Raw genomic sequence first — 72,089 nt, 5'->3', positions numbered from 1 at the left:
GGATATCCTGGTCCTTTTCTGTGTTAGCGATACCTCCCAGCTTTGTGTCATCTGCAAACTTTATTAGCACATTCCCACTTTTTGTGCCAAGGTCAGTAATAAAAAGGTTAAATAAGACTGGTCCCAAAATTGATCCTTGAGGAACTCCATTAGTAACCTCCTTCCAGCCTGACAGTTCACCTTTCAGTATGACCCATTGTAGTCTCACCTTTAACCAGTTCCTTATCCACCTTTCAATTTTCATATTGATCCCCATCTTTTCCAATTTTGACTAATAATTCCCCATGTGGAACCATATCAAATGCCTTACTGAAATCGAGGTAAATTAGATCCACTGCATTTAATTTGTCTAAAAAATCTGTTACCTTCTCAAAGAAGGAGATTAGATTGGTTTGGCACTATCTACCTTTTGTAAAACCATGTTGTATTTTGTCCCAATTACCATTGACCTCAATGTCCTTAACTACTTTGCCCTTCAAAATGTTTTCCAAGACCTTACATACTAACAGGCCCATAGTTACTCGGATCACCTTTTTTCCCTTTCTTAAAAATAGGAACTATGTTAGCAATTCTCCAGTCATACGGTACAACCCCTGAGTTTACTGATTCATTAAAAATTCTTGCTAATGGACTTGCAATTTCATGTGCCAGTTGCTTTAATATTCTTGGATGAAGATTATCTGGGCCCTCCGATTTTGTCCCATTAAGCTGTTCGAGTTTGGTTTCTACCTTGGATGTGGTAATATCTACATCCATATCCTCATTCCCATTTGTCATCTTACCATTATCCCTAAGCTCCTCATTAGCCTCATTAAAGACTGAGACAAAGTATTTGTTTAGATATTGGGCCATGCCTAGATTATCCTTAACTTCCACTCCATCCTCAGTGTTTAGTGGTCCCACTTCTTCTTTCTTTGTTTTCTTTTTATTTATATGGCTAGAGAACCTTTTACTATTGGCTTTAATTCCCTTTGCAAGGTCCAACTCTACATGGCTTTTGGCCTTTCTTACTTTATCGCTACATGATCTGACCTCAATAAGGTCAGATCATGCTAATCCTTGCTAATCCTTCCCATTTTCCACTCCTTGCAGGCTTTCTGTTTTTTCTTAATCACCTCTCTGAGATGCTTGCTCATCCAGATTGGTCTACAACTCCTGCCTATGATTTTTTTCCCCTTTCTTGGGATGCAGGCTTCTGATAGTTTCTGCAACTTTGACTTGAAGTAATTCCAGGCCTCCTCCACCTTTAGATCCACAAGTTCTTCAGTCCAATCCACTTCCCTAACTAATTTCCTTAATTCTTTAAAGTTAGCCCTTTTGAAATAAAAAACGCTAGTCCCAGATCTATTTTTGTTTATCCTTCCATCTAGTTTGAACTGAATTAGCTCATGATCACTCGAACCAAGGTTGTCCCCTACAACCATTTCTTCTATGAAGTCCTGACTACTCACCAAAACCAAATCTAAAATGGCATCTCCTCTTGTTGGTTCTTCAACTACTTGGTGAAGAAATCCATCAGCTATCACATCCAGAAAAATCTGAGCCCTATTATTGTTACTAGCACTTGTCCTCCAGTCTATATCTGGGAAGTTAAAGTCTCCCATGATCACACAATTCCCGTTAGTGTTTACTTAATTAAAAACATTAAAGAAGTCTCTATCCATATCCAGATTGGATCCCAGCGGTCTGTAGCACACCCCAAGCACTATTTCAGTGGAGGCTCTAGTAGCTTTCTTCCCCAATGTGATTTTTGCCCAGACAGACTCTGTTTTATCCATTCCATCACTTCTTATTTCTTTACAGTTAACCTCATCATTGATATACAATGCTACTCCACCACCTTTGCCTTTATTTCTGTCTTTCCTAAACAGCACATAGCGTTCAATACCTGTACTCCAATCATGACTACTATTCCACCATGTTTCTGTTATCCTTATAATATCCAGTTTCACTTCCTGCACCAGTAGCTCTAGTTCCTCCATTTTGTTACCTAGACTCCTCGCATTAGTGTACAGACATCTTAATTTTTGGTCGAGGGTTCAAACAACCTCCCTCACATGACAGTGCTCATACCCAACACATCCCCTATCTTTGGACATCGACTCCTGTCCTTTTACCACATCTGGGCCACCATAACATCAGACCAATGGGTACTGGAAATAATCAAGTTGGGATATATTAGCCCCTTCACCTCCCGACCACCTAACCTACTCCCTTCCCCATCCCTCTTAAGGGACCCTTCTCACGAGCACCCATTATGACAAGAAGTTAATTATCTGCTACAACTAGATGCCATGGAACAAGAAACACCACAATTCAGAGGGAAAGGGTTCTACTGCCATTGCTTCCTGACCCAGAAGAAGAATGGGGGATGGAGACCCATCCTAGATCTATGTAAACTCAACAAATTTGTAAGATTCCAGAAGTTCAAGATGGGCACATTGAGTATGATACTCCCAATACTGCAACAGGGAGACTGGTTTTCAGCCCTGGACCTCCAAGAGATGTATTTCACCATTCACCTGCCTCACAGAAAATTCTTATGATTCAAGGTGGAACAAGACCACTTCCAATACAGAGTACTACCATTCAGCCTACCCACTGCACCAAGAGTCTTCTCCAAAACCCTATCAGTGGTAGTGGCACATTTATGCAAAAGGGATAATGTTTTTTCCCTACCTGGGCGATTGCCTAATCAAAGGCCCAACTCTACTAGACACAATGGATGCAGTCTGGACTACTATCACACTATTCCGGGAGTTGGGCTTACAAATAAACAAACAGAAATCAATCATAACCCCGATCCAACAACAGGACTTCATCAGGAAACACCTTGATGCCATAGAAGACAAGGCATCATCACTCCTGATCAGATTCACAAACCTCATCTCAGAGGTACAAATCAGTCCCCAAGCTCAGGTTTGCACTGTCCTGCAACTACTAGGACACATGGCAGCCATGAAATTCATGGTACGACATGCAAGACTACATATGAGATGCCTACAAGGTTGGCTAAGCACGGTATACATACCAAGCAAACACAACCTACACAAATGGCTCACAGTTCCAGCAAATATCCTGATTTCACTACAATGGTGTACAAGACCACAAAATGTCTGTATGAGCATCCCTTTTCAACAGGAACCCCCGACAACAGTAATCACCACAGACATCTCACTGATAGGTTGGGGAGCTCACATGGATCAACAAACAATATAGGGCAAATGGTCTCTGGAAGAAACTCAACTGCATATCAATCTCCTAGAGCTACGTGCAATATGCAAAGCCTGCAGACAATTCCTACCTCATATACAGAGCAAACCTATTCGAGTGATGACCGACAACACTGCCTGCATGGTTTACATCAACAGGCAAGGAGGAGCTTGATCACATTCTCTATGCACAGAGGCCATGAAACTGTGGAATTGGTGCATGCAACACAACATCAACATCTCAGCATGTTACCTTCAAGGCAGCCAGAATGTGACAGCAGACACGCTCAGCAGATACTTCTCCCAAGGTCATGAATGGGAGATGAATGGAGATGTTCTCAGGTCAATCTTCTGATGGTGGGGCACACCCACCATTGGTCAGTTCACATCCCAGACTAATCAAAAATTCATGATGCTCTGCTCAAGAGCAGTGGGAGACACCTTCCTTATCAAATGGGAGCTTCCACTCATGTACGTGTTTCCACCAACACCAGTGATATCACACATGCTACACAAAATATGAACAGACAGGGCAAAGGTTATCCTAATAGTCTTGACATAGCCGAGACAAGCATGGTACCCTTACCTGTTGCGCATGGCAACATACACCCCGCGAGCTCTCCCTCGTCGTCCAGATCCGCTCTTGCAGCACAATGGTCGCACACTCAACCCAAACATGGAGATACTTCACCTGCAGGTGTGGCTCCTGAACAGTTCCATCGTGATGAACTAACCTGCTCAGAATAAGTTAAACTTGTACTATTAAACAGCAGGAAACCAACTATGAGAAATACCTACCATCAGAAATGGAAGAGGTTCTCTGCATGGTGTCAAGGAAGACACTCGAGTGATTTAGTACCACTACCATTGATTTTAGAATACCCATTAGAAAACCTTTCCGGAAATCCCCCAGACTCTTCATGTCTACTACCAAGTGCTCAAAGGGAGAAGCCATAACCACTCAGAAATTATCTAAATGGATTTTCACATGCATTCAAATGTGCTATCACATCAGGCATACAGATCCACAGGAGCACATTAGGGGCACACTCTACTAAGTCAATTTCAACCTCCATAGCATTCCTCAATAATGTTCCATTACTAGAAATTTGTAAGGCAGCCACTTGGGCCTCTGTCCACAGATTTGCAAAAACACAATGCAATCACAGAGGACTCCATAACTGATGCCGTAGTGGCATCACAGTACTTACCTCAGTGACTCATACTAATCTGAATTCCCCCCAGCCCTCAGAGGGGCACTGCTCTACAGTCACTTGAAGTGGAGAACCCACAGAGACACCAGTCAAAGAAGAAGGAGAGGTTACTCACCCTGTGCAGTAACTGGAGTTCTTCGAGATGTGTGTTCCTGTGGGTGCTCCACTACCTGGCCTCCTCCCCTCTACTTCAGAGTTTGCAGTGAGGACTCTTGGGTAGAGAAGGGACTAGAGGGCTCGAGTCATGCATGCACCACATGTGGCATCGTTAGCACCACGGGACTGCTGATGCGCACACGTGACCTGTGCAGATACTGCTACCTTAAATCTCCAATGGATGGTACCAGGACGCACCACCACCAAAAGAGGAGCACCCACTGGGATACACATTTCAAAGAACTCCAGTCAGTGCCCAAGGTGAGTAACCTCTCCTTTCCTGACAAAGGCACTTGGAACAGAAATAATGTTTTAATCTTTTCTTCTTTGCTTTCATAACGGCTTTAAACCTCTCTAAGTAAATGTGAGGTTGAATGGAGGGTTTGTTTTTTTGTTTTTTTAAACTTATTTGTGTGCTATGTTTCCTTCTGCTTTTCCAACTTTTATTCACCTGATTTCACAAGAGCCTTTTTTTTTTTTTTTTGTACACAGGCAACTTCCTGAAAATGACAAAGGAAATGTGTCTGGGAAAGGGTGTGCATGTGTGTGTGCATGTTAGCGAAAAGTCCTGCCTCTGTTGTCTTCTGCAGGAATATGGACTGCTCTGGCCAGTCCTCTGAATGCTGTCTCTGCACCAGTGCTGAAAGTCTCCTGTTTCACCAAGGCTGATAATCTAGCTCACTGTTACCGTCTTGTTAGCATGGTTTTAGCTGTACATGGCCCCTAAACTCTGCCTCTGACATTGCCATGTTGCAATGGGCCTGAAGGCTAACTCACTACAGTTTGCAAGTCGATTGCTATCCTTGCCGTTTCTATTGTTATTTTTCCACCTCATCCACACATCAATAGAAGGAAGTGTGTCCTAAAGTTTAGTAGGGAGAACAGTGTATTAGCAGTTCTGGATTTTTATGTTAGGGCTATGTCTTCACTGCAAAAATCAGGAATGTTTTAATGTGGAAATACTGGGCCTCACAGAGGCATACCATCTCTCACTGCCACAAGGATGCAAAAGAGCATTATAGCCCATCCAAATCTATTATATCAAGCACTGATCTGTGTCAGTGCGTCATCAAGATCACATTTGCCATTTGAGCACACAGTGGCTTTGCTTGCTATTTTCTAATCTGGAAGTAATACAAACATTTCTTAGATAATTTAGCATGTTAGAAAGTGTGTACAGATAAATCTAATGCCATCCCATGTTTTAGACCTGGTTTTACAGAGAAAAACAATAGGAGAAGGTATCCATTTTTTTCCTTGGGATACAACCTCCAGTTCATCCTTTTGCACCCCTTATAGCTCCCCTTGACCTGCAAAAGACAGACTCTAGCTCTTAATTAGCTTGTTGACTGTACTGATCATTTTATAGGAGCACACAGAAGGGGAGAGAAGCGCTATATTATGTATCGGGGTCGGCAACCTTTCAGAAGTGGTGTGCTGAGTCTTCGTTTATTCACTCTAATTTAAGGTTTCGCGTGCCAGTAATACATTTTAACATTTTTAGAAGGACTCTTTCTATAACTCTATAATATATAACTAAACTATTGTTGTATATAAAGTAAATAAAGTTTTTAAAATGTTTAAGAAGCTTCATTTAAAATTAACCAGTGGCCAGGACCCAGGCAGTGTGAGTACCACTGAAAATCAGCTCGCATGTCACCTTCGGCACACATGCCATAGGCTGTCTACCCCTGTTATATATGTTATATCGCTATTTATTGTTAACTCATGAGGTCAACTCTTACATCCTTGCAAAGACCAGGGAATGATCAGTGAACTGGATATTTTAATTCCGTGTTATCATTTTGTAATACAGAAAACTTTAAAATTTATCAATAATTTCACACACGTTCTAACAATTAACATACTGAATGAAGCACCCAAGTACCTGCCCTGTTGCTAACCTGGCAATGACCTACTGACTGCAAAAGTCAGCCTGAGTGGGAGTGACTTTTTAGCAGCAATTTATAAGCATTTCCAGCATGTTAATTTCATTCCTAGAGCCAGTACATTCCTACACACCCTTCCCCTGAAGATAATGCTTCTGATCATTGCTGTGTTCTATGAGCAGCACCCAAAAGAGGCATAGAAAAAAAAAGTAGCTAATTACCTATGCATATATATTACCTCACATTACAACAATACTGGAGTGGTGGGGGGTACATATAACCTCTGTAGCCTACATTCTACTTTGCCTACTGTTGACTGCAGGTATTTAAAGTGTATAAGTAATAAAACATGAGAGCTGCAGTATTCTGCTGTGAAAGAGCCACATGGCTGCAGTTCAAGGGCTCTTTGTTGTTCTAGCTTTCAGTCTGTGCATTTTCTAAATTAAAGAGCACGGGCACCAGAATAACCACATACCCTCTGTGAACTATTCTGAGCATCCACGAAGACCTTTCATTTAATATCATATTTAAAGAAAACAGATACCAGTGCTGAAGCTATGTAAAGATAACAGGACTACTAAATGTTCCCTCTAGGAAAGGCTCTCTCATTAAGCCATTTCATAGGATTGTTGGATATTTAGTTATATATTTTCTATCATATTTGCTCTTTGCAAAAAAATCAAATAGATTGTGCTGCATTTCTGGCCTGCTGTGCTTAATTTTCTGTGATGCTGAAAACACTGGATTTGTAGTCTTTTTTGGCTTGACTGTGGTTTCATCTCCCCCACTCTTCTCCTATTAAATTAAAAATCCAAATACCCAGGATTTTAGAACACACACAAAAAGTTTAATTTCAAGAGTTTAAGTTACTCTCTTAAATTATTCACATCAGCTACATCTGGCATGGAAATCAACAATATTAAACATGACAACCAAACTGGGAGCCAAAGGTAAATTAAAGCAAAAATGGGGTGGGGGCAGGCCTTCACAGAATCACATTTTCAAAAATATTTACTCAATTTGCATGTGCAAACTATGAGCCTAAGGATTTGTTCGGTTTTAAAAAGAGCCCAATACCCAATTGTGTGCCAATATTTATGCCTCTTTCATCTGCTCTATCCTACAAACATTTATATTAATATGAGGGAGGGGAACACAAACTCCAGGGATGAATCTGATGAGTTTGAAAATATGAACGTATGGAAGACAGCTTTCCAAGTTGATGGCGGGTAGCCATGCCTATTGTGGCTTACAAGAGGTTCTCCTCCTAAATCCAAGGGCATATTATGGCACAGTGTTCCTATTTTTAGAGTATGAAATCTGGATCTTTCACACTTATGGCAACTGTCCTTATTTATGCTAACGCCTATGTTTGGAAGCTGTCTCATTTGCATCAGCAGTGGTTCCAGTGATAATTCAAAACATTTCAGGGAGATAAAAAGCCTCCCTTAAGAGGTCCCCTTTCCAGCTGGAAGATTGTTGGGAGGATCTGGTCAGTCAGCACAATTGGAAGGGGAGAATTATAGAGGGATATGCCTGGTTTTTAAGCTGATTTATATCCTGATTTGTAGATTTTTAGTGTTTGCTTTCAAGTTCTGGTCTTAGGGACTTGGCCCACAATATGTCCTGTAGTATATAATGATTGGGTAACAACACATTCTTTACTTATATTAAATACTACCTGTGCCTTCCTAAGCTTGGCAAAAAAGGACATGGTCTTCCTGGAGGCAATATATTGAATCAACTCATAAGTAACTGAATAAACTATGTACATCATAACATACAAATATAAGATCAACATTAAGGCACAGACTGTGCTTAGCTTTGCACAGGGCTTCAAAAGGAAGGGAGATCCCATGAGAAGCCTCCTACCCTTTATCTATACACCCCTTTAGGATGAGCATAGGGATGCTCAAAAGTTTTCTGTCTCAACTGTTTTTTTGACAGAAAACTTGTTCCAGTAGATGTATCTGCTTTTCCTGGAATATTTTTGGGATGGAGAGTAATGTGGAGAAGACGGTTTAAAATTTTCAGTTGAAAATGGAAACTTTTCAATTTGGAAGTGTCAGTACGACATGTTTCAACATTCCCTAGTCAAAATATTTCATGTTGCTATTAAAACTCATCCTCCTGAGCTGCCCCGGTGCCTCCTGGGAGCTGCAATTTGTATGCCTCGTGTCCCTTTTCTCCCCTCTTGCTCTCACGATGCGGCACAGCCATGTAACTCCCAAGCTGGGTCAGCAAGAGACGACACCATATTGCAATGTGAGGTGTAATCTGGCCAGGGAGAAAAATGTATCTGTAGAGGACAATAGAGCATGAAGCATCTGAACGAGAGCTCCCTGGGAGGCATCGTGGTAACTCAGGCATATACACTTGATGTTGACTCAGCCCCAAATGAAATATTGTCTTTCAATTTCACATATTGAAAGTTTCAGTTTTTGGAATTCTGGTTTTGGACAAAGTGAAAGTTCTCCACGGGAAAAAAAGTTCCAACCAGCTCTACTACAGCCACTGTTGGGTGCTGTATGACTGAAGAGTGCATCATCTCAGCCTCTCCAAAGGCTCCTAACTGCAGACCTCTTATGGAACCACAGCAGAAATCTAAGATAACCCTTCCCTAGGGGTCAGCTGAGGAGGCCGACAACAGAAATACACCTGTCCTTCTAAAGGGAAGAATCTTCTTCAGGCACCATATGCTTGGCTGATACAGGGTGCACATAGGAATTTCTTTTAGACCTTCTTGTGCCAATTTTCCTGAACTGAGCAAGAGTGGATAGAACATAAAATAGCACACAGAGTTCTTTGGAGAAATAAATAGTATGTATATAGGGCTGGAACTTCAGCTGACACTGACTGGCACAGTTCCTTTGGCTTTAGTGGATTGACAATTATTTACAGCAGCTTTAGATCTGGCTCTTAATTATTATATCTGTAAGGGTATGAACATTTGCACAGCACTGAGACTACATAACATGGCTAACAACAGCACGTTACATGAAGTGTGAAATGATCATAAGCTCCATGTTGGAGGATTTACTGCAGCATCCCACCAGATCGACAGTATGGCCTGGTCTACACTATGAGTTTATCTTGAATTTAGCAGTATTAAACTGAATTAACCCTGCACCCGTCCACACAATGAAGCCCTTTACTTCGATATAAAGGGCTTTTAATATCGATATCTGTACTCCTCCCTGACGAGGGGAGTAGAGCTGAAATTGGTATTGCCATTTCGAATTAGGGTTAGTATGGCCGCAAATTGATGGTATTGGCCTCCGGGACCTATCCCACAGTGCACCATTGTGACCGCTCTGGACAGCAATCTGAACTCGGATACACTGGCCAGGTAGACAGGAAAAGCCCCGCGAACTTTTGAATTTCATTTCCTGTTTGCCCAGTGTGGAGAGCTGATCAGCGCAGGTGACCATGCAGTCCCAGAATCAAAAAAGAGCTCCAGCAGAGACTATATGGGGGTTACTGAATCTGATCTCTGTACGGGGAGATGAATCTGTTCTATCAGAACTCTGTTCCAATAGATGAAATGCCAAAGCATTTGAAAAAATCTCCAAGGCCATGATGAACAGAGGCCACAACAGGGACTCAACACAGTGCTGCATGAAACTTAAGGAGCTGAGACAAGCGTACCAGAAAGCCAAAGAATGAAATGGAAGCTCTTGGAGGGAGGGGCGACTGACAACTGTAGCTATCCCACAGTTCCCGCACTCTACGAAAACCATTTGAATTTTGGGCTGAGCTCCCAAAGCCTGAAGGGTCAAAAACATCATCACGGGTGGTTCAGGGTATATGTCATCAGCCTCACCCCCTGTGAAAGCAAAGGGTAAAAAATCATTTCTCGCCTTTTTTCAATGTCACCGTATGTCTACTGAATGCTGCTGGTAGACACGGTGCTGCAGCACTACACAGCAGCATCCCCTTCCCTTCCCTTCCCTTGCGGACGGCAGACGGTACAGTAGGACTGGTATCCATCATCATCGTCCCGTGAGTGCTCCTGGCTGGCCTCGGTGAGGTCAGCCGGGGGCGCCTGAGCAAAAATGGGAATGACTCCTGGTCATTCTCTTCTTTAAGTTTTGTCTAATGGACATTCAGTCCTGCCTGGAATATCATGGCAGCTGGAGGCTTCTGCCTCAGGCCGCTCTCTCCAGTCAGCAGCACCGCGCGGTTGTGCCCACCCCGGCCTACCTCTTGCTACCAGGGCTCACAATCAGATACTTAGACCTCTACATTTTGTTGCAAATAGAAAAATTAGCTGCCCTTTAGAACTGTCCCTCAACATACATATCCTGGGATATTTTGTATCTTACCAGTGTCAGCCAAAGGCCCACACACAAATGGAGATTCAGTCCTGCCTGTGCTTCTAGCCTAGTGCTTGTCACAGAGTCCCATTTTCAGCTCTAGGCTGAGCAAGTGCAGAATGGTGGTTCACTTTACTTCACTGTAAGCCAACTGCCTTCCTCTCCCCCCTTTGATCTCTGCTTGCAGTAAAGTCAGTGTTGTTTCTTATTCATGCATCTTTATTACTTCATCACACAGATGGGGGGACACTGCCACGGTAGCCCAGGAGGGGTGGGGGAGGAGGGAAGCAATGGGTGGGGTTGTTGCAGGGGCACCCCGTAGAATGGCATGCAGCTCATCATTTCTGTGGGATGTCTGGGGCTCTGACATGGATCAGCTGTGCTCTCTGGTTCTCTAGTAGACTTGCCCCATATTTTAGGCGAGACTGACTCTATTTTTAGATAAAACATAAAGAAGAGAATGACCCAGGGAATCATTCCCATTTTTGTCCATGCGCCCCCAGCCGACCTCAGCGAGGCCAGCCAGGAGCACCCATGACAGCAGCAGACGGTACAGTAGGGCTAGTAACTGTCTTGCTAATTTGCAAAAGGCAAGGGGATGCTGCTGTGTAGCACTGCAGCACCGTATCTGTCAGCAGCATTCAGTAGACATTCGGTGACTGTGAAAAAAGGCTGAATGGGCTCCATGGTTGCTGTGCTATGGCATCTGCCCAGGCAATCCAGGGAAAAGGGTGCAAAATGATTGTCTGCCATTGCTTTCACGGAGGGAGGATTGACTGACAACATCTACCCATAACCACTCGTGACAAATTTTTGGCCCCATCAGGCATTGTGATCTCAACCCAGAATTCCAATGGGCGAGGGAGACTGCGGGAACTATGGGATAGCTATGGGATAGCTACCCACAGTGCAACACTCCGAAAGTCGATGCTAGCTTTGGTACCTAATTAATGTGCTTAGTGTGGCCGCGTGCACTCGACTTTACACAATCTGTTTCCAAAAATTGATTTCTGTAAATCGGAATAATCCCGTAGTGTAGACATATCCTATGTTACTAGATCTGTAACATTCCAAGCAGAATTTTTAAGAAGTTATTCCATTTACTGGGTGTGAGGGTGAGGGGTGGGGGAGAAATAGCCAGAGCTTTCAAAATCTCCACTTTAAGTGCAAAACTCAACTCAGCCTTAGCTATGGATCCATGACCAACACCTCCATAATTTAAACCCTGGAGAGAGCATGCACATCAATGGTTTGTTAAAAAATAGCCAGGGGGGAAGTAGTAGCTAAGCAGGTATTTCTCAAAGAAATACTATGGGAAGATCAAAGAGGAAGGGCCTCCAGCATATTTGCACTCAACCTAGATGAATTCATTGTCATATTGGAATCTATTATTTATTAAATTAATCACAATCATCTTTCAATATCAAATGTGCACTGCAGTCTATCAGTGATGGTAACAAGAAGACTGAATTCTCATCCAGAGACTGAGATTGTTTTATATTGTAGTGTTCTAGGAGCATGAATCCAAACAATGGGTATATTTAAACAAAAAAAAAGGCAAAACTGCGCTATCCCATTGAAAGGAAACCGGCCTCAGCAGAGGCCAGAGACTTGGTCTGATTCTCATTAGCCACATTAAGGATCTTTATGCTGTCAGAGCAGTGTAAAGGGGGCCTTTATGTAAATGAGAACCAGTACCTTCCTGTATGATAGTAGGCCTAAATCTGATCTTAGCATTGATTAGTCTTGCAGTCTATTACAGCTGTGAGCTCTGATGCAACAACAGTAGCTGTTCAAACAGAAAGGTGAAGTAGCCACCTGGAATTAATTATGTCTGATGCATATGTGAAAAAAAACAAAACAAAACAAAACAAACTTCTTAACTTCCCCTGAAGTAGCACGCCAACTGTGTCGGTAATTATTGGGTTATTTAAAGTCCTTATTTACAGCTCAGTTTGGCTGATGTCACCTGTTGTTCACTCTTAAAGAAGTTTGAGTAATTTTAAATGATACTACAGTTCCTTCCTCCTAGAGTTTATTACAGCCCTCAAGCTCTCAGTGCTGTCTATGATTCATATTCCAAAAATGACGTGAAATAAGTGACAGTATGTTGTGGTGAAAATAGCATGGTGAAATTTTAATGTCTTTAATTAAACCTACCGAATGATGTCTGACCAACAAAACTGATGCCCTGGGTGCCAAGGAAAATGCACTTTATTTTAAAGCTCTTATATACTGAATAATCAGATTGTTACTGATAGAGATAGTTTACATTTTTACATTTTGGAAAAAAAATCTTTGAAATTTTGCATTGTAATTTAACCTTCCCTCCTCAAAAAAAAAATCTGCTAATTTTTGTTTCACTAAAAAAAACCAGCTTTAGTTCTATCATTTTTTGTGTTATATATCTATATCTATATCTATCTATCTATCTATATACTGCTATAGAGAGGTGTAGCTTGTTCAGGTGAACACACAGGAAGAAGAAGAGGTGCTGCTATGTTGTACATCAAGAATATATACACAACTTCATATGTGCAGACAGAAGAGAGAAGCAGACCAGTTGAAAGTATCTGGGTAAAGATAACAGGGAAAAGACAGCAGGGACATCATGGCATGGGCTTTGTGTGGATGATTTGAAAAACTGTAAAGGGCTCAGACACTACAGCGCTGGGGCTATAGATAATTGTACTGCCCCTTCCCACTCAGCCACAGTCATCAGCAGTTTGAGTAGAAAAGATCACCACAAGAGGGTGAACAGCAGACAATAAAGATTGAGGTTAAATTACAGTCCAAATTGTGTTTAGTTCAAGGTAAGTTTACACTGCCCACCACTAGCAGTGTCAGGTAGTGTCATACCACAGCAGGGGCAGGCTGTGCCACACTACATGGTGTAGTTATTCCTGACAGTAGAAGGCTCTGGCAGGGGAAGGCCTTGGGGAAAGATCTCAGCAGCAGGACACTACACTGCTGAGAATAGCAGTGTAGATGGGTGGTGCACTGCTTGGGAGAGTAGAGGGCTGTGTGGGGTACATACCTCTAGGGTTCAGGCATATCTCTATTCTACTCTAACCAATGCCTCACCATTTAAACTCGTGCTGGGGGGCATGCAGCATATGTACTCTACATACCATGGAAAGGAGTATGCAGTGTACAGGGACGGCTCCAGGGGTTTTGCCGCCACAAGCGGCAGAAAAAAAAAAAAGCCACGATCACGATCAGTAGCAGCTCCACCATGCCGCTTTCTTCTTAGCAATTTGGTGGCTGGTCCCTCGGTCCCTCTCTGAGGGAAGGACCTGCTGTCAAATTGCTGCCGCAGAGCCCTGCATGCTGCCCCTTCCCCTTGGCACCCCCACGCGCCTGCTTGCTGAGCTGGTGCCTGGAGCCGGCCCTGGCAGTGTAAACATACTGTCAGCAGCTGAGTTGTGTGGGGAGAGGAGAGAAGGTGGAGGTGGGGCAGGAGTGTAGGCAGGAATGGGCTGTACTGCAGTGAAAACAACCCTGGCAAATCAGCTGCTTTTATGAAAGGGTGCACTTTCACTAGGGATGGGTTACCTAGGGAGGTGGTGGAATCTCCTTCCTTAGAGATTTTTAAGGCCCAGCTTGACAAAGCCCTGGCTGGGATGATTTAGTTGGGAATTGGTCCTGCTTTGAGCAGGAGGTTGGACTAATTGACATCCTGGGGTCCCTTCCAACCCTGATATTCTATGATTCTGTGCAGTGTGGACTCCACCTCATGCTGGATGATTCGGCTGTTGAATGGAAATGGGGATAGGTCCCCTCCTTGCCCCCTTTAGAGAGGTTTGTTCAAATCAGTGATACTAACTGGGAGTGCTGCTTCTGCTCACCAGTCAGCTTGTGGCTGGCCCCATCACAGGGGTTGGCATGGGGTATGGCTCATTACAACACCACTTTCCATTCCCTGAACTAGCCTGGTCACAATCTAGCCCTATGTCCAGGACCGTAACCCACTGCTGTGAGGTGTTACAGGTCTCTCTCTGGGCCTGGTCCGCAGAGTCTGTTACAGCCCTAGTTAGGGAGCCTTTGCACTTAGTTCCAGAGTCCTCAGCTTAGTCCGAAGATGGCGGCCATCACTTGTTCACACTGTAATCGATCGAGGTTCATCATCTGCCGATGCGTCTCTTCATCCCTTGGAATTTTTAGGTTTCTTGCTCTGGGATCATTTCTTTTCACAACTTTTAAATATTTAAGGAAATTGATTTGCTTAAAAGCACTGATGAGGCAGCCACGTTACATTTTTTTCCTTCTCAGGAGCAAATCCCTGTGGCCACTTCCCTGGGCTTAAAAGCTTTCTGATAGCTGGGAAATGGCAGCTTATCGAATGGGTCCAAGCACAGTGCTCAACTAATGGCACTGTTATGTTTTGAATTCCTATTTCTGTTTTGTGAACTATTTGTGCTTTCATAAGAGCCTTCTCTCAAAGGCCCAGCAGGCCCAAGAGGAAAGTCATAAGGCCTGATTCTTATTTACATTAAGGGTCCTTTCTGCTGTTTTGATACTGGAACTGGGGCATTATAACAGATGCCACTGTGACCTATGCTGCAAGAGGAGAATAAAGGGTCTTGCCTTAAGAGCTAAATTTGTCCATTGTCTTTTATTTATGACATTACAGTCTTTTGCTATTGAAGTAACTAGGAGCGTTGCACCTATACAACTTCACCATGGGGGTGAACTAGAAAGAAGGATGAGTGGGTGATGATGAAGTATTTTATATGTAAATATAATACACACTTGATATTATTGAGTAACATTTACATTCATGCTTAAGTATTAAAGGCAAAATTCTGTACTTTATTGCAGGGGTTAGTGGGGAGGGGAAGACAGTGGAATGTCAACGGAGCCCTTTTGCCTTGACCCTAGCACACCTGAGCAGGGTCAAGGCACCCGTTCCTGTTCCTGATTCATAGGCATTCATAAGTCTGTGCAAAATAAAAAAGAACACAATATTCTTTCCCATGCTTTATCACAATTTGTCTAAGGAATTTGTTTGCATGTCCTCTCCCCCCACCTCCCGTGTTAAAATAAATCATAGGAGAGTTAATTAATTGTCAGGTATTTGAAGCTGCACATTAGTGTCATTGTATCCTTACTATACAAATATCGTAGGCCAAATTGATCTCACCCACCCTTGTGTAAATCAAGAGTAACTCCAGTAAATCACTACTTTACGTTAATGGACATCACAGTGGGGTTCTAATGTACATCTATACTAAATAGGGCTACTTTTGATTTACGCCAGAGTAACTGAGATTGACAGGGATTCAGAGTGGTGCTCTGATTTACACCAGAGATGCTGACTGCAGTACAGGCCCAGTTCTTTACTGACTTGTATTTTGCTTAGTCATTTATACCTGTGCAAAGTGTGTGGAAGGCAAGCAGGATGTGGCCTTGACAGAGATAGTCACCCAAGTTAATTTCCTTTCCCTCTTCTGATTTCTTTTTGAACTGTAATTCTCCCTCACTCTGCCAGTCCAGGTCACCTAATTCATCTACTGCCTTCCTCCGAAAATCCTAATCTTGAAATCCTGAACTAGAAATAGGATGAAATTCTTCTTTCCACATAACAATCATTCTTGCAGACAACTCAGCCATATATTAATGCATTACATCAACACTCTCTGATTGGTGAACTAGTCAGAAACTAGCCAATAATATTCTTTAAACAATCAGAAGTTTTCCATCTCAAATTCTCATTTAAATATTTACTATTAATCTTTGTCTAACCAAGTGCCTTGGGAAAACAGGTTTTTAGACTCTTTGTGCTCAATGGCTTTAAAGGAGCCACGCACACAAAAAGTTTGTCCTCGATAATACAAACTTATTTATTGGCAGTATTAAGCTGCTGGTTTGGATCATTTCAAATGAATACCACTGTTATGATGAGCGGGCAGGCCAACAATAAAGGAAAGGGTAATTGAGAAACATACTTCACTAGTTGTTTAAAGGGCTCAGGCTGAAGGGGAAACAGACAAATATGTACAGTAGCATGTTTATGAAAGAGCAACCAATGAAATATAAAATTCCTCTAGGCTGTGTGTGCAAGGTGAGGTCAGAATCAATATTGGGATTAGATGAGCCAAATAGATGTTTTGCATGAAGGTATGTTAACCAAGGGTTAGTGGTGACAAAAAGGGTATATGGGCCTAATGAACACACTGCTCCCCTGCTAGTTTGTTTGTCTAACATGACACTCCTTCCTATCTTGAAATTATAGCAAGGTTTTATAGAGAGAAAAGGAGTCAGGCTACATTTTTCCCCCTGACATTTGGAGGATCCTGTTTGTACTGATTTATTCCATCATAAAAGCCTGTGTTTCTAAACAGTCCTGTCTGACTATGGTTTCTGTTCTACCAGACAGACAGAAGAATAAGAGGAAAGAGCACAGCACTCAATCAGTTGCAGGTGTCTAGGAAAACGGCCGCAGGAATTTAAGACATTAGCCTATTCCTGTTGAAGGCATTGGGCCGGATTCTCAGTTACATTTGGGTACCTATACACCAGTCTGGTAGTGTAAGGTGGTTACATTTACCCCTACTTTAAGGCTCATTTACATCATCACAGCGGTGTAAAGTGGCCTTAGTGTAAATGAGATTCAGACCCATTGATTTTAATAAGAGCAGGAGTTGGTATAATGGGACATTTGGGAAGTGTCTGTTGTTCCTTTGCCATTCTAGTAAAGAAACTAGGTTAGATGTTTAAAGAGGGGGTGTGAAGCACTGAGAGCTAACTTCTGCCCTCGTTTAGGCCTTTTAAGTCCTGAGTAACTCCATTGCCTTCATGACTCAGTTATATTTGGGGACTTAGGTATGCTAAATTCATGGTAGGAATTATTATCCTAAAAGCAACTGTCAGCCCTCTTGGCAAACTCACTTTCACACCCTTAAGTCCCTAGCTGCATGCTCCAAGATTCCATTTCAGCTACCTGCAGATCTCAACTGGGCACAGGGACTAGGGTGACCAGACAGCAAGTGTGAAAAATCGGGACAGGGATGGGGGTGGGGGGTAATAGGCACCTATATAAGAAAAAGCCCCAAATATCAAGACTGCCCCTATAAAATCGGGACATCTGGTCATCCTAACAGGGACCTAGGGAATAGCTCTATATTGTGCTGGAATGTAGCACTTTTACATGCTTCGTCATGCTCCCAGAATGCACCAGGGGCCTTGTTTTCAGAGGTGTTTGGGCATCTATGACGCCCACCAAAATCAGTGGGCCCAATCCTGCTCACATATACGTTGTTGGTAATAGGATCTGGCCCAGAGGCAGTGAGTGTGCGCCTCTAAAAACCTGGCCCTTAAGAACTGCAGTGGTTAACTGCAGATGCACACCAATTTAAGCAGGGCTCAGAAAGTACTCAGATATGCTGGTCTACTTATTTACTCTGCTCTCCACTAAAGTCCTGATCCAAAGCCATTTTGACTTCTTAATTTTGTTTCAATAATGTCAAAATATTTCATATCCAACAGCCTGCTGTTTTGACTTCATAATTTCAGTCAGTCAATTTTAATATACAACAATATTAAATATAATAAAAAATTGAAGCAAATGAACTAATATTAGTTAAGTGAAATGATTTTGTTTTGAATGAATTAAAGTGTTTTAAATGTAATATAGTTTGCTATTTTCAGTTCCAAAGGAAATTTTGAAGTTATAAAACTGGCTTCCAACTGGCTGTCTCGCGAATCTTCCAAGATAGGGGTAGTATGTTCGTTAGTATTAACAAAGTAAAGAACTTGGATTGTCAAGTGGCAGTGGAGTAGAAGAGAAAAGTTTTCTTCAGTTTCATAATGTTCAATGCCAATACTGTGTGTTATGCTGTGGGATAGGATTTATTGTATTATTTAATTTCTTAGTGGCTGGTTTATTATTTTCTTTTAACCTTCAGGAGTAATACGCAAATTGAACGTCTCTTGTTAGAGCAAGTCATTAATCTAATCTGAATCAGGAAATGACTTCAATAAAAAGTCTACATTTTTTAAAATAAGAGCAAGCGGTAAGTCTAATGGTGCCCCAGAGAATATGCAGTCCTGTTCCCACTGAAGTTACTGAGAATTTTCCGTTGTCTTCAGTAGAAGCTAGCCTGCACCTACCGATGCACAGGTGGAGCGTCAGAATATTAGAAGATAGGCAGCTCCATATTTCCAACCCATGCTTGGAGACAAACACACGGAGACAAGCAATGTAATTTAGGATTGACTAGCTAATCAAACCAAACCTTGTATGGTTTGCCCATTGCTACTTAAAGAGAAAACAAATCTCACATTGCATGAAAATAATTCAAAAGATGCACTTGGATCAAGCCAATCAAGGCACCAGTAAACAGTACACCAAGCCTTCTACTTCCGTGAAGGGAAATAAACTCGGAAAATACATTTTACAGTATTATAACCAAATGACCTAGCCTGACAAACCCACTCCCTACCAGGCATAGTCACATGAGAGTCTGTGGGACCAGTGATGTCAGCAAGTAGCTTGGGCCCAATTTGCTGTTATGCGCTGTTTCTTTGGCAATGCAAAGCAGCCATCAGGCTCATTTAATTGGCAGGATGAGATGAGTTTCTGGCAGTGCTCCAGGACTTAAAGGAAAAAATGTCAAAGCACACTTTGGGGACTTACGGTAAGCGATAGTATCGTAAAGCTGTTCCAGCTCCCAAACGAAGTGCCTGAACAGCCTTCCTGCATGACCTGAACCCTGATTTCTGGCTGCTTTACCTCACCAAAGCAGTGCAAAGCAGCTGGAGCAGAAAAGTGAATTTGACCTGCAATTCTTCCTACTATCATTAGAGGAAAGGACTGCTGACCCAGTGGGACTAACAGGGGACCCTGGAGATCTCAGTTCAGTTCCCTTCTCTGCCACAGACTCTCTGTGTGGCCTTGAGCCAGTCACTTAGCCTCTCTGTGCCTCAGTTACCTCATCTGTAAAATGGAGTTAATTGCTCTTCCCTACCTCACAAGGGTGTTATGAGGATAACTACATTAAGGATTGTGAGGAGCCCAGATACTACAGTAATGGGAACCATGTAAATAATTAAGATAGCCCCATTTAATTGTAATTTTATTTACACCATGGTCTAAGTCCTCCTTACACTGTCAGAGCCGCATGAAGAGCTGTCATTTACACCCACTTTACAACCTTAAACAAAAAGTCCCTTTATACTGCTAGAGTTGTGCAAAGGGTCCTTAGTGTAAAATGAGAATTTGCCCACTGACTTTCATGAGACTTTTCAAGATAGTCACTAAGCACTATGCCTAGTAGTAAATGTTTGCAGGACTGGGCACTATATTTCTTCACACATGAGGAAACCTTACTTGCTAGAACTTGGTGGTTCTTTATCACCAGTCAAACAACTCTTGACACTAGTAAGTGGCAAAGCTTTACTTGGTTTTTTTAAATCTTTGTCAACACCAACAGATTAACCTCTGTAACAACAGGCCTGACTCTCCAGTGTCCTGCACCCTTTGCAGTCATATGTACCTTTGACAAGAGTGACAAGTGGATATAACATCAGAATGGTAGCAGTTTACATCTGCCTTGCACAGGTGCGCATCACCTCATGAGGATAAGTCACCATGTCAAATTCTTTCTTTAAGCAATAGACACATACAAATTCCAGGTTACCCCTTTAGGAATTTCACTAGGCATTGGATGCTATTCTTCAAGTTTATCCGGCCAAATCAAGCTCTATAGGACATTTAACATTGATTTAATTCCTCTGAATATTTGATGAAAAAAGTCATATAGCTTTTAAGAACAGTCAGCCTCACGCAGAATGGCTTCTTCTACCTCGCCATTAATGAGGAGTTTAAGTGAACTATTGAACAGTTCTGAATCACAACACTTTACTTATTTCTTGATGAAGAGTCTCAGCTGCCTTAGGAACAATCCACACAGTACAGGATTGTAAAATTACATTTATTTTGTTCCTGTTTAAACTCTGAGTAATTCCCTTGATTGAGGTTTTGATAATCTTTAGAATGCTATTGGGTTTTTTTTATTATTACAGAAATGCCCCAGATGTTCAAACAAATATACATGCCAAGCCTCACAGCTATGGGAAAAGAGATCTTATCGTACACGCCTCCAAATGTTTAAGTAGTAAGTCAATATAAATACATACTTTATTTTCTCAAATTTACACTGCAGCACTGGTCCCTGCTTTAGAAAAGAGTAAATAGGCTTTCTATTTGCTTGCTGTAGCTTATCATAATATCCCTATTCATTGGAGAGATCATTTATAACAACTGCTGAAGTAGTCTTTTATTAAACACATGCATTGGGCCCAGTTGTCCCCTCTTGTGGAAAAACACACTGGACCAGGTGCTGTTTTCAGGAGAACTCCGTGGGCTTGATGCTGCTCCTTTTGTTGAAATCTAGGGGTGTTTTTCCATAGACTTTGATGGCAGTTCAATCAAGGTCTATTGGGGAATCCTGGAAAGTTTCCTGAGGTCTCCTCTTAATGCAGAAGATACAGCTTCCCTCCCACCCCCCCAGTCTCCTCAAAACCAGGTAGGTCTGGGGGGAAAATATGTTTGAGGCATAAGCACGGAGCCTTTTGTCCCGCACTCCAGCTCCACTGAAGCCAGGACTCTGACACAATGCCCTGGCATCTCTCTCTAAGAGAGTTTCCACAGCTTGGAGGAAGGTCTGTACAAATGGTAATCTGACTGTATTACTTGGTTGCCAAGGAACATGATGTGCATCCCCTGAGGTCCAATTCCAGTATGTGCCTGGGCCTCCCTCTCACCAAATATAGACCCACAGAGGCCTCTTCGAAGCGGGCAAAGGGAGAGGGAGAATGGTGCCATGGAGGGTGTTGTGTTCCCAAAATGCCATAGGCTCTTAAGTGTTTGGCCTTAGTCTGTCCTCCTCAGGAACACTCTCAAAAATACACAAAGTAGTCTTTTATTAAACACACGCATTGCAGCCAGTTGCCCTCTTCTGGGGAAACACACACTGGTTGAGGTGCTGTGTTCAGGAAAACACAAAACCCATTCGCATCAAAGGAAAGGCATCCAGCAATTTCAGCAGGCCTTGGGTCACAACCCAGTTGCATTACACGCTTAGGCTGAAAACCTTGTCCCACTGAAGTTAATGGCAGAACTTCCAGTGACTTCACCAGAGTCAGGATTGGCAGTGAACTCCCAAGTGCTGCTTCTGCACAGTACCAAGTCAGCCATGAACCAGTGACCTGCTGGAACTGTACTGAAGCCTACTGCTTGTAGATTAAGGACCATCAGCTCAGAATGGGGATTGCAGCTCTGCCAAATATCAGTCATCAGTTTCTTTGCTGCCAGGAGGAATTTCCAGTTTCCTAGGGTGCATCTCAGATTTGCAGCAAGGCCAACCGGAGATCAGCAAACTTTGTACATGCCTTATATCACAAAGAGATACACAATGACTGCAGTGGGATTTGTTAATAGATAGCCCTGCCTTTTGGGGGGCATTGCTCTGCCTTATAATAACACTTCAAATGCCAATATTTTTTCTAGTCAGCCCTACACTGTACCCTGGCAAGAAAAAAAAATACTGTCATTTTAAACCACTTCTGATTATAAGCTTGTAAATAAAGGGGACCTCATTAAACCAGATTGTTTTCTCATCAGAGATAGAACTATTAGGATCTGGAAATCCAGAGCTGCACACTGTGGATTGTAGACTCCAGTATACTGCTGATCCTCTATGTCAAGTGTAAATCCCAGCAGGTGGATATGCAAAGTTTAGATGCCTTGAAATACACAGCTGGCACCTCTGCTAAATATTTTGTGGCAGTACTTTAAAGCAGAAGTGACCACAAGAATGCATCATGTGCTACACTAAGATCTGCTTGTTTTAATAATCTTAAATCAGGAGAAGTTCCAAGGAGACTGCTGATGATATGCTGTACAATACAGCTTTGAACATTCCGTGACTCAGAGGAAAACCCAGGATACTCTTAAAGAGCAATAGGTCTAAAAATGGATTTAGGCCCAGTGCTGCATTGGCGCTTCAGCCTTTTTTATAGGAATTTCCCCTAGCCACAGCGGACCCAACCAACCATGCATATTCCTTATAGAGGGGTTCTCTAAAGAGAAGGTCCTACAGCTTGGGTGGTGCATAAACTGCACTGCCCCACATGCAGCCCCTGGGGTGATTGTGCTTCAGAGATGCACAATCCTGCCTTCTTCTCCCTTGCTCTGAGGTGGGCAGGGGGTTGTAATCTGCTTATGGCATGCCTGCAGCAAGTTACCATCACCACCACTGTGCCAAAATTCAGCCCCTTTGCCCACTGCAGAGGCCTAAGTAGCCTGCACAGAAGCATAAGGGGAGTTCCTACTTCTCCTTGCTCCTTTGTATAGTCAGTCATCCTGAGTTGCAATCCAGCCCACTTAGAGATTTGCTTTCTCCAGGATACCCTCATTCTCTTCTAAGGGTATGTCTATACTGTGCCATCAGCCTGGGCTCATACCGAGATTTTAGCTTTAACTCCCCTATGCTCATCCACATAGAAAAGCCTCTGACCCAGGTCTGGCAATGCTTTAAGCACTGGGCTAGCTTACCCAGCAGGGGCTCCACTTACACGTGGCCTGGAACTCCCTTACTTTGCAGGGAGAACTCAGGGGAACTCACAGAAGTGCTGATAGTTCTCAGATTCTTCCTGAAGGACAGACTTGTTCTCCTGTAATTGACTTGGAAAGACTCCTGGAGCATCTCAGTAGAGAACCATGGGATCTGCCCCCAGACACACATGGGTGAGTACAAAGACAGTAATGCGAGTAGGGTTTTCAAAGGACAAGGCTCAGATCCAGTGAGGTGGTCAGACTAGAAGATTGCAGTGGTCCTTTTTGGGCTTGGAGTGAATGAATTCCTGGGTGCCAATCACCCAGGTGAACTGTGCAGTGTAGACATAGCTTAAGTCACTTCAGACTTTTCTTTCTTTGAGCCATTGTTTGTGCTTGTATGGGAATGACTGTTTGCTCTGCCTGTGTTTGCAGCACGGATTGGTGAATGTGCTTTAGAACGGGAAGTGAATACATGAACTAAGGTGACCTTAATTATCTAGATATGCTTGTTCCAGGTCTGTGTCACCAGAAAATGAAGTTGCTAGGGTTAGTAAATGAGACATCTACAATCCCCTTGCTTCACTTTACAGGCCCTGAATAAAGTGACCCCAAAGACTTATTTGCCTGCAATTAGAGAGTTTTTAGAGCAAGGGATTCCTTTCCGTCATTTGGCTCAAACACACAATCCAAAGGGGTTCACAGTGCGTACCATAAAATCAATATGAAAGTGTGCACTACGCATAAAGGTTTTAAAACTACAATAACTCATCCGTTCTTCATCCTCTTTCTCAGAAGATATTAGATCACAATAATATTTAAATGGCTAATTTGCCTTTTATCCAGAGAAATCTCAAAAATCCATCTCAGATTTTACAGTGCACAAATGAAATAAAGCCAGCTCAAGAGTGGAGAGAGACATATTTCACAATGCAACAATGGGATGATGGAAATGTCCAACCGCAGTGGGGCAAACCACTCAACCAGAGAGTGGCATGACATCTTGAACTTCCATACAGAAATAAGAGGACCAGGGCTTCTAACATCTCCTCAAAAAGAAGGTCGGGAAAGGGCCAGATCCTCAATGTGGACACAGTAGAGTTTTCCCAATTTATATTAGCTGAAGTTTTAGTCCAGTGATGTTTATTGCATTAAATTTATCTACCCAAGAAAGTTTAAGGTATGAAATAACACTGCCAGGACTGTGAATTTGTGGTTCTAAGGAATCTAAGCATTTGAGTAGGACGATTAGATCACCAAGCCATCCTCTCTTCCTAATAGCTCCTTAAGTTTCATTTTATTAATCACTGAATAAATACTGAGGGAGTAGTTCTGCCCTGGCAATGGGAGTGACATGATGAGCTATCACTCGAAGGCCCTCTGCAGCTCATATTTCCTAGATTCCAAATGCATATCATTTTAAAGTTAGTGGGGAGTGCAAAGTTGTGGTCAGTACTAGTAAACTTTGTGTTAGTTCCCCCCTCCAGGGCCAGAAGCTGATCAGCCAAAATTCTTCCCAAAGCAATTTTATAGCCAAGTTATAAATCTTTGAAATCATAGGTTTGTAACAAACGCTGATGGCATCCATCTGGGAGCAATGAGTCTCAAACTGGACATTTTTCTAATAGCTCAGTACTGCTAAATAAAAACAAAAAAGTTTGATGCAAATGAAATGGAACAAAATGTTTATTAAGATCATCATCTTGTGGTTTTCCTAATATCCTCTAAATGGGGGGAGGGAGGATGAACTGCGCGCATGCACATGGGGGGAGAAGGGACAGGGCATCTAGTGCAAGTCAAGTCTGACCAATGTGAATTCTTAATATGGAAAATTCTGATTCATTCGAGGCCTGATACTCTTCAGTACTAACATTTTAGTATGGTCCTCCTGCTAAAATATGTCCACAAGCACTACATTTCAGGATCCATTGCAAATCCAATGCTATCTATTTCAGTTAACATATGGTGCCTTCTTAGAGGAACTAGCTCTAAGGAGGCCTTTTTATTATCAGCAAGTGAATCTTTTCCATGATTAATAAACACTTCGCTGAAGTAACGCCTCTCACATTGCAGATGCATTCCCTGCAGACATCCTTTGCCAAATCAGAAATATAATTGTTGTTGAAGAATTCTAAATGTTTCTTCTTTTGTCTTCTCAGATGAGTCTAGGTGGAGCTGAGGGGGAGTTTGACTGAAGCCTGCAGTTACTGGTAAGGAATCGCTTTAGTTATTTTATGTATTTGTTGTTTTCATTACACGGGTTTCCCTAACCCTCAGACACTAGAGAGCCTGGCTAATCAGATGTTGTCTCCTTTGTCTTGCAGAAGAGTGTGGCCTCATTTTCAAAAGTGTGGGCAATCAGCAACTCCAGCTGAGTATCACTGAGTGCTGCTGGCTTCTGAACACTTCAGAGAAACTCCCAACACTTATTTAGAGGGCTACCTTTAGAACAATATTTCTGATAGTTTTGGCCTTTATGTATCTAAAGAAGAACTTGCAAAAACAGTGCTGCAGTTTACAAATATTAAAACCCTGCCTTCTTGTGTTGATGTGCAGGTGTCTGGCTGGGTAACAGGCCCATGCCATGAATCATCCTGTTGGTAGAAGGCAGAATGCCTCAGGAAGTCTGAAGCAAAGGCACTTTGTAAACTGCATTGCTGCTCCTCCACAGAGGAACAAGTCTGTACAGAATCTGCAAACATAGGCTAGAAATCTAACTGTGGCCTCCAGGCAGCAAACCACAGTCTCTTGGGGCCATGCGCACCAGCAGTCTCTACGCCTTTAGCCTAATACGCAATGGAGCTCTAGGCTGGAAGCCTGAACAGCTGGCTCAGTGTACTTCCAGATATGAAGCTCCCAACTACCTCTTCTTTCTCTGGTGCAACTCTGCAGGCTTTTTCCTGTGACTTTTTCCAAGGATGAGTTAACTCTAAAGCTAAGTTTATGTCACACAACAGAGACAAACACTGATGTATTCGTATTGGGGCAACTGGGACTTTTCCCTCCTGATTTTCTCTTCCTCTCCTGCCTCTTTCCAAGTCTGGCAATAGCACAGGTTCCATTCTTTTAAACCTAAATGCTGTGCCTAGCTAACCCATCACTAGCCATATCTGACACAGAAGGGACAGCTGTCAAAATGCTACATCTTCTTATGCTGCTAAGATCAGCAGATGCTCCCTTCTAAGATCTAGGGCATGTCACTTTTTGTAATCCCAAATGGAAGGAACATTGCAAAAAGACATATGAAGATCTTTAGTGTATGGAGGTCTTTAGACCCATGTTTTATGCATGGGGAAGGAGAAGACAGGAGAATGGGAGTCATGCACCATCTTCCCCGGGGAACCAGTGGTAAATCTGACAAACACTTAATGCAGTCAGGGAGAGATTGACTCTTAGGGGCAGTAATTGACAGGCAGGGGATGCACTAGCAAATTTATCTGTGAAGAAGTCAGATAATGTGAATTGGCAAAAGCTCAAGATACACAAAGTTCTCATGGAATGCATGGTGGGGCTTGGTGGTCCTAACCACTATCCAATCCAAAGTAGTGGGCAGGGGAACCTCCACCAATAATGTAAGAACCTCTAGAGTTCTCTCTCTACTGCCAGGTCCCACAAGGGTTTTCCAAGGAAGAAAGCAACAACCCTTCCAGATCTTGTGGCTTTGCATGCTGCCTCACGCTGATGCCACCATTGACCTCAGTGCTGTGGGCACACCCCAGTGATAGGAAGAGCTCTGTCTGCATGTTGGTTCATGCAGGAGTCTCTCTTGCAAAGATAGATAGATAGATAGATAGAGAGAGTGCTCATTGATGTTTTTATTTATTTTCTCCTCTGCAAGCTGTTCATTTTCTGGTTGGTTTGCAACAATGCTTGAGTCCAAACCACTTGCCGCTGATAACAGCTGGTTAACCCTAATACACAATGTTAATATAACAGCAAGGCCAACCCACTGTGGGTGATATATCAATATCTTAAAAATCAGATCTGATCATTTTTTGAAGAACATTATTTTTCATCCAAAAATGCTAGGATCTTTTAATTGTTTCAAATTTTTTCATTAATTTTCTTACATGTTAATCATCAATATTTGGAATCAAATTTTAATTGAAAAAAGATTGACTTTTTCCAACCATAATTTTTCATTTTTGAAATGAGAAATTTTCAATAGAGATTTGTTTTTTTTTTAAATGCCAGTACATGCTAAGGGGACAAAAAAATTAAAATTATTTTTAAAACAGGTATCAATAAATGGTGAATCAACAATGGAGAAAATCAACTGAAATATCAATTTTTAAAAATCCCAAATAAAATCTCAACCCTCAAATTAACTAAAAGCAATTTCAAAAAATTTGGAAGCATTTGTGATTTTTCTTTTTTCAATTTTCAAGTCATTTCTACTTAAAATATTATCCTCAATCAATCTGTTTTTGTCAGATGAACTGAAGCAAGAAAAAGTTTATACTTAAGATGACCTGGAGATATGATGCTTGGAAGCAGACCAAAATCAGATTCTTTACCTCTGAAAGAGCTAGACTGAGGCGGGGGTTGTTTTTAGACTGTGGTAGGCATGGAGCCATCTACAAAGCTCTTTTCTCAATTTCATTGGTGTTTGGGACCAAGGGTTTAGGTTCAGGCTAGTAGCCATCTTCTCAAACTTTTTCTAAATAGTGTGTTACCTCCTAATATAGAGAGGTTGTCCCAGGCACAGCTTCTCTCCCATTCACAATATCATGGCACACCTCCCATCCTGTTAGTGATCAGAATACATCCTTGTGCCAGTGCAGCAATTGTTTACTTGGAAAAATATTAGGAAAGCACATTATATATTTTAATAGTGTTGTTTGAGATCCCAGCACCACCTCCAATGTTGATGAAAGAAAATTTGTCAAAAATGCTTTTTATCAAAAATCCAGAAGCCCCAAATTCTGCAAAAAATATTTCAGACCATTTTTTTTAAGATTTTCAACAAAAACCTAATTTTTTTGTCAAATGACATTTTCCACAGAAATGTCTTGTCTAACCAAGAAACAAATATTCCACACACACACACACAAATATTATTTTAGACCAAAAAATGTTCAGCCAGATCTAATTTTAAGCTTCCTTATTGATATTGAAGAGGTAGAAACAGAGTTAGAATCATGTGACGGGCCAGATCTCAGTGGATCCCCAAGACATGCTTTCTTGTCTACAAGTGGGCCACAAAACCCTAAAATAGGCAGCGCTAATGGCTGGTGACTGAGCTGGTTTGGTGGTCTGGTTCAGTCTGGATCAGCACTCAAAAGTTTAGTTCCCTAACTAAGCAACCTTATTCAATCATGTTTGGGTTGCAAATCTCATGGGAGCTTTCCTTTGCTATTATCCTGATTGCTTCCAAATTGCACGTAGTCTGCCTAGGGTTACCAACTTTCTAATCGCACAAAACCGAACACCCTTTCCCCACCTCTTACCTGAGGCCCTGCCCCCAGTTACTCCATCCCCCACCCTCACCTCCCGTCTCTCACTCTCCCCCACCCTCATTCACTTTCACTAGACTTGGTGAGGGCTCTGGCTGAGGGTGCAGGCTCTGGGGTGGAGCTAGCCAGAGGGCTGGGAGGCAAGAGGTGCTGGAAAGCGGCTCTGCATTGCACTGAAGAAGGCACAGTGAGGGACTGTGAGGGTGTGCTGCAGCCCATGAAGGCTTTATGGTATCCCCCCCAGGGTTTAAATTCTCATAGAGTATTTCCCGGAGCCCCCATATCCTCCTCCAACATGCTATGAAAACTCCAGAGAGGTTGAAAATATTTACCAGAGCTCTGCTCTGGACAACTCTGGCTGAATGTAAGCCCTACCCCCCTGACTTATTGCCTCTGCTGCCAGAATTCACAGTACAACCTTTAAATTGTGTCCCCACTTCACTATCAACAGTTATGCAATAACCTCTGTCCAGTTGTCATGACGCCAGAAGTCCAGGTAGGCCAAATTTGAGTGAATGGCACTGCGTCCTCATGAGCTGGGTCACAGCTCCACTCACACAAATTTGGTCCAGTCTGGGGCAGGCCAAGGCCAAACCTGAGCAGAGCTGTAACCACAGAGGTGCAACATCTGGAGTGGAGAGCCAAGCCCAGCTAGCTTCACAGCACAGGAGTCGCCTTCCCAGGGGGGCAGGATCTGACCAAAACCACCCCAGGGCCTCCACCCCAGGGCCTCTATCCCAGACTTACTGGGTCATGACAGGCCATAAACATTTACAAATGGGTCCTGAGCCCAAAAAGGTTGAGACCCCCTGGCTTAGATGATGAAGAACCTTCTATCTTCCTGTATTTAGCATGACCTCAGACTCACTCACTACCCACCTCCTCTCTGTTCCCTGAGATCAGGTCTGTCTACCTAAGTTATATGAAAAGGTGAAACTTCCACACTGGCAGAGAAAGAGTTAACTGGAGCCAGGGAGTAATTAGTGCACTTGGTTGCACCTGGAGGTTGAGCCAGGGCCAATGTTGGAGCGGGGACTGAAGTAAGACTGAGCCCCAGCTGAAAGAAGTTGGGTGACCTTAAAAAAAAGAGAGAGAAAATGAAGGATTTCAGCATTGTAGAAGGGAGTCAGGAGGGAAAAGAGACTCTCAGGATCTTCTTCTGAGGAGGGTGCTCCGGCAAAGGACTATCAGAGACACAGGGATGGAGTGAGTTACTGCGATGAGCCATGACAAAGAAGGTGCCAGGAGTTGGGTGTCTGGAGGAAAGAGACTCAAGCATATAGAAAGCCTCAGAAGAGGCAGAGAAGGAGCTGAACCTTGAGGAAGAAAGCCCTGGGGAGTATTATTTGGTACAGGCAATGGGAAGAACTCTGAAGAGGTGGGGAAGGGGTGAAGATTCTGCAGAGCAGTGAGCCAGCATGGGGCTGGGGAAAAGGGCTTACAGACAGGCTGAGGTAGGAATGAGTACAGGGATGCAGCAAGGAGCCTGAGGGAACAAAACTAAGCAGCTTACTACAGGTTCCCTGGACTGGAAACTAAAGTAGAGGAAGAACTGAGGTTCCCTGACACCAAGGAAGGTGGTGTGAAAGCCCCAGATATAAGGGATATAAGGACTCATGGGCCATAGACTTCCTGTAAATTCATGGGATTATTGTTTTGTGAGACTCTGATACCCTGGAAGGGATGGAACTGAATGTGACCTGGTTGGAGGTTCGACTCACCAGAAGATTCTGACTATTGCAGGGCTGGAGTGACATTGGCAGGGCCTGGACACTTGCCCAGCCACAAGGGCGTGTGCCAGCTGGTGAGTTACTTTTTAACAGTTCTTATACTGTACCCATCCTGTACAGTAGAAAGTGAACTGCAATACCTGTTAACCTGCCAGTACTTTGGCAGGTCTCTATAAGAAGCAAATATTTTCACTCTCTCTGCTCAGGGTGTAACCTGCTCTCTGGTAGTGATGCTCTTTATGATTAACTGAAAAGCATTTTCTCATAGCAAGCAAGAGACTTACGGTGGGTCTGGCCATGTTGTGAACACCACACGTGTTATAAGCAAGCTGATCTGCCATTTTCATTGCCACTGATGTTGAACAGCGGTAAATTGTGAGAGACATACAAAAGGGTTAATCAGCTCTATAAATCCATGGTACGCCCACATCTTGAATACTGTGTACAGATGTGGTCTCCTCACCTCAAAAAAGATATTCTAGCACTAGAAAAGTTTCAGAAAAGGGCAACTAAAATGATTAGGGGTTTGGAGAGGGTCCCATATGAGAAAAGATTAAAGAGGCTAGGACTCTTCAGCTTGGAAAAGAGGAGACTAAGGGGGGATATGATAGAGGTATATAAAATCATGAATGATGTAGAGAAAGTGGATAAGGAAAAGTTATTTACTTATTCCCATAATACAAGAACTAGGGGTCACTAAATGAAATTAATAGGCAGCAGGTTTAGAACAAATAAAAGGAAGTTCTTCTTCACACAGCGCAGTCAACTTGTGGAACTCCTTGCCTGAGGAGGTTGTGAAGGCTGGGATTATAACAATGTTTAAAAGGGAACTGGATAAATTCATGGTGGCTAAGTCCATAAACGGCTATTATCCAGGAAGGATAAAGAATGGTGTCTCTAGCCTCTGTTCATCAGAGGATGGAGATGGATGGCAGGAGAGATATCACTTGATCATTGCCTGTTAGCTTCATGCCCTCTGGGGCACCTGGCATTGACCACTGTCAGTAGACAGATACTAGGCTAGATGGACCTTTGGTCTGACCCGGTATGGCCGTTCTTATGTTCTTATGTTTATGTTCTTTCAGACGCTGCTATGGAAGTGACCCGCTGTCAGGATTACTGCACAGCTAATAAACTTTACCAGATGATATTGCCCTTCAGTCATGTGTTCTGTAGAATTCTGAGAACACTGCCAGAACTGGCTCACTAACCTGTTTGTATTAATTGAAATTACTTTAACAAAACAGTTGTTTGTTCCAATTTGTCTTCAGACTTCTCACTAGCCATACATCAACCACACTAACATGACAAATGGCACCTCAGTTCCACACAGCTGTTTAAAAAAAGAAGTGCATAGCCCTTTAAAAAATGCTGCTAATAGTCTTCCCATCCCACACCTACATTTCTGTTTTCCCTACTCAGATGCAAATGTAGAAAACCAAGCTGGTCAGAACACTTATTTTTTTTGTTATGTATTTGGTTGTCATGGTTTTTGTTCCTATGGCAAGCGAGTTAGATTATTAGGGGATAGCCCAGCCGGCTTCGGCCGGTTAGGGGAGCTCTGTGTGTGTAAATAAATGGTAGTTTTGTTAGCTGTCTGCTGTCTGGCCTCAAGTGATTTCTTCCTAAACCGGCTGCCCCCAAGGATATAACAAGTGGCGACGATAGATGGGATTCCAGTGCTGCTCCAGTAACAGAAGGAAGTAGAAATCAAGGTAAAGAACAAACAAACAAAAAAACTGCTTGTTTGCACTGACTGTGAAAGTGAAACTAAAAATCATGGCTACTCTGACCGGGCCACTGGAACCTTTTGATGAGAATATAGTGCAGTGGTATGTGTATGCTGAGCGTTTTGAGCTTTTTGTTATTGCAAATTACATTACAGAAGCGAAGAAGGTGCCAATATTCTTAAGTGTTGTAGGGGCTAAAACCTACTCCCTGCTACGCAGCTTACTACACCCTGTTAAGCCTGAGACTAAATCTTACAGTGACATCATGGAAATCCTGGGGTCCCATTTTTCCCCAAAACCACTGGTAATTGCTGAAAGATATCGGTTCCACAAAAGAGACCAAAAAGAAGATGAAACAGTTGTACAATTTGTAGCAATTTTAAAAAAGCTAGCAGAACACTGTGAATTTAAAGAGATGTTAATGATGCCCTGCGTGACAGGTGAGTGTGTGGCCTCTACAGTGAAGCTATACGGAAGCGCCTACTGACAGAGGCTCAGCTTACATTACAGAAGGCTGTTGATATTGCTGTCTCCATGGAACTGGCTACAAGGGAGGCGCAATACATCGATGCATCCCCTAGGGTGCAAAAAGTGTCACAAGAACCTACCCACAAAACTGTGCAAAGTCAAGAATGTTGCCACTGTGGTAAGCCAGGTCACCAGGCATCAGAATGCTGGTGTAAGGACCTGGTGTGTCGACACTGTGGCAAAAAGGGACACACTGAGTGTGCCTGTAAACAAAAGAAAAAGAGGCCTGTGGTCTGGCTGACAAAAAGAGGAACCCTGCATATCCTAGAGCAGACCCAGGATGATCAAGGTGACACCTCATCACAAGAGGAAGTGCCACTGCATGTTTCGTCTTTGGCGGTGGGCTCACATGAATACGGGGTAACCCCGTTGTTGGATGGCAAACCTATACGCATGGAACTGGACACCGGTGCAGCCTTCTCGCTGGTCTCTGAGACTGTGTATAAAGAAAAGCTACAGCATCTTCCACTTAAGGTAACAAAAACTGTTCTGAAGACTTATACGGGAGAAGCTGTGCTCATGTTGGGCACTATTGACGTTAAGGTGGAGCTTAATGGACAGGCTGCTAAATTGCCACTGTTTGTGGTGAGAGGTAACTACCCAGCCTTAATGGGTAGGTCTTGGCTTGGGAAGATTCAGCTGAACTGGGCAGAAGTGCACCAGATGACTGAAGAAGAAACCAGTCTAACCCCTATACTAAGGAAACATGCTGCTGTTTTTGGAGAGGATCTGGGAAGTATGAAGGGAATCACTGTGACATTGAACATTAAACCTGACAGTCCACCAAAATATCTGAAAGCCCGAACTGTGCCATATGCCATCAGGCCAAAAGTTGAAGCAGACCTGGAGTGCCTGGTCACCAATGGAGTCCTAATGCCAGTTACCCATAGCTCATGGGCCACTCCTATCGTTCCAATAGTGAAGCAAGATGGCTCTCTCCGGATTTGCGGTGATTTTAAAGTCACTGTCAACCCAGTGTTGTGTGCAGAGCAATACCCGCTTCCCCACATCGATGACCTCTTCGCAGGCCTGGCTGGGGGACAAAAGTTCAGTAAGATTGATCTGAGTCAAGCATATTTACAGATGCACTTCGATGAAAAGTCCCAAGAGCTGTTGACTATTGTGACTCATAAGGGGCTTTATCGACACTGTCACCTACCCTTCGGAATAATATCTGCTCCTGCCCTGTTCCAGAGGGCTATGGACCAGATCTTGTGTGGCTTGTCAGGAGTTCAGTGCTATCTGGATGATATCCTGGTCACTGGAAGGAATGAAGAGGATCACTTTAAGAATTTAGAGGCTACCCTACAAAGACTGGAAGAGTATGACCTACGAGTTTGCAAAGACAAGTGTGAATTCTTCAAGCCCTCTGTTGAATATTTGGGACACATCATTGATTCTGCAGGTCTTCATAAGGCCCCTGCAAAAGCTAAAGCTATTGTGGAGGCTCCCCCACCTCGAAATTTAAGCCAGCTGCACTCGTTTCTAGGACTACTGAACTATTATGGAAAGTTCATCTCACAGTTAGCCACACTGCTAAAACTACTTCATGAGCTCCTGGAGCAGAACAAGGCCTGGAAGTGGACTGAAGCCTGTGATGTTGCATTTAACAAAGCTAAGGATGCATTGCTAAATTCTGAAGTTCTAATGCACTTTGATCCATCCTTACCCTACAATTGGCCTGCGATGCCTCCCCTTATGGAGTGGGAGCAGTCGTGTCACACATTATGCCTTCGGGAGAAGAGAGACCTATTGCTTTTGCTTCATGCACACTAAGCAAAGCAGAAACTAACTACGCCCAAATTGAACGTGAGGCATTAGGAATTGTTTTTGGAATTCGGAAGTTTCATCAGTACCTGTCTGGGCGAAAGTTTACTCTTCTCATAGACCATCGACCTCTGACGTCAATTTTTGGACCCTACACAGGCATTCCCCCATTAGCTGCTAGTCGTATGCAACGCTGGATTGTTGCTTTCAGCACACACATAAAAAATCAAATATCAGAAATCCACTCTGCACGGCAATGCAGATGGCCGCTCAAGATTGCCTTTGCCAGTCAAACATCAAGACAGTGCCCAAAAGGAAATCTTCTACTTTGATCAGGTAGGGAATACACCCATCACTGCGTCTCAGATAAAGAAGGCAACTCGCGTTGACCCAGTATTGTCCCAAGTTATGGACCTGGTGATGCATGGAAAATCTCGACAAACCTCTCCGGTCTCACCCGACCTTGTTACCTACATGTCCAGGAGGATGGAGTTATCGGTCCAATCTGGTTGTTTGTTGTGGGGGAGACGTGTCATTATCCCACCACCACTGAGATCACAGATGTTAGAACAGCTACGTTCCGGTCACTGTGGAATAGTGCGCATGAAGGAAATTGCACGAAGCTATTTTTGGTGGCCTGGCTTGGACAGCGCTATTGAAGAGAAGGCAAAAGCTTGTATGTCATGTCAGGGTCTGAGGAATGCACCCCAGTGGGCACTCCTACACCCATGGGACTGGCCTGAAAACCCGTGGCAATGTATTCACATTGACTTCGCTGGCCCCCTTGAAGGAAGCATGTTCTTGGTAGCAGTTGATGCCCATTCTAAATGGCCAGAAGCCTCTATAATGCAGTCCACTACTGCAGAGAGTACTGTCCAAAAACTACGGGGACTCTTTAGTCATTTCAGTCTGCCAGAACAACTTGTGAACGACAACAGACCGCAGTTCATCTCTCAGGAGTTTCAAAATTTTATGAAGGCAAATGGGATAGACCACATCACGTCAGCACCATATTATCCATCCACCAGTGGATTAGCTGAAAGATTTGTGCAGACAATGAAACATGCTTTGAAATCAGCAAGGGGACAACACTCCATTCAAAAGCGTCTGGACACCTTCTTACTTTCCTACAGAAACACACCTCATGCTATGACCCAGGCATCCCCGGCCTTTCTAATGATGGGACGACAGCTGCGCACTTGCTTTGATCTGCTGAAACCTTCTGAACCCCGACAAATTGTGCAACATCAGCAGCAATATCAAGTCATCAGACGGGCACCCAGAGCAAAAGACTGAACCTTTAGCCCGGGACAGCCAGTTTTGGCTCGGAATTATACTTCCAGAGCTAAATGGGTCCCTGCCACGATCATCACTCAAACAGGACCTGTTTCCTACACAGTCCGGACTGCAGAGAATCTTACCTGGCGGCAACATGTAGATCAGCTGTTGCCGGGTCATGCCAGTTCTCAGGACACATCTGCAGTTGAGTGGTCTGACTTCATCTCTTCTGGTGAGACACCGAATCACGAATCACCTGTTCCTAACTGTTCTCCTCCGTTACTGCCAGCGGCTGAGATACCCCTTTGCCCAGCACTAGCTGATACCACCTCCTCACCTGTTCGTGCTGCGGACCCTGAGCCCATGGTACTTTTGGGTGCAACAACACCAGAAGTTCACTGTAATCCGCCTAGAGACAGAAGGCCTCCTCATCTGCTGGATCTTTAGCTAGGGCAAACCCACGGTTATGGGGCAAAATAATCCCCAGGGTTTAGCTGGGAATGGAGGCAGTCTACCCTCCTTCTCTAGTCTAGTGTGTGTTTTATTTAGGGGATGTTCTTATTAGGGGGGGAGGAATATGTTGTGTATTTGATTGTCATGGTTTTTGTTCCTATGGCAACTGAGTTAGATTATTAGGGGAGAGCCCAGCCAGCTTCGGCTGGTTAGGTGAGCTCTGTGTCTGTAAATAAATGGTAGTTTTGTTAGTTGTCTGCTGTCTGGCCTCAAGTGATTTCTTCCTAAACCGGCTGCTCCCAAGGATATAACATTTGTGCTGGGGAAAATTTTGACGTTTTATTGAAAAACTGAAAATCAAATGAAAAATGTTGGCCAAAAACTGCTGCAAATGAAAATTTGTCAGCTTGGGGGTTTTCCATTGTCAGAAAAAGTTTTCAACTATCCCTTGTAGAAAGTTCTATTTACCCTGGTTACATTCCGTTCTCATTTTCCCTGGTACAAATTGAGAGTAAAACCAATGACACCAATAGAATTGCTTTGGATTCAAGCCAGTATGAATGAAAGTAGGATTTGGTCCAAAATCTAGAAAATGTAGCTGCAGGTGAAGTATACCTTCCAAATAAGGACACACTAATCAGTGGGAAAGGAGGTGGTAAATATCCTGTGCTAGTTCCTAGGAAAGTACTCCAACCAGTAATCTGTTAAATTTTCCTTTGGCCAAGTTATTAAAAAAAACATTATATACAGCCCAAAGGTACTCAGCTGTTAGTAAAAAACTAGGTAACTCATGGAAAAACCACAGCATGAAATTATAACACTTGCTTGGACTCAGAAGAAATGTTAATCATTGCCTTACAATCTTGCACAGATGAAGTTGTTGGCTTCATACTATTTTTAATTTGTTTTATCCCTCAGTGTCTCCTGTTATCTGGAGTTCTACCGAAGGTACACAGGTACAAAGCACACAGTCAGTTTACCATAGCAGAATGAGGGTAGTGTAACCAGTTCTCTAGTTGATACTGTTCTCTAGCAGCCACATTTTCAGATAGGGGAAAACTTTGTGGGCACTAGGGGCAGGTTTTCAAAAGAGCTCAGCACCTAACAACTTCCACTCAAAACAATGAAGATTCCACTTACCTTCCCTCTCTTCTTCACCTCCACCCCCTGATTATCCACTGGGAACAATGGTAAGTGTTTGGTATTGTCGAAAATCTAGCCACTTCAGTGAGGTGCCTAAATGGGAACTGAACTCTTGTGAGATTTGGTTACAGAGCTTGCTGAATTATTTAGTTGCAATTTATTACCATGTATGTATAAGGTGGTAGTATATATGGTATACCTATATATAGCTTAAAGGGCTGTTCCTAGTACAGTAGGTAAGAGGAGAGAAGTGAAGGATCCTGGAAAAAATGGTTGACTGTAGCCTGTACAAGAGTAGTTTACAAGAAGTGGAAGATCAGACAAATTACCAGGAATTTTGTGATTTAGTTGGGGATTGGTTCTGCTTTGAGCAGGGAGTTGGACTAGATGACCTCCTGAGGTCCCTTCAACCCTGATATTCTATGATTCTATGGCTAGAATCCTGTTTTCTAAGGCACTAGACAGAGCTGATAATTAAAAGGGGCCAAACTGACTGAGTCTAATTCCTATATGAGTACTTGATAGGGAGGGGAGTGGCTGGAGCTTTCCACCCCCATGTGCCCAGCCCAGATAAAGGCCAGCTACAATTAGGTTCCATACAACTTCAGGGCTTCTCCAACATATTCTGCTTTCATTGGCCCCTATGGGTCCTGGGAACCAGAGAATAGCCATGGAGCAGTGCACCTTAGTCATGCCCCTGATGCTCTCTGTAAAGGGGCATACCAGTTCCATGCTATGACAGACAAGGGTAATGAGGGCCTGTGGGCCCAACTGGCCCTGTCCTGCTACACCTTGAGTAGATGTCTGGTGTGGAGAGGAGGGTTAAAAGGAGAAGGCCCTTGGGACTGACCAAGAAGAACAGAGCTTTGCTTCTCTCTTGGTGAGGGAAGCCTGGCTTCACCCAAGAGTCTGAGACAGCTGTCTGCTTGGACAAGTCTCTGGGTAGATGGGACAAGAGGGCCCAAGTAGACCAACCAAAGGAGGGGCTGCATGTGGACAAGCCCAGAGTAGGAGTGTGGGGTCCTGCTGAAGACTCACTGGATGGCCTGTTTTAAGTTCTTAGCATTCTTTTATTTTTGGACTTTAATACCCTGGAATTGATGGAACTTCAGCGTTCCTTAGTCAGAGGGCTAAAGCAGCACTGCACCAGACCCCTCAAAGGCATCAACTGAAGATTGGAGACCCTGTGATGGGGTAAGCAGTGCCCTGTTGCCCCACAAGGGGGAAACCTGGAGGGGTGGATGCACTGATAGCAGGGCGAAGGTAGAACTTTTCTGCTAGCTTAATGCTGGCAGGGAGGCTCCAGCACGGGGGATATTCTCAGGGGATGACTACTGCCCATTTTAAAGCCCTCCTACATTGCCAGAGCAGCATACAACAGCCTTGCTATTACTAAGAATCAGGCCCAGTATCTTTTAGATGAAGGAACTGAAGAGCTGGTGCAGTCACAGAACAGCACTGAAGGCTTTTTCTCTCTCTCGACCAAAGTTAATCTGGAAGCACAATGGTCAATAGAAAGCATTTGCAAAGATCTGGCACAAAAATGGTTCGTTTTGCAGGGGTGTGTGTGTGTGTGCGTGCGTGCACGCGCATGAGTTGTAGAGGTAACTAAATACTTTCAAGCTGTTGGTTGTGTGACAGTTTACATTGCACAGTGTGCTGGTGGAGTGTTTCATTAAGTGATTTATAGTCAGATGCAAGGCCAACAGAAATAAACTGAGGGCACTGAAAATAATAGCATGCATTGCAGATGTACAAAGCAGTACTTGAGTTTACACAGCAGCTGGCTGGAGACTGATGCTCCTAGAAACCAGAAAGCGACACTATCTCATTGTACTATGGTAATGTACATAGGACACGCTTACCTTTCACATAGCTTTCTGAATTATTCTTCCTCTGTTGATTATCAAAAATGTGTTTATGCACAGAGGTGCTACGCCACACCTCTCTAATCCTCCTGCGCTATCTTGCACAGAGCAGTGCAAACAAACTAGTACTACACGTGAAACCAGTCATAATGGTGTCTGTAGCTGTGTAAGTGGTATGACTTTGATTTCAATATACTACAGCTTTAAATGTCTAAATATCTGCGGTCTGGGGGCCCCAGCGGCCCTTCTGGTGTACAATTCAGAAGCGGAGAAGGGGCAGACACAGTCCCTGCACTGTCTCATGGCCACTTCTGTTCCTGTTATGTGGTTTGCCATAGTCACAGCCAGTCTGAAAGACTTTTTAATGTGGCTGCTCTTTGTGGCAAAGTGTAACAGCAAAAATCATTCTGTAAGCACAGAGTGGTTAGGGTGGGGAAGAAGGTCCCTAAAAAATTATTTCTGGAATGCCCAGTACTTCTGGAAAGCCCAGTCGAAAAGGGACCCTAATGGCTCTGGTCAGCACTACTGATTAGGCTGCTAAATGTCCAGTTGGCGGCGCAGCAGGGCGAAGGAAGGCTTCCTGCCTGCTCTGGCTCTGCATGGCTCCTAGTCGCAGGGGCGGCCACAGGGGCTCCACACGCTGCCCCTGCCCCAAGTGCTGGCTCTTCAGCTCCCATTGGCCAGGAACCACCGCCAATGAGAGCTGTGGGGGTGGCGCCTGTGAGTGCAGGCAGCAGGGCCAGTGCAACCATTTAGGCGACCTAGGCGGTCGCCTAGGGTGCTAGCATTTGGGGGGCGGCATTTTCTTCGGCAGCGACAGCATCGGCTGGATCTTCGGCCACCCTGGTCGCCACTGGCATTTAGTCGCAGGGTGCTGGGGCAGGAAGGTGCAGGGAGGGCCGCCCACAGCAAGTAAGGGGGGGGCAGCACGCAGGGGAACTCCCCACCCCAGCTCACCCCTGCTCTGCCTCCTCCCCGAGCACGCCGTGGCTGCTTCACTTCTCTCGCCTCCCAGGCTTGCGGCGCCAATCAGCTTAGGAGCCGCAAGCCTGGGAGGTGGGAGAAGTGAAGCAGCCACGGCGTGCTCGGCGCAGAGGCGGAGCAGGGGTGAGCTGGGGCAGGGCAGGTGCCTCAGGGCGGAGGGTGGGGGGTGGGGAGCTGCCGCAGGGGGGGCGCCTCAGGGCAGGGACTCGGGGATGGGGGAGGCGCAAGGTGGAAGTTTCGCCTAGGAGATGAAACATCCTTGCACCGGCCCTGGCAGGCAGTGCGCAGAACCCCCGGCCCCTCTGCCTAGGAGCTAAACATGCTGGTCTCTTCTGGGAGCTGCCTGAGGTAAGCGCCACCCGGCTGGAGCCCAAACCCCTCCCACACCCCAACCCCCTCCGCCAGGTCAGGACCCCCTCTTGCACCCTAATTCCCTCCCAGACCCCACACCCCTCACCCTCTCCTGCCCCCAACCTGCTGCCCCAGCCCTGAGCCCCAACTTGCACCCAAACTCCCTCCTAGAGCCTGCACTCATCCCACACCCCAGCCTTGCCCCCAAACCCCTCGCCCAGGGGCACGAGCAGGAGGCTGCCCTACCTGGCTGCTGCTGCTCCCTGTGCCCAGGGTAGGCAATGTCAGGAGGTACCTCTGGCCCTGGGAAGGAGCCAGGCTGCACTGGACCCCTCATTGCACTGTCTGTGGGCTGGGGTTCAGTGTCACCTCCTCCTCTCTGTCATATCCCAGCCACCCCTGCAAGTTCCCAGGGACCCCAGTGCACACTGCCTTTTTAACCCCTTCCTGCCTGTGCTGCAGCTGGGGCACAGGAGGTGTCTGGGATATGCTGGTGACCAGCAGCAGCTTGAGGTGTTGGCTGCTTTTTGGGGCAGTGCAGATGGGACGGGATGGGAGCTGCTTCCAGCCACAGAGAGGAGGAGGGGGAAGGGATGAGCTCCGCAAAGACACAGGCTGGGGCAGCTCGTGGGCAAGGCAAAGGGAAGGAGGGCAGTTCTGGTGTGAACCCTGGCAGAAATCTTGGTGGGAGGGGAGGGGATGTGTTCTCAAATGCCTCCCTGCAAGTCACTTCTGTGGCTAGGCTGAAACTGAGTGGCACTGTTGTAGTGCCTGGAGCAGGGGGTGAGTCCAGCCAGCCCCACGAGACATGAGCCACTTGACCCTTTGAAACATTCTGGTAATCCAGTTTTGTCAAGTTTTTTGTTTCATGCAGGTTAGGCAATGCAGAAGCAACCTAGCTACAGGCAAACTGGAGAAACTCCTCTTCTGAGTCTGAGATCGGTCACCTAAGTGTTTTTAGTTATCAATGTGTTGTGGTAATTATGTAAACCACAGTCTGAGGCATGTAATCCACTTGTGTGCAGCATGGGAACAGGAATCTATAGGCTCTAACTAGCAGTGAGCAAATCCCCACAAACTCGGCAAGTTTGTTTACATCAGCCATCCAGAAGCTCAGCTGCTCTTCTAAAGCACAGCCCTTTCCACCTAGAAGTCAGGGTGGGAATGCTGCAGAGTCAGTCTGTTTCCTGAGGATCTCATCAGGATTTCCTTGTTCAAGCTGGAGAGGAAATACCATCTGAATATTTTATTTTGATTTACACAAGTGCTAGAGGTATCTATCCATTGTGCTAGATGCCTTAGATGTTTATACTCAGGATCTGCAGGGCTTCTGTTGCTGGTGTGACAAAGTTCCTCCTCTACCTTGGTGGGTCCTGGGCTTATTTGGCAGATTTGTTCACCTCAGTGATCTTCCCCACAGTCTGGATCAACTTCTCCTGTGTCTGATCAGGAGTTGGGAGGTTTGAGGGGAACCTGGGCCTGCCCTCTACTCCGAGTTCCAGTCCAGGGTCCTGTGGATTGCAGCTTTCTATAGTGCCCCCTGTAACAGCTGCATGACAGCTACAACTCCCTGGGCTACTTCCCCATGGCCTCCTCCAAACACCTTCTTTATCCTCACCACAGGACCTTCCTCCTGGTGTCTGATAACGCTTGTACTCCTTAGTCATCCATCAGCACACCCTCTCACTCTCAGCTCCTTGTGCCTCTTGCTCCCAGCTCCTCACACACATTTCCTCTCCTCTGGCTCCCCACTCCCTGACTGGAGTGAGCGCCTTTTTAAACCCAGGGGCCCTGATTAGCCTGCCTTGATTGGCTGCAGGTGATCTAATCAGCCTGTCTGCCTTAATTGGTTCTAGCAAGTTCCTGACTACTCTAGTGCAGCCCCTGCTCTGGTCACTCAGGGAACAGAAAATTACTCACCCAGTGACCAGTATATTTGCCCTCTTCCAGACTCCTGTACCCCACTGGCCTGGGTCTGTCACACTGGCCAGCCTGAAAGTACGTAGTGTGGGGACACGTGTGGATGGAAATAATGCCTAGCATTTTACAGATGGGGAAACTGAGGCATGGGAGGGAAAGTGACTTGCCCAAAGTCACCCAGCAGGACAGTGGTCGAGCCAAGATTAGAACCTGGGTCTCCTGAGTCCCAGTCTCATGTTTAATCCACTTTGGGGAAGGACTTGGGCTGATTCATCTTCTGTCTGAACGGTTTCATCCATCGCTATTTCACTTCAGCCAAGGTTTTGAAAACAGGTACCTAATGCTGGACTCCTCTATCCCTAGCTAGGCACTCTTCCTGCAGACACTTCAGTACTCCCTTGGGTGCTGTGTCTCAGGAGTTTCACTGAAGTTAATGAGTGCATAAGTCTTTGCAAGAGTGGTTCTTTAAACACCTAAATAATTGGCCTGAGTTTCAAATATACTGAGTCCCAAGCAGTTCCCATTCATTTTAATAGGGCACTTTTTAGGGGGCAAAGCTTGTCCCCCCAAATACTCTCTCCACACAACAGGCTCTTTTGTACTAATCAAGCAACACAGAGGAGCCAGAATGCTCCCGGGAAGAGTTGGGATTCTCAAGCCTTGTCTTCACTAGAAAGAAAGCTGAGTTCTCACCATTGGTTATTAACATGTGGCTAACCAGCATGAGGGAAAATCAGATTTTATACCAAGAGCCTCTTGGTATAGGGGACAATTTGGGCAAAGAAGGGGAACGGAACACAGCTGGAGTCACTATCATTGGAGATCATAACCAGCTGGCTTAAATCAGGGCATCCTTGATTCTCCCCAACAATGTTGCTTCATACAGATGTAGTCCATTCATGACCTTATACATGGCATTTCTGGGTAGACCTTACCCAATCAATTCTATATTAAAATACAGTAAAATACTAAGCAAAATATCTGATTTACTAGCATCTTCACATAAGGCCTAAAGCCATAATTAGCATTCTCTACTGATTTAACTCTATTTGATTATTACAAATCTCAGGTGAACCTGAGTGTAATATTTTTTTAGCAGAACATGTAACTTGATCTTACACACATGTGCCATCTCCCATAACATCACAGTAAGCCTGGAACCCATTCATCAAATCCAGTGGAACTAAGTTACACACCTCCCTTCCTCTGGCCACACTCCTTACAGCAATTATCCTGAGCTTGCCAATTTTGCTGTTCTTTATCATCAACTGGAACTGTGCAAAGGGGCCTTATTGGGGTTAAGGATTCTGGCTTATTATTTTTAACTTTTAAAATTGTTATTTATCACTTTTATTATTGTAGTGCCTTGGAGGCTCAGTCATGGACCAGGACCTTTTGTGCTAGGAGCTGTACAAACACAGAACAAAACAAAGAGTCCCCACAGGGTTCCCTAGGGAGGTGGTTTAATCTCCTTCCTTCGAGGTTTTTAAGGTCAGGCTTGACAAAGCCCTGGCTGGGATGATTTAGTTGGGGATTGGTCCTGCTTTGAGCAGGGGGTTGGACTAGATGACCTCCTGAGGTCCCTTCCAACCCTGAGATTCTATGATTCTATACCTTTAATTCTGTATTTGTGACTTTTTGAAACTGAGCTGGGGAAAGATGTTAAGTCATAACTTTAGATTTAATCCTATCATCTGAGTGAAAAAGTTCGCAGAAGCCATCGACTTGCATATAATTAAAAACAGATTCCTCTGGTACAAAACAGACAGGATCAACTTCAGTAGCCATGCCAGTCATTGCTTTATCATCACCTGTTGCACCAGCATAAGTAAAAATGAGCACAGAGTTTATCAATACAGTCTTCTCAAATGATTCAATCACTGAGAAGAAAAAAAAAGCCCAACCCTTCAATTTCCAGATAGCAAAATAGTCTAAAAATAAAACCTTAATTAAAAGTTTCTTTGAAAACAGCACAGAATGTTACAGAACTGAAGATCACCCGGCTTCTTAAATCATCGCAATAATTCACATGGTAGTTTGTTGTCACTTGTACAGATCATCAGAGTGGATGCAACCTCAAGACGTCATCCAGCCCATCCCTCCTCACTTAAGCAGGATTAAATACGGTCTGTCTACACCTAGACTGTCAATCTTTTCTGAAATACCTCCAATTATGGGGATTGCACAACATCCCTTCGTAACCTGGTGCAAGAAGATATATGCGGCTCTCTTTTCACAAGTTAATATGCAAATAATTTCCCCCAGGCATGATGAGCAGTGAACTCCATTACCTGTAGCTGAGAACAACTGCTTAAGAGACTAAGAGTACTGGGGAACTTGTAGAGCACAGCAGCGGGTTCCATGCAGCCAGTTGGTGTGCAGCATGCTAGGGTGTAACTACACTGCAACTAAAGGCCTGTGGCTGGCCTGTGGCAGCAGACTCGGAGATGTTCAGGCTCAGACTTGAGGCCAGGCTCTGAAATCCTCCCCTCAGGCTCCAGCCCCAGCCCAAACATTTACACTGCAACTTTACAGCCCCACGCTAGGTTCTGAAGACAGGGATGCGGTATGTGTCTGAACCTATTTGCAGCCACTTTTATGCTTGCAGTCACAGATCTTGCAAGATTTGCCAAGTATGTCAAGTCAGTCATTTCTAGCTGCACGTTCTTTCAGTGGTCATTCACACATTCCTTCATGGAGAGGTTAACAATATACATAAACCTTACTTTTTTCTGATTTTCGCTCTGTGTTTATTAAACTAAAGGACTTTATAAAACAATCTTTAATATTAACCATAGTTCATTATAATATATATTAATCACGCAGTTGTGATTAAATTATATCATTTCTATCTGAATCTTGACATTTCTTTCTGGCTAGCTGATTTTAAGGCTCTTGATGCTGTATCCCAAATACGGCATTCTGTATCTCCTATGTCTTGTATTATAAGGACAAACCATTCTGCACTCTTTACATTGTCTTTCCTTTAGTGTTTGAGCTACGTTTACCTGCTATTCGTATGATGTCCACTTGGTATTACAGTAATACCTAACTGGGAAGCCATAGTGCTAGACACTTTACAAGAACTGAATAAAAGACTGTTCTTGTCCCAAAGAGATTACAGTTCAGTTTAGATTAGATATTTTCACCTGTCTTGGTCCATCTATAACTATCTAGATTTATTCTATATTTATGTCTAGCCAAGCTAGTTGGGAAGTTTTTGAAGACTATCATTTCCCTCAGTCTTCTGATTGCCAGACAAAACAACACCCCTTTTTTATTTTTCAATCTTTCCTGACAGGTCATGTTTTCTAGAACTTTAATAATTTTTGTTGCTCTCTTCTGAACTTTCTCCAGTTTGTCCACATTTTCCCCAAAGTGAGGTGCACAGAACTGGACACAGGACTCCAGCTGAGGCATTATTACACTGAGTAGTATGAAACAAAACATTTCTTGTATCATGCCAATGCATCCCAGAATGGCTTGCTAATATAGATTCCTCCTCCTAAGACATCCCAGAACGATGTTTGCTTTTTTTGCAATATTATAACATTATTAACTCCTGTTTAGTTTATGATCCGCTTCTTCCTAGGCAGTCATTTCCCATTTTGTATTTGTGCAATTGATTATTCCTTCCCAAGTGTAGTACTTTGCATTTGTCCTTATTGAATTTCATCCTGTTTGTTTCAGACCAGTTCTCCAGTTTATCAAGATCATTTTGAATTCTAACCCTATCCACCAAAGAGCTTGCAACCCCTCCCATCTTGGTGTCATCTGTACAGTTTAGAAGTGTACGCTCTGTTCCACTATATAAATCATTTATGAAGATATTGAATGCAACTGGATCAAAGACTGATCCTTGCTGGGCCCCACTCAATATGCCCTTCCAGCTTGATTGTGAACCATAGATAACTACTCTCTAGGCTATAGTTCCCTAAACTTATGAGAAAGACACGTTATATGGTATACAAAGCCTTACTAAAGTTGAGATTATCACATCTACTGTTTCCCCCCACTCCATAAAGCTTGTTACTCTGTCAAAGAAAGATATTAGGTTGGTTTGACAGGATTTTTTTCTCAACAAATCCATGTCAATTGTTACTTATCACATTATTATCTTCTAGGTGCTTGCAAACTGATTGATTATTTACTGCATTATCTTTCTGGGTACTGAAATTAAACTGACTTGTCTATAATTCCCTGGGTTGTCCTTATTCCGCATTTTATAGATAGATACTATATTTGCCCTTTTCAAGTCCTCTGGGATCTCTCCCATGCTTCATGAGTTCTCAGAAATAATTGCTAATGGCTCTTCACCAATTCCTTAAGTATTCTCAGATGCATTTCATCAGTCCATGTTGACTTGAAGACATCCAACTTGTGCTTTCCCAATTTTAGTCCCAGATCCTGCCCCATTTACACCAATGTTCATTATGCTAGTTGTCTGATCACTACTAATCTTTTTTGGTCATTGCTGCATTTTCTGTTAGTCTTTCCCTCCTCGTCGAGTAATGGTCTTACCCTGTCCTTGGTCTTTCTCTTGCTTCTGATATATTGTAAAATGTTTTTTAGTTGCGTTTTATGTCCCTAGGTAATAAAATCTTGTTTTGTGCCTTAGTCTTTCTAATGTTGTCCCTACATGGTTGTGTTGTTGTTATTGTTGTTTTTTAATATTCATTCTTCAAAATTTATATAAATCTTTTTTGAGTTTCAGGTAGTTGAAGATCTCCTCATTAAGCCAGGTGGTTTCTTACCACATGGATGTAGAGAGGCTGAAGGTGGTTTAAAGGAAAGGTGTATGCAAAAAACCCTCAAACACTTCTTCAGGAGACACTACTTTTTTGTGAATGTTTTTTATGCATCTCAAAACAGGCAAATCCCATCTGAACCCCCGTCCCACATTTTGCTGTGTTGCATCGAACTCTATTTTTAAGGCTCAATTCTCCACTACCATGCAGCATGTGTAGGCATGTACACCCATGCAAGGGGAGTGTAAAAAGTTACCAATCAGAATATTATCATTTGTATTCCATAAAGCCTAGAGGCCCCAACTGATACTGAGGTCCCAGTGTGCTAGGCACTGTACAAACATGTAAGAGACAGACCCTACTTCGGAAAGATTACGATCTAGATAGACAAGGGGAGGATTGGAAATAGGAACACAGAGAGGTGAGGTGACTTGCCCAAAGTCACAGAACAGGTCAGTGGCAGATCCATGAATAAAACCATGGGCTCATACTACAGAGCCCTACCCACTAGACCACATTGCCTTCCTAAAACAGACTGATAATGACTGACACTTATTTGGACAAGTATCAGTAACTGCCTATGGGACCAGGCAATGAGGAATCAGGTCCTTATGTGTTTTTTTAGTTTTTTTCCAACTATGGTGAACCAGGAGGTTGTATCCCTTGCTCTCTGTAGCAGATAGCACCACATTTATCCATACCTTTTTCCTCGCCAAGCAGGACTTCAGCAATGCACTCAAGACTATTTGTGATGACTACTTAGGGGTTTCTAGAGCTGAATCCTGTGATCCTCCCACCTCCTGAGCATTGTATGCCAATATGAGCACACGCTACAGTTGCTCTGTGCTCTGCACTGGCTGCCTGTTCATTTCTGAGCGTAACCAAGGTGTCAATTACTAGCTCTACAAGTCAACAGTAGGCAAATAGAGTCATCAGCCCCATTCCTGGGCTGAATTAGGGAAGCATTGTCCTCCACTCTCCATATCCATGTGCCCTAAAGCTATCTTAACCAGCCACAGAAGGATCCATGGCTTGCATATAATGACTATAAAGTCTCTTATGCTCTTCCTCCAGCTCCCTTGCTTCTGGTGCAGCAAGTGTAGCTGAAGGATAGGGGACATGGCTCGGAGAGCCCTATACTCTTATAATCCCCCTTTGCTGTATCAGCCCTTTGAGGCCACAGTCAGCTGGCTCAATTTAGAGCCACATTCAGGCTGCTTTAATCTATGCCAGAGAATTCTCTAGGGCTTAGCCTACCTAGGACAGGAAGGGGGCAGAAATGCAATGTTTGCACACAACCTTCCTGAGCTGTACTGTTCGGTTCTTGCACATAGCTGAGGACTGTCGTCTCTTTCTGCCCTCCCCATCAGTATCAGCTGGGGAACCCATGCTGATGGTTCCTGTAACAGATCTTTCCAGTGGTATCAGGCGTTGGTTCTCACTTGCAGAACTTGATTTCCCTTTGTTCTGCTAGACCCTAACTTTGGCAGCCTCCAATGCATGAGGTGAGACAAAACTACGCAGTCAGGCTTGTGGCTGATGCCCATCAGCATGGATGGGTGTGGGCTTATATCAGTTTAGCTTCCACCTACCTGTTCCTAATCCATTTAAACTAAACCAGAATCAACTTAGTTTCAATGGAAATAAAAATGTTCACGCAGCCTTTTGCACTGGCTTAACTGAATCAGTTTGAAATTACAACCTAAATGAAATCAGGTTAGCCATGCATGGAGACCAGCCCACACATAGAACTCCAAAACACCCTGTGCTAAGAGTCATCATCAGAGTTAGTTCTTTCTCTCTCTGGAATGTCTCTGCCATGTTAGAACACGATCTGAAAGCATATCCTCTGACTCTATTTTACCAATTTCACTCTGTTCCTTTGCCATGTGTCTCAGTCCCTCATTTATTACTTAGGAAATCAGCAGCTGCTGGCCAGATGCCAAACTTGCTTATTATTAATTGTGGGCAAACTGCTCACTCAGAGATCTTATCTGTTCATTTTCTACTCCTTACAGCAATTGGCACTCTTGATTGGTGATAAGGAGAATAATTAGATACATGTGGAGCATGGATGGGAATCTACTTGGCAAATACCAGTACCACAGAAATCACAACTCCTCCTATAGACCGACACTGTGTATGGTATTTAGAGAGCTAGGTTGAGTCTTTGAACTACTCTTACACCTGGCTGGATTCTAAATTAGCTGTAGGAACCCAGGGGGAAATAAATGCTAAGGAAAGGGTGACAATGAAACTAGGGTTTGAGGACAATGGGAATCAACAATGCTCTTTTTTTATCCTGACCAGCTCCTTCCCTCAAAGGTCTGAGCCCTTAAAGAGGAGCACAGTAATCTTAGTCTTTGCCCGTTAGCCAAAATAACACTCGAGGGCCCTACATTTGGGGCAAACAGGCACTAAAGCTGCATACCACAATGCCACAGCCGAAACATGTGTAAAAGTACAGTCCCACCACCTCACTGTGAAAGGGAAAATCCTGATAGTTTTAGTTCAATGAGTGTTATTCTGTCCAGATTATAAATGTGTGCGTGTGTGCATGTTCATACTTGAAGACGGGCATGTGTGTGTTTCCAGACTCTGTCCACATTTCCGTCCACATAGATTTCCCAGGGTGGAGAGTATGTGTGATAATCCATCGTGCAAGCAACGACATTTGTCTTTTGGCACATAAAGGTCATAGAGAAGCCCTACCAGTCAGAACAATTGAAAACGAACAACAGATGGGGCTGTTCAAGGGAAGGAACATTCTTCAAACACAGAGTTCCTGTTAAAAGTTCAACAAGAGCCTTCAGAAATATTTATTTTATGAACGAAGATTAATAGCCTTCAATTTGCAGAAAAAAATGAGAAATTATCACATTGGGAGAGCGTTCCAGTCTTGTCTGCTATGATAAATGCCTAATAAATACAGATTTGGAATTAGACGTGGGCAGATATGGAAAGCCTCTAAAACACTGACCATGAATTTTTTAAAAAAGGATAGTGGTGTATATTTGAAGTGCGTTTCATCTCTATTCTTTCTCTCCATATCAAAGGAATATTGGATTGGTATTACCTCACAGACATTCCAAAGTTAGGGCTCTCTCCTGGAATGCTTGGTTCTGGGAATACTGTACCAAAAGTCTGGTAAATCTTCATTCACACTTTTAAATGAGTTTGCTCTGAAAGTGTGTATGCCCCTTTTGTACTGGTTCCCTGACTATTTACTCACAAGAATGTTTACCCCGGTGACCAGTTCAAAGACAATAGTGCTAAATATTGAAGGAAAATTGAGTTCCAAATTTATATCCCTGAATATTCTATGAGGAAAGCTGATCCTAAGAGTCATACTGATCTTATCTGTAAGCAGAAATGTGATCTACCCTTCCTGTGTAAACAGCTCACATGTTAAACATCAAATATATGTCAGGACCAGGTCACAAACAATCTACAAAGCAAAACATATTTGTTGTTATTACAAAGCCAATAACTTTTAAAAACAAATAAAAGTATGGGATTTATATTGTGAATCATTTGGCCAGCTCTGCATGGGGATGATGAAGGCCAGTCTAGAAAGTGGGATTAAGGAACTCCTCAATAAAATCATTATTCTTCTGGTGCTACACTTGATATCAGGATCATGTCCTACTTCAGCCCCCGGGTGGACAAGCAAATGCCCAGGTTAATAAGTAAGTAGACATGCCCTCTGCCAAAATGAGCCAGCTACATATCGACAGGCTGCTATGCTCAACTACAGCCAGCATGTCACATGTTTTCTTGCAACTACTTGGAACCTGACAGAGAGTGAGAATTTCCCTCTTCCGTTCCCCCAGGCCCAGTTATTTCTGAGTCCTACTTTTGTATTTATTTTTCTTTTTTCATTGAATGCCACACTAACTAAAGGGAGAAAGAAACACAAGCTACTGACAATGTTCTCTGATTAGAATGTATCCTAGTCTACAGTTTCCCTTCTCACTGGTTCAACCTCTGAACCACCTAAGGATAAAATTGTGCCAGGTCCACCCAGCAGGTACTCAGCAGGTTTTTGTATGTGTGTGTGTGTTTACCAGGCTATTCGCTTCCATATAGCCAACTCAGGATGCATCTACTTCCGTGCCTCTTCCATGTAGCCCCCCTCCCTGACCCCACAGCATGGCTATAAATAGTAGCGTAGATGATGAGGCCTGGCTTAGGCAAGACACACCTTATGTACCAGGTACATACCCTAGGGGACTCTCTACTTGCTCAAGCAGGGCCTCGCCTTCTTGGCTATTTTTAACCGTGTAGTGTCCCACTGACTCCTTGCTGCTGCAGCCCTTCCCCACTGCCTCCCCTCTGCTAGACGTGTGTAGTTACATACCACAGGATGGACACGGTGGGCTTTTCACTGCGCATGTAGCTTCATGTAAATGACACGCTGTAGCCAGTGGTGTGTAATGGAGACGTAGCTTAATGGAAAGCCTTGAGGTCAGGCGGCCTTGTTTCAGGGAACAGGGCTGAGTGGGCTCACAAGCCAGAGGTGTGTGAATGTATGTATAATACATCACATCTTTCAGCCCAAAGGATCCCAAAGCAATTTATAAATCAACGGGCCTGACTTGGCTCTCAAATCCATTGTACAGCAATGGGGAATTGACACTCAGCACTGCTCGGTGGTACTCAGCGTCATGCACGATCACTTCTTATCTATGGCTCTCGAGTTTCTGGATAGAACAACCTGCTTTTTTTCCCTACCACCGAGGTTGTAGCTGTTTGTAGATAAAGGACTTTACTACCTAGCCCTGTCAGTGGAGACATAAAACTGCCCTAAAGCAGCAACAGAGTCCCCAGTTCTACAGGAGACCCCCAGAGATGTAAAGCCAGCTCTCCACCACCCAAATCTCTTCTTCTAGCACAGGACCATTCTGCAGGGGGTGGCTGGAGTACACTGCACTTCAATATGTGTGGTTGGTTGAATGACCCGTAGGGGTCTGTTTCAGTTGCTGAAAGTTAGAGCAACCACTGAGATGCTCTAACTTGTGCCCACAGGATGGAGGCTGCGTCGAGCAGAGCTCTGATCTGAAGCTGCTGAGAATCTGGCAGTGATGGGGTATACCTGGCCCTTCGAGGCCCCTTCTGGAAGTCCCATGGTCACTTATACCACACCCTGCCCCAGAAAAGAGCAGTAAAGATGTGTCCTCCGGGGCTGCCTAGAAAGGCTACACACAAAAACCCAATCAGTGCCCAGCAAGCTCAGATGAAAGGGGCTGCAGGGGCTGCATGGGTCAGTTCCTGGCTGGGACCAGAAGCTGGAGGAAGGCTTGGAAGATGGTGAAACTCTCCAGGTATGGCCATCTGGGAGAGACCCTGCTCAAGCAGGGAACAGATGGAGTGAACCCAAGGGCTGGAACCCTACAGTAACTGGTGGAAGAGACAGAACTGAGTGGGATGCAGCCCAGGGAATACAGCAGCAACTATTAAGGAAAGCAGTACATGGATGCAGCTTACTGGGTCCCTGGTTGGGATTCAGAATAGAGGCTTGGCTGGGTACTCCCCCCACCCACTGAACCGGTGGAGAAGTAGCCTAAGTCCCAAAGAGGAGACAGGACTCTTTACTAAAAGCCTGAGGAAGGGGCTGGAATTTGAACAGGCCCAGAGATGGGGCTGAAGACCCTGGTGAGGGCTGGCCGTTTGTTGAACTTTGTTACCCTGGAAGGGGATCATCCAATCATCTGTTGGCTGTGTGACTTAGCTGAAGGGCTCAGCCACTGAAGACCCACCTCGTGAGATCAACAGCCTACAGGGGGTCCCAGGAGCAGGGAAAAGAGACTGCAACTTCAAACCAAGCTGACTCTGGAGAGGCGAGTGTCCTCCTTTTACTCAGGCCTTTGATAAGTTGCATGGACTTAACTCTGAAAGAAGGTCTTGAGTACGCTGAAAGTAAGCGTTGCAGTGAAGCAGCCAGATACATGCTGTGTGAGTACACTGAGCAGTAACACCACTGTGCTTTTAAATACAACTCTGAATATGGCGATGCTAAAACTGACTGCACATCAGCATTTCATGCTCACTGCTATTATGGGGCAACAGATTTTCTGTCTGTGGCACCATCTCCCCTTCAGTTGCATGGTGGAAATTAATGCTTATTCACCCATCAGTATAGAACAGGTCCCCCACCATGATATCAGGGTCACTACATCACATGGGAGCAGACTTCCTTCCGGAGACAGGATGGGATCTGGCCAGGCAGCGTGGATACATGGTTTGCAAGGCCAATCCCCATGTCTTGTTACAAGGGTATTTATAGGGGGCTGAGGATGAATATTAGTGAGGAAGCAGAGCCTATTTTTAGTGAAATGCTTTTATTTACTGTCACCTCCACTGAACCTAGAGTCAGTGTCTTGGAGAATTACCGAACGCTTGCTGTGACGTTACGCTCCATATTCTTTATAGAACTATGCTCATGATATGGTGGATATGACCTAACTGGAGAGAGCAACGCATGGCACTTGCTCTCTCCATGTGTCTCTACGCAGGGTACCCAGGTGTCCGGTGTTCAACTGGAACACCGGCTCGAAAAGGAATCCTGGTGGCTGCAGTCAGCACCGCTGCGTAGGCCATTGACTGTCTGCTTGGTGGCAGCATGCACCAGGGATGGCAGGCTCCCTGCTAGCCTCTGTGCTGTGCGGCTCCCAGGAAGCAGCCGGCATGTCCCTCCTCCGGCTGCAGTGCCTGGAGAAACAATTGGAAATCCAGTTTATTCTTAGCATTTCTTGTGCCCTCTTTAAGAAAAAGCCATATAGCAGATTGTTAGGGCCAAAGTCAGGGTTATATCTGATGTGCCCATCCAAAAAGGCTACAGAGCAGGAGCAAAGCAGTGCAGTCCAGTGGGTTGGCTGGGACTCAGAAGACTTGAGTGCTGTAGACTTGAGCTTCTGTGTGACCGTAGACTGGTTCTCTCCCCTCCCTGATTTCCTTCCCACTCTGCCTTGTCTATTTAGATCACCAACATGTCAGGACAGGGATTGTCTTTATATGTGTGTGTCCAGCACCAAACATAACGGAGCCCCAATTTCATTGAAGGCCTGTAGGTACTACCACAGTCCCAGTCATAACCACAGTGATCTGCCCAAGGCTCGCCAGCAGAGAAGCTGGGATTTGCCCCCGTACTTCCTGGCTACTGAAGACTTGTGCTTTGTTTTTTTCCAAGTTCAGGTTTTCCTTGAAACAGCATTTTAAAAGTGCCTGGACCCTTGCCTAATGCCAATAGAGGGGGAACAAAGAGACGGAGGGTGATTTGTGTGTTTGATTCTTAGCCAGATGTGGTTGCTCTGTTTTTAGTTTATCTGTACTTTCACAACAGAGAAAGTGGGGTGGGAACAATTTCACACCAAAGGCCACTGGTTTGTTAAGCTGAAAGTTTTTTTTTCCATAATTTCATTCAAATATTAAAAGCTTTTGCCAGCCAATGTAACATCAATCAGCTCTGCCTGCGTGGTGCACTGCTGGGGTAGGCCAGTGCAGGCTTTAGCTGTCAGTTTCCCCCTCCGGGTTTCTTTGATTGTATCAGATGGGTTCAGATTACCAACACACTGGCACTCACATTCCTCGCTGGGAAGTCCCCCTTTCTGCATGACTCATGGATTCTCAAACACATGCTAAATGGACACGTGAAGAATACCCCCCCCCACACACACACACTCTCTGCAGTCTTTCTCTTAGTCATGAGCTAAGCGTGTTTCACTCTGGGACTCTGCCAAGTTACGACTTTCTGAGGGAAAAGAGTGGCTTGCAGGGGAATAGGGACATCGAAACACTGACTCACAGATTCGACCTCCCTTCCTGTCAAGCCCTGACAAAAACTCAGATGTTTAAAAGTGGAAAAGTAGTGCAGTTTCCCCATGGTCATAAGCTGCCAGATGCTATTCTTTAGAGGAAGGATGGCCTGCTGTGAAGATGCTGCTCTGAGACTCAGGAAATCTGTACTCAGTCTCCAGCTGTGACCTACACTACCTGTGTGACATTGGAGCAAGTCACTGACGCTCAGTGCCTCAGTTTCCCCCCTGTAAAATGGGAATAATAGTAGCTCCCTACTTCCTAGAGAGACTTTGATGACAAAATATTAATGTCTGAGCTGCCAACTTTCTACAGGAATGGAAGCTATAGCTATATAGCTAGTGATCTTCTGATTTCTTTGGGGATTAAAACAAAGAAGTGGTAAAATGTAACTGAAGATGGACAAATCTTGGAAGCATCCAGTTATCCAAACTTGGCTGAACTGCTTTGGTCAAAAAATCCTACAAGAACAGGCTTTTTTACAGCATTTCCAGTACTTCCAGATGGATCAGGAATATTGCAGGAATAGCTTCTCTTGTGGTATTTTGGCTGACTGTTCTTTTCAGCTAATCATTGCTGTTGTTTGTTGTGCTATAATGTACTTGGTGCTTTGTTTCAACTGTCCCAAGAAGTTGAGAGAGAAATGAAGATTTAAATAAAGAACAAGAAGAAGTTTGGCTGACTAAAAACGGTTGCATTTGGGTTTGGGGGAGAACACTTGTGTTAGTTATTTTATACAAATAACAACCTTGTTCTCTAATACAGCACTCTTCATCAGTAGATCCCCAAGCACTTTACAAAGGCAGTCAGTATAGCTATCCTCATTATATCATGCAGCTCTAACTTAAACCATAGAACTGGTGGTAAAATCTGGAGAATAACTTACCCTGTAGCGCTGTTGCTAACACACTGTATTGTCCCAGCCACACTAACTATAAAACAACATAACCCTGCTAATGTTTTGAGGTCTAGCTGAGCCCCTTCTTGCAGAAAAATCTAAATACAAATTTTTTTGTATCAAACCTGTGCCACTTCATACATTAAGTATGAGTTCAATCTTTCCACGTTGGTTTTATTATCCCACCTGTTGTGTTTTTTGTGTAGTGAAACAAGTCACTAAAAAATAATAGGCTCAGCTAGATCCCTTATTGCAATCAGTGGGGAAAATGGAAGTACTGTACTTTCAAGGTCTTTGGGGTCTCTTGGATCCCAAACACACACTAAAATTTAAATAGAACATGATAGGCAAACCGCTGCCTCTCCTCTCTTCAAGTATTCTCAAATTATCATAAGAACAACCTCTTAGCATTGTTTTTTTCTGCATACCTGTTGTGGTTTTAGTGTAGCAAAAAAGTTATTCAAAAGGTACTGGGGTTAGCTAGACCCCAGATTAATTATGCAGGTATTCTAGCATCAGCTTGTTTTTATTTTGAGGCAGCAGTTATGATACAAATCTTTCAGCATTGTTTTTAACATATCAGAGGGGTAGCCGTGTTAGTCTGGATCTGTAAAAGCAGCAAAGAGTCCTGTGGCACCTTATAGACTAACAGACGTTTTGGAGCATGAGCTTTCGTAGGTGAATACCCACTTCGTCAGATGCATGTAGTGGAAATTTCCAGGGGCAGGTATATATATGCAGGCAAGCTAGAGATAATGAGGTAGTTCAATCAGGGAGGATGAGGCCCTGTTCTAGCAGTTGAGGTGTGAAAACCAAGGGAGGAGAAACTGGTTCTGTAATTGGCAAGCCATTCACAGTCTTTGTTTAATCCTGAGCTGATGGTGTCAAATTTGCAGATGAACTGAAGCTCAGCAGTTTCTCTTTGAAGTCTGGTCCTGAAGTTTTTTTGCTGCAGGATGGCCACCTTAAGGTCTGCTATAGTGTGGCCAGGGAGGTTGAAGTGTTCTCCTACAGGTTTTTGTATATTGCCATTCCTAATATCTGATTTGTGTCCATTTATCCTTTTCCATAGTGACTGTCCAGTTTGGCTGATGTACATAGCAGAGGTGCATTGCTGGCATATGATGGCGTATATTGCATTGGTGGATGTGCAGGTGAATGAACCGGTGATGGTGTGGCTGATCTGGTTAGGTCCAGTGATGGTGTCGCTGGTGTAGATATGTGGGCAGAGTTGGCATCGAGGTTTGTTGCATGGATTGGTTCCTGAGCTAGAGTTCCTGTGGTGCGGTGTGCAGTTACTGGTGAGAATATGATTCAGGTTGGCAGGTTGCCTGTGGGCGAGGACTGGCCTGCCACCCAAGGCCTGTGAAAGTGTGGGATCATTGTCCAGGATGAGTTGTAGGTCCCTGATGATGCGTTGGAGAGGTTTTAGCTGGGGACTGTATGTGATGGCCAGTGGAGTCCTGTTGGTTTCTTTCTTGGGTTTGTCTTGCAGTAGGAGGCTTCTGGGTACACGTCTGGCTCTGTTGATCTGTTTCCTTATTTCCTCCTGCGGGTCTTGTAGTTTTGAGAATGCAACAAACCTCGATGCCAACTCTGCCCACATATTCCCTTGAGATATTGCCTCATGTATCATCACAACCATCCAGCGAATTGATTTCTTTGAAGATAACACTTTCAATTAGATTTTTCTTCAAAGCCTACACTTGCTAGGAAGAGTTTCTGGAGTCACAACAGTCAGATACATTTTTTGGCAAGCCCATACTTGACAGATACGGTTGCTGGGGCAAAGAACCACTGTTGCATGGCACATGTACACTGCATGTCTAAATGCATATATTATTTGGATTTTGTTGACTCACATATGGCATAATAAATCTGAGTAAGAGATGGATGTTTCTCAGGGACCTGAATACAGAAATGGTGAAACTTCTGGTGCAGGAAAGGAATATTGCAGCCTTTCCTCGGGCTTCTAGGGAACCAATGTCTAGTGCTCTGATTCAGAGCCTAAGAAAAGGAGAAGACGTGCACATTTCGTCCAGAGAACAAGACAAAAACACATCAAATGTGCCAAGGGTAAAAACTTTGTATGTTCAGAACTTGTCACCAAAGTAATAGGCCATTTACTACCACATTGCTGCGTTTCTTCCCTTGCTGTAACTATTCATTGTTTAAGCAGGGGCAGTTAGACCTCAACACCTGTATAATAGAAGCTTTTTAAAAATGTGTTTGATCATGGGGTCAGTTAGACCCCAATGTAAGTACTGTGTAGTGTGCTTCTGAATCTAGGAAAGTTTTAACTTGTTCATAGTTTCATAGTTCACTGGTTACAATACAAGCAGTTGTAAATGCAGCCTATGTTTTTCCCAATCTAGTTTCAAATTAATATTTCAGTATTTTGAAAAGCTGAAAATGCCAACATATGAAAATGAAACACTTTGTTTCAAAGGAGTGACAGTTATTATTTGGACATTTCCAGATCAAAAATGTGGGGAACAGTTCATTCTATGGAAAATTATCTTTCCATTTTTTGTTCTGTTTTGGGATGAAAACAAAGCGACGGGTTTTCCAGTGAAAGGGAAGTTCCATTTCCTAAACCTCTCTAGTCACTCTCTGCAGGACTCAGACCGCCAGTGCAAAGTGACAGCAAAGTGCATGTAAAATGCTGTACAAACACAGAACAGAGGAGCTTACAGTCGAAGTATGATTGACACCTGTGTTGCAATGTTGCAACATTGCAATGTTGCAATGTTGTATCTCACTGCACAAGGTGAAGGGCAATGGAAAATCTGATACAGAGTTTTTCAGATTTTCTTTCCTTGCACATTCACACCAAAAACCTAATTCTCTGAGTTAAGCTTACTCCACTGTGGAGAAAAGTGATGCCACGTGATTTATGTGACCAGTTACAACAAAGAACTGCAGCTCCGATTTCAGATTGTGAATGGAGTTTGTGAAAAATGTTGTTGAATAATAACAGATTAAAGACAATGGTGATCTGCTCATGGACATTCCACAAACAGAAAATGAAGTGAAATTCCTCTGATAAATTATTGATTTATTCAGTTCTACCAGTCATGCTGCACGAACAAACCTACAGTAACCTGGGAACTCTTTAACGCTGTGAATAGAAATGTAAAGCTGTAGAGGAAGCTGGCTGTATCAGCTCATTGTCAGAACAGCTGCACTCAATGGTCTCCAAGGAGATGGATTTCCTCTCTTAGCCATAGCTAGACCTAAGGCTCAAACCCAAAATTCAGAGTTATGAAGTGGGAAAAGGAAGACATAAAAAGGCTTTGGGAATTCCTCTTCTTTAGCCTCACAGGTAAGGAATCCAATGCTCGGAATGGTTGTGCACTAAGAATTGAAAGCGTCTGTGCATACAATAGTGCACACGCTATTTGACTCTGAAAAGTAAGGAAAACCAATTATGATCTATAAGAAACCTAAAAGTAATGGGTAGCATTCTGTCCTGATTTACTCAGTGCAAATCCCATTTACCAAAATGGAACTGATTTGAATATAAATTACAGCAAAACATGGCCCTCTGAATCCATTCTATATTAAGTTTAATCCACTTTTTGTACATATCTATCTTCCTACATTTCAATATTCAATATTTCAGATCTTTGCTTTCAAGTGTAAGTTCTGTTCGGATGAAACATAGGCAGAGTTGTTCAAACCTTTCCCATCAAAACCTGCAGTTAGAGTTTTGTTGAGTTATTAATTGTGAAAAATATTCTTTGCAAATTTGGAGAGTTATCCTAGTCATGAATTCTTCATGAGCTGACCCTGGTTTCTGTAAATCAGTGGTTCTCAACTCTTTCTATACAGTGACTCCATGTTACAATGCAAAAGGTTTGGGGATCTCTCTCCCATCAAGAAAGGGGGCAGATGGCTATTTCTTCCTGCTCCCCTGGCCTATTTATGATCTTCCTGGAGGGCTTGATCCCCAGGTTGAAAACAATAATTTGGTAATATCCCTTTAAATGGTTTGGGAGTCCTCTAGTGGACTCCCTGGTCATCTATTGCAGAAACCACAGGAACCTAAGAGAGTGGCAGTATGTGTATATAGTCATAGAAGGCCTTGCAACATACAGTTAGTAAACATAATTATTCAGAACTCAGCTGTGTCCCTGCGTTTCCTCATTCTTAATGTTGTATAAAGAGCAAAGACACAACAAGACTCCCTATACTAATCTCGTTGTTATGCTCAAGTATTCACTGGAGAATTTTGATGAACGACTTTCAGTTTAGGAATAGTTTGTGAACCCTGCACTTTGCCTATTCGCTATTTTTTACTCCCGCTCTGCAGCTGGTTATTTTGTAGTGTTGTTTTCCTCCCTGACTGGATGACTTAACTTTTTTAATGAGAGGAAAGTGGATGCCAATGGCATGTAATGAATTGTGCTAAAATTTGAGAAGCTGCTGGGACTTTTGGATCTGTTCAGGAACACCCAATAATTGCCCAAACAACTGACCATGAAGGACAGCATGATGCCACAGTTAATAGCAAACCAAACTAGGGCCTTTATTATGAAAATAGTCACACATAGGTTACTTTCTATAATCAGCCAGCTCTGTCAGAAGCCATGTGAAATTTAGCTTGTTTGGGAACTGAGTATAAAAACCGAGTTCATATTTTGTGAGGAATTGTGAGCCCTTTCATCAGGAACCCAACTGAAAGATCTCCCTTGAGCCTGACACTCCCTGTTCAGCAAGAAACTCCTGTTGGTTTCATTGAGAGTTAGTTTTATCCCAGGCTACGGAGAGAAAGGAAGGAGGAAGAATTTTGTCTCTATATTTCCCGTTTCCTGCCAGTGGTGCCAATTCAAATATTTCTTGGGATCCTCAGTCTCCCTCAGCCTGGGAATCTCCCCTCTCCCTTACTCACACAGTACATGACCCGCTGCTGACAGGAGTCAAGCACTTAGCAGCCTCCCCTGCACTCCGCCATTCAGAACTCCCCTCACAGACCCGCCGTGTGCCAGATCACAACACTGTTCGGTTCAACTGCATGGAGACATGGGCAGGTCAAATTTCAGTGGTGTTGCAACCATGCAGCCAGAGTAGTGCTTTGGAGAGCTCTGGAAGCAGCTATACTGATTTGGTACAGGACCACTGCTTAAAGGTGATCCAGCCATGGTCCTTGGCTCCATGGACTACGGAACTTTAAGAAAGTGCAAAAACCTGGAGTGCAGAGGATTCAACTCCAGCCCTGACTCGCCGTAATTGGTACCACTGTTGACTGCTCTGACCAGAACCAGAAAGTGTAGAAGTTCATAAAGTGAAAGAGTGACAAAATAAGTGAACTAATGATGCTCCCAAGGGTGCTTTGAAATCTTCTAGCTCTCTCACTTGGATTCTCCATGCTACATGGCAAACTACGTACTCTTCAGTGGGGTCTGGTTGGTTCTGTGATTCCCAAAGTGCATCATACTTGGCCAATTCTTGGAAGTATCTGTTGATTACAAACTCTACATGCTAAAATATGCAAAGAGGAGATTTAAAATGAAAGGATAAGCAATTGAAGCTTACGAAAAAGAAAACACATTTGTTGGCAAAGACTAACTGGCTGCTGCATAGGAATGGAATGAAGCATTCTGGCTATCCCATTTTTGTGCTGTGTTTACTACACTGATATTCTCAAGATAGACACTCAGCATTATTAAAGAGCTCTGGCATGGTTTAGAGGGTGACCCCAATTTGAGTGATGTGTCTTCTTATTGTCGTAGTGACACGCAAATTGGCTATGAATCTTCAATGAGTTGTTATCATATGGGTGGTGCCATGAAGGTGCCAGAAGATTTCTGCTTTCTACAATGATATTATATTATGATATTATAACAGTCCCAAGCCCCAATTTTGCAAACATTTATGCATGTGCTTAACTTCAAGCACATTAGTAGTCCTGTTTCAGAGTGGCAGCCATGTTAGTTTGTATCAGCAAAAACAACGAGGAGTCCTTGTGGCACCTTAGAGACTAACACATTTATTTGGCCATGAGCTTTCATGGGCTAAAACCCACTTCATCGGAATCATGGAGTGAAAAATACAGCAAGAGCTATACATATTTTACAGCACAGGAAAAGCTGGGAGTTGCCTTACCAAGTGGGGGGTCAGTGGTAATGAGGCCAATTCAATTAAGGTGGAAGTGGGCTTCAGTACAAGTGATCACATGCTTAAAGCTAAGCACGGGTGTAAGTGTTGGTAGGATCAGGGCCTGAATCCTTAGTTATTAGAGCTGGTGATAAAATGTTTGGTTTCTTTTCCCAGAAACTTTTGTGGAATTTTTCAATGAAAAATCAATAACCAAAATATTTGGCAAAAACACAAAATATTTCCACTTGGAATGCTACAGTGGTGCCTCATGGGAATTGTAGTTCAGAGAGTCCAGAAGGGACCATTGTGAGTATCCAGTCTGACACTCTGTGTAACACGTGCATACAACTTCCCCAAAACAAGTCAAGTGTCTCCTACTCTCATTGTTCACTATAGGCCAGGCTATCTGTCAGACTACATCTTCCACAGTGCTCCTTAGTTTCCCTCACTTGGTAAGGGGAGGCAATGCATCACGACAGGCCCATTGCCACAGTGCATCATGGGCACAAAGTCCAGCTGGGAACTCTGGCGCAAAGAGGAGAATGCAGACATGAGTCAGCCAAACCACAACTCCCATGAGGCAGCAGCAGCATTTCAGAATAAAAATATTTCCATTTTCAGCCAAAAAATTGGAATGTTTTCCATTTTCAGGCATTCCATTTATGACAAATCAAAAAATTCAGCTGATTGCAGATACTTTTCTTGAAATAATTGTTTCGTCCAAACCCAATTTTCTGTCTTATTAGTCACTATTCTTAATGCTTTTTACGGGATTTGTTACACATAGTAAATATCTAATCATAATATTTCACAATACTAATAAATGAGCCCCACCTAATACAGAAAGGTGATGCCACTATCGAATTCAGTAATCTCAGGCAGCAATCTGTAATTGGTTGCATAATGCAATCATAATTACTATTATTACATCAACTACACTTATGCAACACCTAGAATAGTTACTGGGGAAGCAGCATCTGTGTCTAGGAGGAAGCTGGAAGTTTTGATTTGGTTTTGGATCCTGGAAAAGCTTCAGAAGCATTCCAGGACTTACACATGATTCTGCAGAAATGATCAGCAGCAAAATAGCGATATTGAAACTCAATTTGTTATATTTAACTATTAGACCTAAAGTGCAAATGAGGCAGTTCATGCCTCTTAGAGCTATTGTTTCAGGCTGGCTGCAGATTCAAGAAGTCAATACTGTCTCAATTTACTCTTGGTTGACATCTTTAAGGTTTTCTTCATAACCATGAGGATTAGCACTCTGAAAAAAAAACCTTAGATTCTGCAACACAACACTGTAGTAAAGTTGAGATCCCACCACCATGAAATTGTGGAATACCAGTGGCCCAGGGCATGACAAAGACTACAAATTATGAAGGAATGTGGACATTTTGGTTCAAATTTGTTGATGAGAAAAGGTGGTGGGAAGAGATAGTTTGAACCATTTAGGATGATATGAGGCTAATGACTCAGAAGTACAGAACTACAATAAGAGTAAAGAATGATATATACCATTAATAGGGCAATTTATATCTTCACAGCTCTGTGCAAAATTCAATTGCACTAATCATTTATAGCTAAATGATTTAAATCATTTTAATTATTTGAACCATTTAAATGATTTTTAAATTATTTAATATATACATAACATCTATCTAATTAATCCTCAGAACATTCCTGGGGGGTTGAAAGGTCATTAACCCCACTTCTCAGAAGAGAAAAATGAGAGACGCAAAATTTTCAGTTCTGGTCAGTGCTGGGATAACCATGGTCCTATTGAAGTTTGGGGTCAGAGTTAGTCCCACGCTCATTGAAACCAGAGTGTCTTGAGATCAGAATTAGCCACACTCAGTGCTTCTGCAAATCCCACACAGAGTGATTAAGGGGTTTGCCAGCAACACAACGATTTCACAGAAGACTCAGAATTAGAATTTAGGAGTTCCTAGTCTTGTGCGCCAATCATTAGACCACATTGCTTCTCATGAAAACTGTCCAGTGATAAGGCATTGAACTGATAGCCAATAAATAAATCCTGGATTTTTATGTTTCAAGCTAGTGGAGTCCAAAAAGTTTCAAAACAGACAAAACATTTCTTTCTCACAATCAGTTATAAAGTGGAATCAGATTCTCCATTCCACAAGATTTCATAGCACTGCCCATCATGCTATGTGCTATAGGAAATGATAGCAGCCCATTGTTAACCCGAGGTTAGAGCATATCAGGTATGTTTCTGTGCACTAAGGCCCTTATTTGGCAAAGTGTAGTTAAGAGTGTGCCTGACCGTTTTCACGTGATTAGTCCCAGTGAAGAACAGCACAGGTAGCGGAATAATCAGGTCAGTTGTACATTCCTTAGGTTTTGTAAGATGCTATGTGGAGCATTCCTGCAGGCTCTTGCCTAGCTGGTCTTTTAAGGGGAGTCCGGCTCGGTTGTACCCGTGATGCAGTAACTGTCTCCCTACTAGTTTTGACTGGGTGGCTTAATTGCAGTGATTGAACCCAGCTGGACAAGGGTCAGGAAGGCCTACAAAGACCAAGAACTAAGTTGAGCGAGAGATAGGGAAGAAGTTTGGTTGAGATACCTGTTCTTGTGGTAGGGTCTGGTAGGAGTCAGATGGAAGGAAAAGCAGGGAAAGCGGCTCCTGAGGGGAGCCTTGAAACAGAGGCAAGACTCCAGGCAAGGCAGCCCTGAGCGTTGATGTTCAGCTGAGGAATGGCGCACAGGGGAAACTTAAGATGTATGAAAGTTCAAGCCTGAAGAAGACAGAAGTCTTTGAAGTTTGTTTTCACTGTGGATTTGTTGGAGAACTCCAGCAGGGAATCCTGTAAGCCCCTGCACTGAAAGAAGGGTGCACCTTGAGAGAAACATGGAGCCTGGGAAGATAGAGAAGTCATGAAGCCATGAGACAATGGGTGTAAGGACCACTACAGCCTAAGACCTGATGCAAGGTCATTGAACTATTTGTTGCTAGGACTTTGTTACTCAGAAGGTGTCTGGAGGACTATAAATGTTCTGAACAGAGGTCTGAGTCACAAGAAGAAGCAGACCATTGCAGGCACAAAGGGTTATCGGCAGGCATACTAGGAGAGGAGAGTCAGCTATGCTACTCTGAGCCATGATGGGGGATGTTGGTATCAAGCAGAGTGCCCTAGGGATTGGTCCTAGGGGTAGTTTTGTTCAATATCTTCATTAATGATCTGGATGATGGGATGGATTGCACCCTCAGCAAGTTGGCAGATGACACTAAGCTGCGGAGAGAGGTAGATATGCTGGAGAGTAGGGATAGGGTCCAGAGTGTCCTAGACAAATTGGAGGATTGGGCCAAAAGAATGAGGGTCAACAAGGACAAGTGCAGAGTTCTACACTTAGGTAGGAAGAATCCCATGAACTGCTACAGACTAGTGACCAACTGGCTAAGTGGCAGTTCTGCAGAAAAGGACCTAGGGATTACAGTGGACGAGAACCTGGATATGAGTCAGCAGTGTGCCCTTGTTGCCGAGAAGTCTAACAGCATATTGGGCTGCATTAACAGGAGCACTGCCAGCAGATCGAGGGAAGTGATTATTCCCCTCTATTCGGTACTGGTGAGGCCACATCTGAAGTATTGTGTCCATTTTTGGGCCCCTCAATATAGAAAGGATGTGGACAAACTGGAGAGAGTCCAGCTGAGGACAATGAAAATGATTAGGGGGCTGGGGCATATGACATGAAAAGAGGCTAAGGAAACTGGGGTTATTTAGTCTGCAGAAGAGAAGAGTGTGGGGGAGACTGGTAGCAGCTTTCAACTACCTGAAGGGGGGTTCCAAAGAGGATGGAGCTCAGCTGTTCTCAGTGGTGGCAGATGACAGAACAAGGAGTAATGGTCTCAAGTTGCAATGGGGAAGGTCTAGACTGGATATCAGGAAACGCTATTTCACTAGAAGAGTGGTGAAGCACTGGAATGGGTTCCCTAGGGAGGTGGTGGAATCTCCTTCCTTAGAGGTTTTTAAGGCCTGGCTTGACAAAGCCATGGCTGGGATAATTTAGTTGGGGTTGGTCCTGCTTTGAGCAGGGGGTTGGACTAGATGACCTCCCGAGGTCTCTTCCAACCTTGATCTTCTATGATTCTGTGCTGGCTGGGGAGTCTGTCTTCTACAGGGACAGTTTAAATTAATCTGGTTTACAATGCTGTATTTGTTCCAGTGTGTCTTTTATTGGGTTAGCTTGTGTAGAAATATGTTTAATTGGCATGTGCTGAGCTCTTTTGAAAGCTTGACCTCAAATGTCAAAGTACAAGTTCTTGGGAGCTGAGTTCTTCTGGAAACCTGGCGCTGACTGTGGATGCTGAGCACTTGAAAGTTTTGTATCGGGCTCTTTTAGGGGAAAACCAAAAACTGCTCCCATTCAACTGATGGGCCTTTCCCAGGAAAGTTACGCCAGCTACAAAAATCTTGCGGGGAGGCTGAGACCATTGTTTCCTCTTGGTCTGTCTGTACCGTATTGATCAGTTTTCTCTTGTCTTATACTTAGATTGTAAGTGGTGTGGGGCAGGGACCATCGTTTTGTTCTGTGTTTGTACATTATGTACCACAGTGCGGATTATGGTCATTATCTGGGGCTCCTAGGCTTTACGATAATACTAAAAATTAATAATAATAATAATACTATCCAACTAATGAAACAGAATCAAGCCTTGTTGTCTATTTGTTATAATTATTTCACTGTTCCTACAGATAGCTTCCGTGTATGACAAACTACTTACTTATATGCACAGGTGCTGCTTTATTCACAAAAATGTTCTTCTGTTCAGTTGAGCTAAGAATCCACAAGTTCAGATGCTTCTTCACAGCTTATCAGCCATTTTTAGGCTGTGTAGCTTTCCAGCTGCTCCACTTGCACCGTGTAACTGTTGGTGGAAACAATAATATACGGCTGCAGATTTATGCAGAAACGCAGCTACAATATGTGGGTCTAAGTCATCTGACATTGTCTAGTGTAATTCCACTGACTTCAATAGAGTGACTCTCAATTTACACAGCTGTAATTCAGAGGAGAATCAAGCTCTGTCTCCTAGGTTATGAATATACTCTGTAAATTGATATTTATTTTCTTAGAACAAATGCTCATGTGAAATGGAATAGTGTGCAAGACAACTGTAATGGTAAAGCAACACTAGGAAAAGTTTTTGGGCTAATAAGTAGTACAGTAATGCTTTTTATATATCCTCTCTCTGTAAGGATGCTGTACATAATACAAGGATAAAGAGGGGCTGATCCAAGAGGAATCTTCCCATTGACTCCAAGGGGCTTTGACGCAGGCCTAGAAACAAAGAATAAAATGTCAGGACTGTTACTGACAAGTGACATGCAGAGAGAACAATCGCAATGCATTCAAAAAACAGGAACACAGGGGCTTGCTGTTGTTGGATTTGGGAGGAAACCCCACTAAAACATTATTTGGGCATGGTGAGCACTCAGTCACCTGAATTTTAAAGACAGCAGTCAATAGGATATGCAATTTCAAAAGCTAAACTTTCAGGGTCAAATTTTTCAAGAGTGCTCAGTTCCCATCTAGGTACCTCAATAAATTGTCAGGTTTTTCCAATCAAGCTCCTGCTACGGCACCTCGGTCCAACTTTTCAGAGGTGCTGAGCACTCAGAAGCTCTGACTTTTTTCAGTGAGAGCTGCTGAGTGTTCAGCAATCTTGAGAATCAGATCCTGAAGTCTTACTCATTTACATATCACCCCCATCTCTTCCCGTGCAATAACCCTTTAATAAAGAGGGTATTTTTCAGCCATAAGTGTGCTCAGTGCAGTAACACTGACACAGACAGATGTTTTTTATCTTCTTCTCTCTGGCAAAGCCTTCCACATTAGGGATTTTATCTCATGCACTGTGAGCAGTGTCATGCACATCTTAAAATACCCCTGTGGATTGGTTTATGTGGGTATCACCAGCTGCCAACTCAAACAATGTATGACTGAAATGGAGAGGTCTTTTCATGCGATAATAAAGAATATCCTGTGGCAGCTCATTTGAATGTACTCCACCAAGATGTTTCCACTCTCCAAGTTAACTGGAAATGAAAAAAGTCAGATTATCATACAGAGCAGGGATGGTTCCGACACAGGCTGTCTTTAAAAAAAGCTTGGATGCGGGATCTCTGCCTGCTCAGTTTATTTTTACTTTGTCTGTTTTTTCCAAATGGTGTGAAGGAGGAAGGGGAATTCTGCCCTCCTTCTTTCTTTCAGAATTTCTTTTCCTGGTAGTTTTCCTCTTTAAAGGGCCAGATTCTGATCTGCCCCAAGGTAAGTATGCAAGTAACCTCCTCCTCCATTCCCCTGTGCAGTAGGAGGTTCAGAATAGCAGTTTTGGGGGCAGATCCCTAGCTGCTGTCATGTTGAATTGATCTATTCTACTCCAAGAGCATCAACCAGCTCCAGCAGTGGTTGTGCTCCTTGATGTGTTCCAGGGCCGCCCAGAGGATTCAGGGGGCCTGGGGTCTTCTGCGGTGGGTCCTGGAGTGGAAGGACCCCCTGCTGCCGAATTGCTGCTGAAGACCCGGAGCAGAAGACGCTCCGGGGGCCCGGGCTCTGTGAGATTTTCTTGGGGCCCCTGGAGCGAGTGAAGGAACCTGCTCCAGGGCCCCCCAAAAACTCTCATAGGGACCCCTGCGGGGCCCAGGGCCTGGGGCCCCTGATGTGTTCTTTCCCAGGTCACTCCTCAAGACTCCATACCACTCCCTGCACAGAGCTGTGTGTAGATTACATGACTTGTCCCTAAATACTGTGATGTCTCTATTACAATATTGATTGGCTCTGGCACTGTATAAATACAGCTGGGTGGCTTGGATTAGGGCTTATTGGATCACTTTGCCAAAGAATAGGAATAAACTCAAATTTTCTCCCAAACGGAAAACAAACAAAAACATTTTTAGTTTTAATTTTAATGTATTTAATTGTTTGCTTCATCTTTCCTTGTCTCTTCACTTCTTCGCTCTGTTTGGAAGCAGACTTAGCAAAACTAGGGATGGGTTGGAACTGAACTCTAACTACAAAAGCTTTGCCTAAACCTAGCTGGGAGAAATTCAGTGGCTTTGATTTGCTGGGGGTTCTGTGACTATTTCCTTTGGTTTCAAGCCACATGAGTCTGCATCCCCAGAATTACACGTTCCATAGTGAGAGATATTGGTTATACAAATAAAAAGTCTGAAGCTGAAGCTCAGTTTCCTCTCTGAGTTTCACTTAATTTTGCACAATGCCATGCAAACCACACTCCCTGCAAGAAGTAGATGCAAAACCATCATTCGTCTTGGGTTCCCTCCAAACTTATCCAAGGTTTGCCGAAAACATCCTCAAGGATTCATGAACCCCAGTGACCCTCTCAACAAACCTTTCTGAGTTACAAGTTTTTAACAAAACTCCAAACCAGGTGAATTTTTTTTAGTGTTTGGGGCTTTGCTGAGAACATGTTTTCATAGCTCTAAAAAGCTGAATGAGAAGCTGTTTTGACAGATTTTGTAACAGAGTATATGCAGGGGTGTCGTGCTGGAACTCCTGTGAGATTTGCAAACTAGTTTAAGAACCCCAGAGGATTGGATTAGATTCAGTTAGACATCTGAACTTTTGGATAATCATTCAGAATGAATTGCCAAACATTTGAGGCACATCCATCTCTAATCAGATTCAATCTATTTTTGATCGATTGAGTGATAGGTTTGCTATTAATAATAACGAATCACAACACTATACACTCTTCCTTATTCTGCTTTGAGAATAGCTACCAAGAAGGATGAATTATTAGAGCTGGAAATTCAGCTAACTTTAACTTTCTGCCCTTGGTTTGCTTCTCTAACAATGCTGAACTTTAAAATATCTCAAATAAAACTAAGGGTGGGATTTTTTAAGGCATTTGATGTTGACCTAACATTGGCTCCCACCAAAAGCAATGAAATCCCAGATTACCTCAACAGACACAATTAGGCCAATGCTGAGCACTTCTGAAAATCCCTCTCAAAGCCAACATTATTGTCATTTATTTGTATTGTTGTAGCACCTAACAGTCCTCATCAGGGACCAGGACCCCACTGTGATACGCTCTGTACAAACACAGAACAAAAAGATGGTCCCTATGCCAAGGAGCTTAAGACAAGACATAGATACAGACCAACTGAGGAATACAAGGGAACAATAACCTAATACTGATCAGCTTGATAGACTGTGGTCTCAACGGCCTAACTAATGGGTAGGCAACCTATGGCAGGCATGCAAACTGATTTTCAGTGGCACTCACACTGCCTGAGTCCTGGCCACCGGTCCGGGGGGCTCTGCATTTTAATTTAATTTTAAATGAAGCTTCTTAAACATTTTAAAAACCTTATTTACTTTACATACAACAATAGTTTAGTTCTATATTATAGACTTATAGAAGACCTTCTAAAAATGTTAAAATGTATTACTGGCACTTGAAACCTTAAATTAGAGTGAATAAATGAAGACTCGGCACACCACTTCTGAAAGGTTGCCGACTCCTGGCCTAACTGTTCAGTTTTTTCTAGGCTTCATGGCAAAGGAGAGTTGTTCACGTGAACGTGTACGTGACCCCTCATAAAACTGATGCTTCTGGGTATTTTCCATGTTTTGGGACTGATCCACTAATTTTTTGCACAATAATTTCTTGGCTCCAAAAACTGGCCCTTTCTAAGAGGGATTGCTTGTTACATTTACAGCTTTCTCTTTGATTATTCCTTACTTAAATATATCCTTGGAAGATTTGCAGATTTTTAGTTAATTGGGTGGTCTATTAAACAGATCTTTTCCATCCTGCCAACCTGGCCAAAATTATTAATTTATTTCCCCATGTCTAATGCGGGCTGATACTCACTGCTCAGTGGTGCCTCCTAATGACTCATCTGTGGAATTAGTCACCACTCACTGGTCATGATGCCCTATGCTGCAGTCGCTCAGTTCATTGCCTCAGATATTCACTGTGTGGCCCTTGCTCGCTGGTCAGGAACTGCAGAGCCTCTCCTTCATGGCTTAGCTCTCCATCCAAGCCACAATCGTCCTCCCCTTACAGGGTCTCAGAGTCTCTTTCCACAAAGTCGAAAGCAGTCTCCATAGCCACTCCTGCAGTGGCTGGCAGGGGAACTCGGCCCACCCTCTACTCCAGGTTCCACTCCAGGGGTTCCGGTCTATGCTCTCAGACTTGCTATCACCTTCTCTGGACTGCTGCCTATACACTGCATTTTTCAGGCTCCTATTTCCCCCTTGTATTGGGAACTGTGACTACAGCTTTAACTGACTCTCAGTTAGTATCATTGCCCCTTAGCTCATCAGCAGGGCAGCCTAAGGCTAACTGGCCTCTCTTGCCACCTTAACCCCTTCAGTGCTGGTGTGGGGATGAATACCCATCACATCCCCTATAAAAATAAGATTTGTCTTAGCCCACTCCCACACCCATTGGAAATGTGAAATATACATAAAGGAAAAATGAAGCAAAGAATTCTCATAAAATTAAAATATTCTATCAGAATTTTTTTAACGTGAATAGAGTATAAGTAGGTAGCTGGAGAACAAAGGAATGTTTTAATAGACTCTAAAGAGTCTTTTGTAGGCTGCTTAACAAAGGTTGTTTGCAAGATTAATACTGTCTGATAAAGTAAAGAATATAATAAAAGTTACCCAAAATGAATAATAAAAAAATCAAAATATGAGGACTGCATACCCAACAGGGGTCACTGGAGAAAAAGTAGAATGTGGCGTCTCTTTAAGAATAACATAGGGGAATAGGAAGAAAATATGACAGGAGTTAATTCTCAACTCCCAGAACAGACATAGCTTATCTGTTAAGGACCAAATCCCGAAAGGCGTTCCTAAGCAAACCCACCCCACAAAATCATGGAACTAACATGACATTTGTTGCCTTCACATAGTTGTATGTGTGTGTGTGTGTAATAAACACAATCAATGATTAGAGGACAACCC

This window comes from Gopherus flavomarginatus, chromosome 3, assembly GCF_025201925.1.
Source record: "Gopherus flavomarginatus isolate rGopFla2 chromosome 3, rGopFla2.mat.asm, whole genome shotgun sequence".
In the NCBI taxonomy this organism is placed as follows: Eukaryota; Metazoa; Chordata; order Testudines; family Testudinidae; genus Gopherus; species Gopherus flavomarginatus.
Note: the sequence above shows the minus strand (reverse complement) of the source record.